At 40.7% G+C, this 63,499-nt stretch overlaps 1 protein-coding gene across 1 annotated transcript; it reads right to left on the reverse strand.

Annotated features, from left to right (window-relative positions):
• Positions 1 to 1,936: 1,936 nt before the first annotated feature.
• On the reverse strand, positions 1,937 to 57,830 carry mybpc2a (myosin binding protein Ca). The gene is made up of 27 exons (XM_036148134.1): positions 57,769 to 57,830; positions 57,299 to 57,382; positions 54,630 to 54,778; positions 53,103 to 53,220; positions 52,838 to 52,886; positions 41,978 to 42,034; positions 41,730 to 41,899; positions 41,329 to 41,461; positions 37,012 to 37,136; positions 35,245 to 35,350; positions 33,221 to 33,390; positions 31,074 to 31,239; positions 30,501 to 30,607; positions 30,354 to 30,383; positions 27,579 to 27,718; positions 27,293 to 27,452; positions 26,886 to 26,990; positions 24,511 to 24,699; positions 24,249 to 24,383; positions 23,933 to 24,100; positions 22,292 to 22,380; positions 19,524 to 19,719; positions 18,278 to 18,417; positions 13,619 to 13,778; positions 12,471 to 12,607; positions 10,038 to 10,224; positions 1,937 to 2,127 (listed from the first exon to the last, which is right to left on the reverse strand). Exons 2-27 carry the CDS (start codon positions 57,354 to 57,356, stop codon positions 2,093 to 2,095), a joined length of 3,279 nt encoding a protein of 1,092 aa, XP_036004027.1. The 5' UTR covers positions 57,357 to 57,382; positions 57,769 to 57,830; the 3' UTR covers positions 1,937 to 2,092.
• Between the last annotated feature and the right edge of the window lie 5,669 nt (positions 57,831 to 63,499).

The following is a 63,499-nucleotide window of genomic DNA, read 5'->3' on the forward strand; positions in this document are numbered from 1 at the left end:
TTAACCCAGTCTCTGTTCTCATTGGTTGGCGATTTTTCCTGCAAGAGAATTATTTGAAATTTGGAGTTTGTTAGTATTAAAGGACATTTTATTCTGTTTACTCCATTACCTGAACATTTTTAGAGAAATTGTTAGTTTTTAATCATTTGTCAGCTTGTGAATAAACTTCCTTCTTTGGATATTAGACAGATAGGACACAAGTCATCAGATTTGGAAAATGCCCTCTGCTTAAAAAGCCGCTGACGCTCTAATCACTCACCACTAATGATAATGTGGGAGTTATTTTCCAGTTAGACATCATTGCCAAGGTGAAGCTGAATCTCCCTAATGTCTCATCTAGACTGCTGCATTGCTCTCTTTGGGAAAGATCAGTGGTCTCTAAAATATCTATAGAGCACTGGTAATAAAAAGTGGGAAATAATCTATTTTTTTACCATTTCTCTGTTGGCTTTAGTTTTAAATCTTTAGATGGGGCACCCCCCATCATATTTAACAGATGTTGTCAACATCTGTGCAGCGGTGAGAGTGTTACACAATGAGTGTGGTGCTGGTATTGAAGTGAAAAGTTTAAGATTTTATCATTTATTAATAAACAATGTCTTAGCATGGAGGCATAGAATGAACGTACTTGAATTAAAAGCTGGATCTTTCTGAATTTTAAGGTACCCACTTCACTTTTGATGCTTATACTTGTTTTTTAATCATTAGTTATGTATTCTGCATGTTATTGAAACACTTAAGTTAGTTTTTGGACAACACTACATTTAAATAACACTCACTTTAATGAAGACCTTTTAGCAGAAAGCTTTCCATCCACGATGCGTCTCTCAGGTCTCGTTTAGGTCGTTCCTGCATTCCTTCCATCAGATGGAGGCCTGAGCCTGTTCTCCCTTTAACTTCCTCCATTATCTAAGCACAAGCTACAACGTTTTGTTAGAGTCAGGGATGAGGACTGGCCAAGAAGCTGAAAATCAGCCAAAGCTCGTTAAAGAAGCATTTCTCAGCGCCGCTGTAAAGCGTCTCATTAAGCCAGGGGGACACAGAGGCTTCTGATGGTCCGTGGTGGCCGTCGTCCCTGTGCTCTCACCCCCTCTGCTGGAGAAGCAATGACCTCCTGCAGCCTCTGGTCCTACGGTCCTGCGCTCATGGATCCTGAGTTTCATCTGACCGCAGCATTCGTACGGTGAAGGTGTGAGGAAGCGAGCGTCGCTCAGAGCTCAGGGTCACCTGGGACGCTGGTTTGGGGCCGCAGCGCTTCGGCGGGGCTTTAATGTGGCGTCTCCCAGCAGAGACGGTGCTGTGTTTGTTTTGCGGGTGTGTAAATTATTCGTTTGCTCAGTAATGACGTGGGAGAGCTAATTAGGGCAGTGTTGATGGGTGCATTAATTAGTCTCTAGCGTGTGATGCTAATGAGACGCTGATTTAAAGTGCACGCTGGTGTTTGCACGACTGTAAGTGGTGTATGTGCCAAGGCCGTGCTCCGTAGGTCACGCCACCAGGAATGTTTTATCAGAGCGTGTGGGAACGCGTGTTCAGACGACGGGCCGTATCTGTGTAGATATTATTATTCCAGCATGTCCTCCATGCCTGGCTGAGAATCCATCCGTCCACTCAGCCTCCTCGCTGTGGAAGCAGAGTATGGGGGGGGTCAGTCACACCGTGTTGGTTCTGGTGCCGTCATAAATACACCCTGAGCAGTGAAGGCATCAGGACACACACGGACTCAGGGAGGAAACAGCAGACGACACGGGGAGCGGTGATGGATGAGGGGCTGACAGGTCCACTTCACAGAGAAGACGCAGCGGGGGGGGTCATGCTGCAGCGGGGGGGTCATGCTGCAGCGGGGGGGTCATGCTGCAGCGGGACGGCTAGCTGGAGGAATTTATGGCACATTACTGATCGCTCACAGCACAAGTAAAGCATATGGAGTCTGAGGTGGAGGTTTGGTTTTATATTCTGGTCATATTTATTCATGACTTCCCTGTTATACATAATCCATTTGCTGTTTCTGTTGGGCCGCGTCCTCCGGCGCCTCACGCCGCCTCACGCCGCCTCACGCCGCCTCACGCCGCCTCACGCCGCCTCACGCCGCTCATTTCTTCGTCTCTTCTGCCTTCTCCTGCAGAACTGCGGAGACAAAGACCGCCGAATCAGCCGGAGGGGTCAAATGCATACAGTACTGTCCTAAAGTATTCATACCCCCTGATCTTTTAAACTATATGTCACCTTACAACCCCAAACGTCAGTGTATTTTACTGGGACTTCATGTGATACACCAGGGCTCTGCAACTTGGTTTCTTGTTAAGGACAGTTTGCGATCACAAAGGCAACAACAATGGATGGTTTTATCAGTTCCTCTGAACCTTTTTCAAACTATGTGCTTTATGTTTTTAAGCTGGTGCTGCAGGCGGGGCCCACCCTGGACACTTGGCCGGTCCCTCGCTGGGCAACAGGGACACACAGGACAGGACTCTGTTTTTGGACAGAGAGGAAGCTGGAGTGTGCAGGGAGAACATTTAAAGCCCATGCAGAGAGACTCCAGGCTGGGATTTAAATCCAACACCTTTTTGCTGCAAGGCAACAGTGCTACCAGCTACTCCACTGTGCAAAAAACAAAAAAACTGTTTTTTCCCGTCTTAAATAGAACCTCATTGGCTTTCTAAACTGACTGATGCTCTAGAAAAGCTCTGTGGAGGGTCTGGCCCACCAACCCTCAACATCCCATCTACAGGGTACTAAGCTGCACAGATATGCACTTCTTTGCTGCCTTCTATTACATAAATGCTGATAAAACACAGTAAAGTTTGCGGCTGTGACCATTTGTGAAAATGTTTAATGGTGATGGACAGAACTGCACAGACGCTGCCAGCTGCTTCTGCTTTTGTTACGTCTCATAGGGACAGATTTTATTGAAATTTAGCCAGCTTTGCAAAATACGCTGTTAGGGTCCAACGCTGCACAAAAAACATGGATGAACCAGAAAGAGAGATAAAACTATTGATTGTAACCACATTACAATAATTATAGGTGGTAATGAAGCAATGAGCTTCTGCTGTTGATGAGCATCTCAAACATGGAAAACTTGACGTTTTCAATATTCAACAATGTTTTACAACTACAAAATGCTTATTTCTCCCAAACCTAAATGCATCAGCAAATAAGCCAAAACTTTTGGTCTTAAGTTTGGTAAAACAAAAAAAAAATGTTTTTAGGCATAAATGAAGATATCTTATCCAGGGACGTGCAGAGACCGTTGGAGGGGCAGGTGCTCAAAGTTAAAAGTGGGCACATGGGGCACGGATTTAAAACACGATACAGAAACATACCTTGCTATACATCCGGCTGAAATGTACCAACCCATACTATAAAGAATGTAACATGGAATCAAGGGCGTAGGTTTGATTTGAACTTTGATTTGAACTTTAACCCTAGGGACACTTCATTGCTCTGACATCATTGGTCCTACGCAGTATGCATGCTCCTATTTCTTTATGCTTGACTTGAGCGTCAGGGCGCGTTTCTTCTGTCTAAAGAGAAAAGAAGTATTTCTTACTACATTTATACAAATTTTATAAGCACGACACACACTAGATGCTGTTTGTTAATCTGGTGGCCTAGTGGTTAGAGCATTGATCTTGGGTCCCAGAGGTTCTGAGTTCAACTCCCACAGACTACCATTCTGGGTCCCTGAGCAAGACACTTAACCCCGACTGCTCCCCTGGCGCCGCACAGTGGCAGCCCACTGCTCACCAAGGGGATGGGTAAAGATGCAGAAGTGAATTTCTCCATTGTGAGATCAATAAAGTTCTATTATTATTATAAATTATAAAGCAGCGCCCGATCTGATGAACGTTGAATTGAGACTTTTTTCCCACTTTGAAAAAGTTTGCATTTGAACTTACCAGCAACAGAGACCTATCAATTTTTACCATCTGCAACATTCCAAACACATTTCTTACATCATATATCTGAAGAGTAGATAACAGCTTCTCCTTACCTACATCTTCTCAGACAATTAAATTATTTCCCTAACAATAGTGAGTTGTCGATGTTTAAATGTGCAGTAAATCTTAATACATAAGGAGCATGGAGGACCCAATACTGTACTTTGAGTAAGATTGGTGACACCAAAACTGAATTGTTTCATGAGTGGTTGTCCATTTCATCACTCAAATGAGAACCACATACTATTGGTATATACTAGTAAGACTAATAAAGAACAGCAGATAAAACTTTAAGATATGTTAAGGCCTATATTAAATTAATTTTACGACCATATCAACAGATTAAATACTTTTTACTTTTTTGGTGTACCAAATTACCCTCGTAATGAAGTAATATTTTATGGATTAAGTCCCTGATGATAAGAATGTCTAGCTCCGCCCCTGGTTTGCACTAATTTACTAATAGACAGTGTGGAAATCTCTGTACAATAAAAGCAATGTAAATAGTGTTCCTCGGTTGTATTTGTCGTAATTCTAATTCTAGAAGTAGAAATAGTGAAATAAATAGCACTATCATTTTGTGAAATCCTAATTACGCTATTATAAATAAGTAAAAGTCTAAACAAAATATAGCAGTTGTTTAGGCAGCATATAGTGTTGTTGTGCTGTATATCATATAAAAGAAATATCACCTGCTATTTATACCTGAACTGCATCAAAGGGTCAACAAAACATTAAACAATAATAGCAACGAAATATTGGTAAAAGGGAAACCCTCACCTTTTCTTTTTCAGGCAGCTGTGGCTAAGAATCAGAATTTTTAATAGTCTACAGTCTTTGCTTTTCCATCTTTCCAGCCGGCTTCAGAACTCCAGCCTGGCACAAAATATTTAGTTTTATAAAACAGATTAGGTTTCTGCTGATAAATGCATTATACTTCAGAATTAGATGCTATTTTGAGATGCTAACGTTGGTTACTTACATTTCTCAAGTTCCATAAATCAAAACTCTCTCGCCTGCTTCTTTACAGAACTGCACTCAGCAGCTTTCACCTATTTTACTGCATATAATTAGTTTCTTAACTGGGACTAGTTCCGTAGCCTAGTATTAATTGTGGTAACCACAGTATTCCTGTATGACTCAAAACTGAAATCTCCGCTCCAAGCAAGCACGCACACGGACAGACTAGAAAACAGCCAATCAGAAAGAGGGAAGGCGGGATTTAAAGCAGTATAACCAATGACAGTGGAGTTAAACAGCACAGAGCACAGTCAAGTGTGCTGCAGATTTAAAGGGGCAGGACCACTGAGCTATATAATACACTGGAGTGCTGATTTTGCCGAAAAACTGAAGTCACTGGCCGCTATCTTGCTACTCCCTACTCTCACAGAATCCCATAGGATTTGGTTGCAACAACAAGCAGTTTTCTGGCTGTGTGAAAACGTTTCATAGATAATTCTACAGTCAGTGGATGTACTAACACTATTAACTACTAGGAAATTAGGTGCTGAAATATTTTACATGTTATTCATATTAAATATATATATATATATATATATATATATATATATATATATATATATATATGTATATATATATATATATATATATATATATATATATATGTATATATATATATATATATATATATATATATATATATATATATATATATATATATATATGTATATATAAGTATGTGTATATGTATATATGTATATATATATATGTATACACATATGTAAATATATTTTTTTGTACATTGTTATTTATATATTTATAAATGTTAAACATATTATTTAAATGAATAAAATGCAAAATATTTCAGCACATGACTTTCTCAGTACTTGATATTTTTAGAACATAACATAAAAGTATATGGCATTTGAAATTTTAAAAGTTTTAAGCTCCCCCTGAACATGAGAAAATCCTCGTTATTCGATGCTGTAGCGCACATATTCCCTAGTTACTGGGGGGAAATAGGGAGTACCAATATGGCGGCTGGTGGCTTCAAAGCGACTCGTTCAAACAGACGGTGATTAGCACTCCAGTGTATTATATAGCTCAGTGGGCAGGACAGACTGGCCAGCGTGAGGCAGCGGAGCTGGGAGCTGCGAGAGGAAAAGTAGGGCAGAGTGAGGGTATGTTATGTGGATCATGTAACCAGCCACGGTAGATCTAAATTATTATTCTTTTGGACATGCACCATGCACACACACACCAACAAACACGCACACATAAAAAAAAAAAAAAAAAAAAAAAAAAAAAAAAAAAAAAAAAAAAAATGAAAAAAGGGCACTTTGGGCACCAAGGGGAAAAGGGGCAGGTGCTCAAGCCCCCTCCGCCCCCCCCTCTGCACGTCCCTGATCTTATCTTATTATCCCTCCTTTCTCTGTTGAATTCAAAGCTACTATCTCTAATAACAACCTTAAAGCACATCTATCCTTTAATGGCCAATTTGTTACATCTAGTTTTTCAACTAAACAAAGTTTAATGAAACTTAAAGTGCTCTGGTCTTTAAAAATTAGAAACTGGAGAGGAGCAAAAGAAAGTAAAGCCTCTGCAAAAAAAATAAAAAATGAAAAAGAAGCGTCATGGCTGAAAACTGTCTCCAGCAGTAAAATATCTGAACCTAATCGCTTTAGGGAGATTCTCTGAACAGAGGTCAGCCTGAAGAGAAAGCTTTTTATATAAAAAATACAGAATTCAGGCCGTATTTTTCAACAACTATATATTCCTTTATATGTTTTTCTAAATTTAAAAGCAGGATTGTGCTGGTGAAGATGGAACATGGTCAGTCCATAAAACAGGACCTTTTTTCCATAAAACTGCTTTCTCAGTTTGAATTTGAACTGAATGAGACATTTTGAATGGAGAAAACTTTCTGGTTGGGAAGCCAAACGTCTTCAAACTTCAGAAAAAAGTCCAGTTGTTTTGTTTTTTAACTTTTATCAAAGGGTAAAAGCAGGATTCTTTATGTTTAGGCTCTTCTCTCCCTCAAAGCTAAGTTTTTGCTCTCAGATTTGATGCATCCTGCTACAAACTCATCCGCTCCTGTTGAGTCTTTCTCTTTAACCTCTCATAGTGTGGTACAGACACAAATCATCTGTATTATAGTCTTTGTACGGTCACATTTCTAATTAAAAATGCTAATTTGTTGCCTTTAAATGTTATAAGGGGGTTTCACAACCCGTTATAATAATAAAAAAAAAAAACACAGCATGATGTTACTGCAGCTGTGGTTTAATCCAGCAACGAGAAAAAAGAACCAAAAGTTGACCAAGTAAAACTCCAGTCTAATCTCCTGTTGTCCATTTTTGGAGGTTTGCAGCTCTTTAGCACACAGAAGTGCTGCCTGTTGTGGTTTTCTGCTGCTGTAGTCCATCTGCTTCAATCACTGATGTTATCCTGCATATAGTCATAGTACAAAGCTGCTATTTGAGTTCCTGCCGCCTCTCTATCATCTCAAACTGGTCACTGATGTTTCCCTTTATTCAGACCGTTCTCTGTGCATCCCAGAGATGGTCCTGTGTAGAACCATCCCAGCAGATGAGCGGCCACGTTAAAAGTGCCGTAAATCCTCCAATCCTGCTGCTCGATTTAAACTTTAAGTTATCTTCACCGCGTCTCCATGTCTAAAGTCATGGAGCTGCTGCCAGATGATTGGCTGAAGTGACATCCGTGGATGTCAGCGTCGCAGCGCTCATGCCACTGAAAATGTTTTTAGCATCTCCCAAATAATCTGATGCAGCCTGGCTCTGCTGGTGCCACAGCATCATGTTTATGGGATGAAATATGCTGCAGCATCAGATGGCTGAGAGGACGATGCATGAAAAGCAGCGCAGATGTTAAACAGTGTGAAGGAGGCAGAAACTCCAAACAGCCTGCACCACAGAAAAAAGCTATTTATTACAAGGTTTGAAACTTTACATGGGAATTACGAGGAATTTATAGGAATAAACAGGAATAATCCTGGAATGTAAGATAGTGAAGGATGGCATCGAACTGGGATTTTAAATACAGCTGGAGAGGAAATCATTTTAGCATAATCTTGACTTAAACAAGCAGATTTCTTGAGCATATCTATGCGTTTGCTCAGTCACAGCTTGCTGCAGGGCAGCTGCTGCTCTGAAAGGTGATTTCAGGAATCCTGAGCTACCGACACCTTAGAGGCTGCTGATGGAAAATGGAAAAGCACTTTAACAAGTTTGAGGGAGGATGCACACGTTGGACTTTTTCTTCTAAAGGCAAAGGAATCTGGTTTTGTTTCATCATTATTATAGTACTTTTAAAAAATAACTATTGAATTGGGAATGTTGTTCCATTACTAAATGGTGATGATCATCATTTAACCCAAAAATCATGTTTTTGTCCCCCATGAATGAATTCATTGTTGAAAACAGATTAAATATTAAATGTATGCATATCTGGAGCATGTAACAAAAGTAATTTCCCTCAGGGATTATTAAAGTATGTCTGATTCTGATTCTGAAATACTAGTTCCAAATAAACCTGTTGAATTGTGTTTTAGTTTAGATTTTTTTGCACGGGGACGTTCCCGTGGAAAGTTTTAGGAAATATTTAATGTTATTTAATACTGAGAAACTAATCTCCTTTCTGCTTCAAAACATTTCAGAAACAGCAAAAAGCAAAAGAAAATTGGATGTTTTTGACTTTTACAGCTGATCATGAAGAATTAGTGCATTTCTATTAAAGGCATATAGACTGGTTCATGTAGACGGTTAAGAGGAACGTCTCTATTGTTTTCTCAAGAAGAAGCTCTCTACAGTCTTTAAATCTGCTAAGTAAACTTTAGTTAGACAGCGCTTTTCACAGATAAGAATATCCCAATTTGCAATAAAATATGAAATAAACATAACAAAGATAAGTACGAACTAACAAAAAAATAAAAAAGGTGGTAAATATTAGTAAGGAGACTGTAAGAAACAGACGATTTTTTATAAATAAATAGGTTTTTCATAAGTAAATAGGAAAAAGAAGCAACACCAGAGGGGCCCAGTCATAAAGTTTGCTAAAATCTTGTCAGATTTGTTGTTAAACTGGTGGAAAAAAAACTATTTCTTAACAGAAATAACGATGTATACCAGTAGGCAAATGTATAACTGCAGATGCTGATGTCCATCTAGCTACTCTGAGGTGTTTGCTTGTATAATCAAGCTTAATGCATAATTTCCCCACATTGTTCTGTAAATCTGCTGCTGTCTTTCCTCTCTTTACCTTGAATATTGCATTTTTATCTGAATATGCCTGTCATGATTCAGGGTTTTGGACTTTAGAGGATCCAGCTCCGTCACCTCTCAGCCACAGAAACCGTCCAATCAGCTGCCTGATCTTCCCGCCGCCACAGTTCACCTGATCAGCTCCACCTGGAGCAGTTAATTAGTGACAGCTCTGCTCAGGCCTGTCACTGCTGGTCTGTCTGGTTCTGCCATTATTCACCTTTTATTAAACCTTTTAAGAATTAAACTCTGTTGTCTTGCTGAATATCAGGTTCTTCTGTATTATTTATAACTATCTCATAAGTTCATTCTACTTTTGCTCCATTACTAGTCCAACGTATAACTCTGTCTACGTGTTTTCTGTCCTTTATTCGTTTCACTTTTGAATCCATCCATGTTGTTTGTTCAGATGAAAGTGTAAAACCAGCATCATTCACACAGAATACAGCCTCGTTATCAGAGCGGTGTTCTTCTAGCTCGTTTATCAACTCTTGTCCGTTAGGAAACCGGCTGGTTTTGCCCATTCAAAGTGTTTTTTTGTGTGGTAACCTGAACATTGTTCAATTAAAGAAACTGATAAACTAAAGAACAATCAGGCAAAGTAGGTATCTAATAGAATGTTTAGGATATGACTGAAATCTGCTTTATAAATCTGATCTGACTGTCAGCCCAATGAGAACATCTGATTTTCCAACCTGACCTGTGATTAAAAAGCTGTGAGAGCCAAAGAAAAACTCCCAAACATCAGAAACATCATCTTAACGGATTAAATCAAAGCCTGGCTGCTTGGAGGCCAAAAGTTAAGACCTCAGCCTCTGCTGGACTTCTAAATACGTCAAAGGAGGGTCCGCACCTCGAACCTCCAGCCTGCACTCCACCTCGTCGGCCCCCAGCTCGTTGACGGCCCTGCAGGAGTAGCGGCCCCCGTCGAACAGGCTGGCCTTACGGATGTTCAGAGTCAGAACCCCCTGGTGGTTCTGCATCAGGAACTTGGGGTCTCCTTCGATGGTCATGTTGTTCTTCATCCACATGATCTTTGGCTGAGGTCCGTTGTGTTGGGACAGGAGGGGGGGGGGGGCAGAAAGAGGGAGAATGGGAAATTAGGTCAACATTTGTGGTTGTGACAAATCGGCTGGAAATGATCTTTCCGCTCCACCTTTTCTTCAGGATTCTGACAAAAAGAAAATTCCCTCCCGCTGCAAAGACATCAAAAGTCTTTCCATGGTTCTGCTCTCACAGTTTGACGCGTAAAACATGAAATGTGACGCTTGGCGCTGCAGCCAGAGGAGGTAAAACAGGCAGGAGGCGCCTGGAGTCTGCAGCCTCCTCTGCTGCTGCTACAATCACTGAACTCAGAGGATTCAACAGGTCCTCAGATCATTTCCTTCATTCATCCTCTGGTTTCACCCAAACTTCACCTTTCTACAGACCATGATGCAGAATAAAGAAAGAATAAGGAAAATATATATACATATACATATCTGTCTGTGTATTATGTATTATTATATTATTATATTATGTTACTCGTTTTATTTGTGATTTTAACAAGATGAAACAGAGTTTTAATTACATGAAATGTTTAAAGGAAATCACATTAATTTGTGTTTCAGACACTATTATTAAATAGGTTTACAGTACATTGGCCTTTCATTGTTTATATTTATCAAATTGCAGTAATTATCTATCATATATATATATATATATATATATATATATATATATATATATATATATATATATATATATATTTTTTTTTTTTTTTTTTTTTTTTTTTTTTTTGACGCGCGTCGCGTCAAAACTCCGTCCCCTAATGTTTTTCCCCACCGCGCTCTCCGGACTGTGTTTCTTTTACCCTCGGCGCTTTCCGTAGTTTCAAGAGTGCTAGAAAACTGTAGCAAAACACACCCGCCCCGAAGGGTTTCTTTTACCCTCGGACACATGCGACTTTGGGCTTCTTTTTTCTAAAAGCGCTTCTAAATTTCATGAGTCACGGGTTGCGGTTTTTTTTGGACAGGTTTCTGAAAGTGAAATCCCTTATTTGGCTCTAAAATAAGTGACGAAACAGCGGTTATTAAGAGACCAGCCTGCACTAGACACTTTGTATCCAGCTGAAATATCCCTCCGCCATAGGAGCCGATGGTAGTAAAGGCAGACAGAGCAACTCTGCACGTATTTTCTGCAGTTTACGGAGCAATAACCGGTGATAAATGCTGAAAGTAGATTACTTGGTGCAGATCACCATTTTGAGCAGACATTGGTTCTGAAGATGAGTTTTTACACGTTGATAACATTGCAGAAACCCAACCCATAAACCACACTTTAATGCTTATTAATTTGTTTTCTCTGTATTTGACAAACTAAGGCTGAATCACGTTGCCAAACGAAGGACCTGGAGTTACTAAACAGTTGCTAAACAGTCTCATTCAGGGTATTAAGCTCCTGCCCAGTTACAAGCAAAGTGTAAGACTGGAATGACCTGGAGATTTAAAACCTTTTTCCAGGCTTAAACTGTATGAATATGGATAGAAACAGCAAGCAAAAATATTCAAAGAAGTTATTGTTGTTGGTGTGAAAGCTCAGAATTGGATGTGTGTGTGTGTGTGTGAGAGAGAGAGAGAGAGAGAGTGAAGAAATGAACAAAACTTATGACTATATTGAAATGTACAATTTTTATTAATTTATATGTATATGCCTAATACCATGTCTATCTTTGTTTAAGAGCCAAAAAAATATATCGGCATGAAAACAGGTATTTATTTACACATTTATTTACACATTGTGTAAACATCAGGGCGTCATGATTAGTCATTTAGCCATTATAGTCCAGAGTTTAACATTTGGCACCAGGATGTTTTCATTCCAATTCTGAAAAGTGCTTGAAAAATAACATAAAAATATGTTTTGTACAAGCATGTATTTTATTAGTGTCATTTATTGCAAAATTGCATATTAAAATGCCCAAACAGGCTATTACACTTTCAGAAATAAAAGGATAAAATATGCGATTAATTGCGATTAATCTCAAGTTAACTATCGACATTATGTGATTAATCGCGATTAAAATTTTTAATCGTTTGACAGCACTAATATATATATATTCTTAAGTCATTTGAGTTAATTATTGCTTTGATCTGATCCAAATTGATGAAACACATCATAAAGTTCAGTTATTTCTCTGGCTGACCATCTCTCCATCTTATTTCTATAAAGTGAAAGCGGTCCCTGAGCCGTCAGGAGTGACCCAGTGATCTGTTTCTTCAGATTTCACCAAACTAAAGTTGCTTACCTTGGGGTTTCCGCGGACGGCGCAGCTGATGGCGGTGGTGTAGCCGGCGATGACGCTTCTGTCCACCAGAGGAGCGGTGAATTTGGGGGAGCGGCTCATGTCCTTCTCCTTGTAGGCTTTGGGCTGATAGATCAGACCTGGGCAGGAAAAGTCACGTTTGAAAAAGTGCAACATGCTGCAGAGCAAAAACAAGAACCGCCTTATCTCTGCCAGAATGCCTCGTTTTGCTAATCCTCTCAGAAATTCTTCTCTCTTCAGAATCCAGAAGGTGTCCTGGTTTCTTACAAGTCACACCATCCTTTATTACCTCACTGATCCAGCGTGATGCAAGTTTTCCTTTGACTCGCTGGATGGGCTGCACTGGTGCAGCTGGTGGAACTGTTGCCTTTGAGCAAGAACATCCCGGGTTTGAATCCCTGCCTGTGCAGGCGTGGGTTCTCTCTGGGTTCTCCGGCCTCCTCCCACAGTCCAAAAGAAACAGGCCTGTTATGTTAACTGGTCTCTCTAAATTGCAGCGGTTTAGAAACTTGGGTCGTCCTGACCTGTAACTGTTGCTGTAAAGGTTGCTGGTTCGATCCCCCGCTTCCTGCAGGGTTTCAGTCCATCTTTAATGATTCAGTTGGGCTTGGCTGCCATTCCTTTCTCCGTCTCGTTGTGCATGCAATGTTGCACAAGCTCTGCACTGGTGGCAACCTGGCTGTGCAGTTTAGACTTTGCTGGAGTTTGGCCCCTTAGATTTCCTGAAATCATCTTCAGTTCAACTTAACCTCAAGCACTGAGTTTCTTGGAGATCCAGAAAACTGTTCTTTCAGGTTTAGCGTTCTCGGCAGGTGTCCCCCCTCCAATTATGTTTTAATCCATTATTAGTCCTTCCTGCTGCAGGAAGCCAGTGGTTTCAAGCATGCCTGGTCTTCTTTTAGAGCAATTAATCCTCTATTTAGACCAAAAGAGGAGTTTTTTGCACTGATATAATTCTATCTTTGCATTACATAGTTTAATCTAACCATTAAAACGCTAACAACTCTTGCTATTAAGTTCAGCAGACATACAGGCTGTGGCTGATCAAAGCCGGTTCTCTGGAACAAATAGTGCAAAGAGTAGATTTTATTCTGCTGTGGTGCTCTGGGGTTTGCAGGGATGTAATTCACCTGTTTTGCCGATGACAGCGGTGTTCTTGCTGTTTCCAGGATCGTCGCTGAGGCCACAGATGTTCTCGCTGAACACTCGGAAGGAGTACTCGTTGCCCATGACCAGGTCGGACACGGTGCAGCTGGGCCGGCGGTGGTGCTCACAGACCGTGAACCACTCCTGGAACAGAGAGGAGGGAGCGGCTCAAAGAAAGCTAACAAAGATCCTTCAGCATTTTCTACCAGTCGTCTCCACGAGTCTAGGAAGGAAAAAGCTTTCATAATTATTTATGTGACTCAGTGGTTTGGTATTTTGTTCTTTACAGCGTTGCTAAAGTTTATTTCTACACAGCACGTTGGGCCGTTGCTGCCGTTCTGTTGCTGGTTGCTGCCGTCCTGTTGCTGGTTGCTGCTGTTCTGTTGCTGGTTGCTGCCGTTTTGTTGCTGGTTGCTGCTGTGTTTGGGGTCATCATCCTAACGAGCTCCAGCTGTCAGACAGATGTTTCCACGTTTAGCGGTAGAACAGCGTAGGTTAGGAGAGGCTCATGGATGACTGACTGCAGCGTGGTCAGACCGCCCGCATCACCAACCCTCCATCACCGTGCTCAACCACTGCTAAGAGGCGTTTGCACTAATGTGCTGTTTGGTGCAGTGCATTGTGGGGAATCGTGGGAAATTGGCCAATCAGTCTTCAGACAGAACTTTGCAAACCTCTGCTTAGTTGTGGTTGTGTTCTTTTTGTCTTGTCCAAACAACGTCTAATTTTATAACATTTAACAAGTAAAGGCCTGTAGAGTCTAAAACACAGCGCTATGCGCTATGTTTTTCATAATTTCTCTGAACACTTGATCAATCATTAGTTTATGGAATTTTGAAATGAGAACAATCCAAAACAGAGATTCAATTTAAAAGCTGCTACAAGAAAAGCTTGAGCAGAAGAGTTTGTGGTGACGTGTTTAATTTGTAAATAATCTTTTTTGGTGAAAAATGTTTCATAATTGATCTGGAAATGATCTTATAACCCCTCCCAGGATGATGGCCAGCAACAATTGCCGCTCTAAGTGCCGTGCTGATATCTCTCCCACTTGGCCAGCACACAGCAGAGCAGCAAACTGCAAAGACTAATGATTTTATAAAAGGTGATGACATCAGTAGTGATCAGTAAATCAGCTTCTTCTCTGATTCCATGGACTCATATGTTCTCATGATCTTAACAACTATAGAAATGTAAACCTATAAAATACCTGCGGCTGCTAAATGTTCCATGTTAACTGATTTGGTGCTGAGTCGTCTGGGAACGCTTTAGAAACGCGGAGCTGAGAACCGCGAACATTTCAGGCCAGCATGGTGCAAACAGGAACCCTCAGAGTGAAGACAGAAAACTAAAATCCATGAAATGAAAAGCAGAATGAGTCTCTGCAGAAGCTTAGAGGGCTGCTTAATTGGCCAATAATTCTTTGTGGGTTTAATATCTTTGGTGTTCCACGTAGTCACTGAAATTACCGTTTAATATGTATCAATTACAGCCTTTTAATCAAAATGACAACATTACAATGTGTGGCGGAACCAAACTGCAGCTAAAATCTGGAGAGTAGCTTTATTCTTATTTTAACGATTCACGGTTAGCAATGAAGGATGATTATGCATTGTAAAAATCAATAAAGATGCACTTTAACCATTATAACACATTTGACTTATACACTACCATTAGCTTGAGCAGGCAGGAAAAACACTAATTGGTATATATATATATATATATATATATATATATATATATATATATATATATATATTAGGGCTGGGCAACGATTAAAATATTTAATCGCGATTAATCGCCCTGATTAATCGCGATTAATCGCGATTAATCGCATTGTATTTACAAACTCCAAGAATGAATTCAAAAGTAGTGTAAAGAGCACTTTTATTTTAATGTTCTGCTGCCATATGAACAAAAGTGTTGTAACATTTGTACCACTTATTTTATACTGGATATTTTCAACCCATCTATTGAATTTAGTGCACTAGTTGATCTTTTCTTCATAAGAGAACAAGCACTGCAGCCAAAATATGGCCTTTTTTGACCTGCTGTATATTAGCCAGTCCCTAAGCTTGATGTATCATGAAACTGTTGACCTTTTGGGTTTTGTGGTTTTTATTTTATTATTACAATTTAATAATAATAATAATAATAATAATAATAATAATAATAATAATAATAATGTTATGTTCAGTGTTTTTTCGCTAATCCACCTCTTATTTATTTCAATCCTTATGTAATTTTGTCTGTGTTGTATGCACCTGCCTGTTGCTTTAATCCTATAAATTTCCCCGTCGTGGGATAAAAAAAGGATTAACTAATGTTATCTTATCTTAAATAACACTTTTTAATATATGTACTGGGTTCTTTCAAGGTCTTAATTACATGTTATGTGTGGGCTCCAGTAACATCCATCCATCCATCCATCCATCCATCCATCCACTGATCTACCTGGATGTTCCCTGGAGGACTGAAACGCCTCAGTCAGAGACGTCTGTGGGTCTGTCGGGGCAATGACAGAAGTTTTGTCTCCTCTCTCCGTTTCTGGGGCTCGACGTTTTCATGTTTTTTCACGTGCTTAGATAAATTTGTTGTGTTTCCACTTAAATGAACCGGCTTTTTACAAAACATACAGCTTGATTTCATTTACGGTATTAAAATAAAGCCAAACGGTGCTACTTTCCCTGTTCGTGTTTTTTCGCTGCTGCGTTCTCTCTCAGCTGTTTGTGTATTAAGTTTGTGTGAGAGCTGAGTGCGCGGGCCAGGCTGAGCCTGCGTGCTGATTGGCTGGCGCCGCTGAGCCATGTACGAGAGGGGAGGGGGAGCGAGAGAGTGCTGCCGTGAGACAGCGCGCTGCAGTCAGCGCGCGTGCTGACTGACACTGACTGAAAGCATGATGTGAGCAACATGCGTTAATGCGCGATAAAATAAATATCGCCGTTAATAGTCTAATGAATTAACGCGAAATTAACGCGTTAACTTGCCCAGCCCTAATATATATATATATATATATATATATATATATATATATATATATATATATATATATATATATATATATATATATATATATATATATATATACACGCAGCACTTATTTGCACCTTAAACTTTAAGAGCGGCACTCCAGGTCACCATAAAAATCAGGCGATGCTATTTATTCACCCGGCGCTGGTTTGGGATGCATGTTCAGAGAAAGCTTTTTCTTTCCTACCGTCACAAACGTAAACGGGTGGAGCTTGCTCAACTTTAACTGATGACACTCATGATTCAGCACCTCATGTTAAAGAGTAACTCACCCCAAATCAACTTTAGATTTAACTTATTCTGGTGATTATTTATGTCTAAGTGTCTGAAAGCATCAGTGTGCCTCCCTCCTAAGAGTCAGCGGGCATCTTGCAGTAAACTTTGACTCAGTATTGCGTTTGGATGCTTTGTTTTTATGACGTCACGCTGTGAGGCATAAAGGCAGCTCCATCTTCTGCCCCAGGAGTTTATGTAATGTTCTGTTCTGGTTCATGATGTTGTTGTTGTTGTTGTTGTTTTGGTTAAGTTAACTTTCCTGCCTTAGGGTTTATTTCTGTTTCTAGTATTGTATTGGATTCATGTTTAGCCTTCACTGTTTTAGTTATCTGGTTTTCTCTTTATGGCTATTTTTGCTCTGTAGTTGGTCATCTTAGTTTCTGTCTCATCAGCCTCTATGTCACTTCCCCTTCCTTGATCACTCTCACCTGTTCCTAGTTAATCAGAAGTCACTTGGTTTCACCTGTCCATCTGTCTATTTAAACCCTCCACAGTTTTCTGTTTGTTGCTGGAACTTCTCACACACGTCATTGGTAAGAGCCCTTCAGCTTTTGTATGTATTCTGAGTACCTGACCAGTTCCTCTGTTTTTTGAGTTCTGTCCCAGTTTTTGTTGTCACCTGGATGTTTGCTCTGTGCACCTTTTTGGATTGTTTTTTGTCTGCCTTCCTGACCCATCATCTCCTTAATAAATCCCATCAAGTATTATTTTTGTGTCTGGCTGAATACCGGGTTCATCTCCTCCAGTTCATGACAGTTTAAGTTTGAAGAGTTGAGTTTTGCAGCCCTTCTATCGATTTTTAGCTCAGCCATTTATTAACTTTGCATTCAGTTCCTCTGTTTAGCTTATTAGCCCCTTTTTTCTCCTTCTTTAAGGTAGATTGGGCGGTTTTCTAGAAACGTAGGTAAGAAGCACCCAAGTCTCTTTTCTAATAACTGGATGGTGGGAAAGAATCTCCCAAATGTACTCTGGTCTTTAGCAAACTGAAGACCAGGGTAAATAGCGATTCTCATGAGAATGTCCCAATGATGGGCATGTGAGACAGCCAATAGATGAGGAGACCCCCCCCCCCCCCCCCCCCCCCCCCCCCCCCCCAGAACTCCACTATACCTTAAAGTCCATGGACAGCTTGTTTTGGCATCAGGAAATGCCCATTAGATAAAAATCAGTTTGCCTTAATGAGAAAACTGTAAATGGGCGGTTACTGATGATTAAAAAATGCATTCCTCTCGCTTTTTTTACACGTGTTCATCACCAGGAGATGGTTGTCTCCACGTTTACACGTCTAGAGCCGTACCTCCAGCATGCCTGTGATGAAGCAAACTCCCCTCCAAGCATACCTTAGTCTTCAGGTCACATTTCTGAATGGTGTAGCCCATAATCTCACAGTTGCCATCGTCTTTGGGGGGCTTCCAGTCCAGCGCGGCGTTGAAGCCCCACACGTCGGTGACGTGCACGCTGACGGGCGGGCCGGGCTTGTCTGGAAACAAGCAGACAGAGATGAGAGGCAGCATCTGAAGGCTCGTTAGATGTTCTGTGCCTGAATGGCCAGCTGACATAACGCTGATCCATTACTGCAGATAAATGCAGCCAGAAGGCTCTGAGAGGAAGGGAAGAGAGGAAACCCCAACAAGAGACAAAATAAAATAAAAAATCAACAGTTGCAGCAGTGGAGATGTGACAGATTAGACAGATTAGAGACATTGTCAGATTATCTGGGCAAAAGAAAAGGGATGAAGGCAGAGATGAATACATGAAGAGTTGTCAGAGATGCATGCTTCTAAAGAAGAAGAATGCAGTCTGGCATCATTCCCTCATTGGTGTGGTCTCCTCAGCGCAGCAGAGGAACACCGTACAACGTAGCTGATGGTTCATCATCCATCATCTCACCCCTGCATCTGCTTCTTTACTGCTCCAGCTCTCACAGCGTGGCGATGCATCATCCAAGGGGAGGGGGGGGGGCATCTGAGCCTCTCATTAGCTCAACCTTCTGAGCGCAGTAAGTGACAGAGCGGCCCTCACAACCGGCCCTAATCTGAGTCTAAGAGCAAATAATCCTCCTGGAAGCCCGGCCCACGGAGCGGAGGACTGAGGATGGAGGAATGAGGCGGCGGCCGCCGTGGCAGCGCGGGAATCAGGATTACTTTAAGAGGGGAATGAGCTCTTTGATGATTCTCCACTTTTAGTTACACATCCCTCGGATCATCAGGAAAAGAGGAATTACCGTCAAGTTTGGAAAAGACATTGTGACATGTCACAGATTTAGAGACCGTCCCTCTGATCAGGTCTTTAATGGTGGAACTGCAGCATGCATGTTGCTCTGATCTTAATGAGAGAACCTGCAGCTCAGGGCTTATTGGAGGGGAGCCTAAGGCCAACGTGTGATGTCAGCTCCTTCCAGGGATGGAAGAAAACTGGCAACGTTTAAACGGCAAGAGGAGGATTTCCTTTCATTTAAAAAAGAATTAAATCTGCATTCTTTTGCAGGTTAATAAGTATTAAGTTTGACACATTTGCTCGTTCATTCTGCATGAATGCAGGAAGTCTGCGGTCACGCACGTCCGTGTGTGTAAAAGCAGAACTGACCTACGACCTGGATGTTAATGTCTGCGCTGTCGGCCATGTTGTCGATCTGCACAGACAGCGTGTACGTTCCTGAGTGTCTTCTCTCTGCGCTGCGGATGAACAGGATGCTGTCCACCTCGCTGGTGCGAGTCCCCACGCTTCTGTCCTCCAGGAGAGCGCCGTCTTTGAACCAGGTCACCATGGGCCGAGGTTTTCCCTTCAGGTCCAGCAAAGAACAAACGTTAACACAAACACGTCCAAAAAAGAACTTTTTAGGGTTTTAGGACACAAAGACTGGTCTTTACAAGCTTCACTGAGGCAGAAGACATTTCTTTGGTCATTGCATCACCTTGATTTACTTCTTTTTTTCTTGTAGGTTGAGGACTAAGCTGTCAGACAGATCGGTCTTATTTGACTCCAGATACGTAGGCGAACAGAGGAGTTCATGGTTGGCCTGACTGCAACGTGTTCAGGTCCTGTTTTTACAGCATAATTAATCTGAAAATCCTTCTTCATCCAACAGCATGCCTTACAGCTTATCTGGGACTGATGTCCTGTTTTTACCTTCTCCTAACACGGCGCTGTGCATTATGGCCAAGAATATCTACTTTGGTCTCATTTGTGCAAAGGACATGGATCCAGAAATCTTGTGATTTAGTCGGTATTGACTTTGCCAACCTAAAGTTCTGCTGGTGGGTCTAGAAACAAATGCTAAATGGGTCCTTGCATCAAGAACTTAAGCACGTTTTGATCATTTTCTGTCAAGTCTGTGTTTTGGGATCTGGCTTGTAAAATTTCTTGTAAATAAAGTCTAAACCGTGAATTTACAGCAATATATGTTTTGATTTTTCTATACTTTAGCTTCCCCTGTGCATCTGCAGAAGAAGGGTTGAGATTTAAGTCTCTGAGAGTCCCAGAATAAAATCTACTAAAACTTTCTGCATGTATAAATCAAGTGGAGAACTACGGCAGAAGCAGCAATGCTCCTAAGATCTGTTGTGCTTCCTGGCACTGAGAAAGCAAATCTCAATGCTACGCTGCCAGACAGGAAACATTTTCTTTTTAAATCAGGTTTCTGCTGCAGCAGAACTTCCACGGCACCGTCGCCCCAAAGAACGCGTCACAAAGCTTGATATCCGTTGCTGTTCATATAATTGTTCATCAGAGGCTAAAACTAGCAGCTTGTGCCTCCCTCCCACTAAATGACCAAATCTACTCCAGCTGATGATGAGGGATTTCCTTTCAGATGAAGGTTAACCGTTAGCGGCGCCGTGTTAGCCCAGCCTGATGCAGAGAGCCAGGCAGACACGCATGGAGGCACACGCTGTGCTGCTGGAGAGGAGACGCTGCTTTTCCAAGCCTTCCAAACAAGCCATGCTGGTTTAGGCATTTTCTAAAATACCTGTCATGAACTTTAACACTTCTTTTGACGTATTCTTGTTCATTGCACAGTCTGTCCTTGGGGTGATTTTTTTCTAGTAAGTACTTTCCTAAGAAGATGGACAGCTGAGTGAAATGTTTTCCTGCTGTGAATAATCTAACTCTCTCTCTCTGGAACAATAAACTTTAAATAGTTAGGAAATATTCCTCTGCGCTCCCAGACCGATGGGCAGCACCGTTTGGTTCTTTAAGCTTATCCTTTAATTCTTTGTGGCTTGGCATGGAGTTAAAACAGAACCTGGTTCTGTTTAGAAATATGTCCAGATATGTAACTGAATGAGGGTGAACTTTGTTTCTAACACGACTGTAAATATCCTTTGGCAGTAAAATCGTTTTAAATATGTCTCAAGTTTAAATGCATTGCATGTTTTATTGGTACAAAAACAGCCGCGGGAGTAAAATGTCGGACTCTTATATAAGATGACAGAAGAGTTGATGCTCTTTCTGTCTCAGGAGATCATCATGGAGCCTGGTTCTTCATCGCAGAGCGGGCTTCTCATCCTCTTCCTCAGAACTTTGTTCTGCTCTATTTTTGTTTACAACCAGGGCTCCCCCTTTGCCGCTTGTGTTTAGCTTCTTCTTTACTTCTTTCCCAGCGCCGTAATGTGCGAGCTGTTGTCAGATGGTGTAGTTGTCCTCGTGCCCTTAAAGCTCTCGCTCTCTCTGTTGCGAGCGATATTTACAAAACGCATTTTTGTTCCAGGAGATGAAACAGAAATGCTGCCATCAGGGGAATCTGGCTTGTTGCTTCTGTTGGTTTCCAAAACACACAAGCAAAATGCGTCTGGATGTGTTGCGCAAGCAGGAGCGGCAAAAGCTCTCTGGCTTGTCGTTTTAGTTTGATGGAGTTTGAAATAATCTGCAGCATCGTTTTTCAGTGAAGACTCGCTGGAATAACGCAGAAAGTGGATTCTTTCAGCTACATCAGAAAGTTTTTGGCTAAACTTCGTCTTTCAAATGTGATTTGGGCAACTAGTCCAAAACTAAGATTCTTTGTTACAGCGCCTTAAAAAAGTATTCACCCCTTTTGACATTTTTCATGCTTTGATACCTCACAACCTGGAGTTAAAATGGATTGTTTGCACAATTTCATCTACGGCACATGCCTACAACTTTGGAAGTTGGGAGATACATAGAATATATAAAATACATAAAATGAAAATAAAAATATTTTTAGAGCAGGTTGGAATGTAACTAATTGGTTAGAAAGCTATGGGGATGAATACTTATGCAAAGTGCTGCATCCCTACATTAATCAGGAAGGTCAAACGAACTCAAACCAGCTTTGATCTTCAAATATAAACCCTTTGCATGTAAGGAAAATAAATTAATAAAGAAGACAGACTTACCTGGAAAGGGATTACCAGGTTCACCTTCTCTCCCACAGTTGTGATCAGCTTAGATCTCAGGTTGCGTGGGACTCTAATCTTTGGATTTTCTGTAATGGTGAAAAATAAAAGATGAATCCTGTTCACAGAGAGGCGTTAATATGCCCTGCATTATTAGCATAGTGAGAAAAAGATGAAAACATGTTGCATTATTAGATTATTTGCTTGCCATCTGCAATTCCACCAAAACACCAAACAATTCAATTTAATTAGGTTTTTATTCATATAGCACCAATCCACAACAGATGTCATGTCAAGGCTCTTTACAAAGTTAAATTCCATCAGATTGGTCTAAAAGTCCAAAACCCAGCAGGTTTCAAGTCTTGACAAGCAGCGTTCAGTCCTGAAAGAGCAAAGGGTCTTTTAATGCCACAGTAAACTGCTGTTTTTCCACATTAGGTGGGATTCCTCTAGACGTGTAGAACGTCATTTTCTCTCAAATTTCCTAATGTTGAGCCTGAAAGAACGCAGCTCTAAACTAAACCAGGGAGCCAGCTTCCTGTGAACAATTATCTTTCTTTTCAAGGGGGCTACCTTGTCTAATGCGAAATGAAACGAGGAAGTGACACCATCAACAAAAGCATCAATTTGTGAAGGGGAAGAAACAACATTGGCGCCCCCTGCTGGGTATTTCTGTGATACTGAGGGAATTAAACAGATCAGCCTAAACATTTTAAAAATGCTCCAGTGGTAACTTTCTTTAAACAAGAATTGGGAGTATGAGTTTTTAGTGTTTTGGAGCATTTTCTCAAATCCAGATAGGATCAATTGAATCCATTAAGACTCAAATATATATACATCCCAGCTAGAACTATCTTATAGGTGTCTCTCTACCAGCTTTGCTCATCAAGATCACTTCCAAACTGGAAGGAGAACATCTTTCTAAAACATATGTGTGGACTTTGACTAGGCCACTCTAACACATAACCATGTTTTGATCTAAAACTGTTTTAGAATCTAACCCTGCTTGAAACTTCTCCACAGCTTCCTCCATGAGCCGTCTGCTCTGCTGCCTGCTCTTCATGATGCTGCTTGTTCTCCAACGTTCTCTAACAAACCTCTGAGACCAGAAACAGAACCGCTGAGTCTCTGGGATTTATACTGATTAGGAAGATAGACAATTAGTTATTCTGGAGGTTATTTAGGGGTATTATGGTAAAGGGGGGTCAAATATAGTCATATTCAATAAAGAATAACAAAGACTGATGATATTTTTAAGCCTTTGTTTCTTTGTTTCAGATTTTTTTCCAACTCCAGCTAAAAAAAAATCATGTAATTTAAGATGAGAATATTGCATCAGACTGATTTCATGTAAAAATGGGGGCTTAATGAAAAGTATGCTTAATACTGGCTTAAAAGTTATTATTTTAAAAATCTACTTTTAATCTCTTAGAAAAGCTTCTTAGACATGCATGTTCTAATTTATTAAAAATGACTGTAGAAATGTGCTCCAGACTTTTTAAATTTCCAGGTGTGAACCTAATTCACAATCATGGATTCATTTTCTTGAACTTCCAATAGATTGAAGTAAAATGTGGAATGGTTCAAAGGATGACTGTAGAGTATTTTAAAAGCTGTTTGGTGTTGTGAAGTCTGTCTTACCAACAATCTCCCTGATGGTGACGGCCTGGGACAGGGTGGCGGGGGGGCTGCGACCCGCGACGTTAACTGCAAACACCCTGAACAACATCTTCTCCCCAACAGGGAGACCCTTCACCCTGTACTGGTTGGTTCCCACCGGTTCCTCGTTGGCCTGAAGCCAACGGTCACCTTGGATGAGAAAACAGAAAACTCAGCAGCAATCCTGCCAATTAACCCTTTTAATTACCGTCATTTACAACCAGCATCTGCTGTATTGGTCACCAGCAGATCCATTTAAACCGTGCATCAAAATACTGTAATGACCGGGTTTGTTTACTTCCTTCTGTGCAGTACTCAATGATGTAGCCATCGATGCCGCCCGCTCCGATCTTTTCTGGAGGTCGCCACTTGAGTGCGCAGGTAGAGTCGGTCACGTCTTCCACGGCGAGACGAGTGGGCTCGCTGGTGGGGGCTGAGAGAGACAAGAGCTAATTAATAGCTTAATAGCTGGCATGAAGGGGAAGGGAAGGCAGGTTAATCTACACCAGAGTGAGCATGGTGTTAATTAACCACTCAGTTAACGACATGCAGCAACGCACCGATGGGCATGAAGGGCTTGGAGCTGCCGCTGGGCTGAGAAATGCCGATGCCGTTGACTGCAAACACTCTCATCTCGTAAAAGACGCCCTCGATCATCTTCCTCGCCTCGTATGTGGTTGACTCGTAAACGTCAAAGTTTAGTCTGGTCCACCTGGACGAAGTGACCTTCTTTCTCTCCATCAGATAGCCTGCAACAAGGAGCAATAATTACGGTACAGGTGAAACTATGCGGCTTTACTGTCACACTGAAATGCTTCAAATCACCAAACTAAGTTTGATGTGAAACCCAGATAGCCTGAGGAAATCCAAAAACAGTATTTCATTTTTTAAGGGGAAAGAAATATTTAATGAACTTTGATTTCCCTGGTTCAATTTCACTTCCCGTAGAAGTAAGAACTCCTTTTTCCTTGTTATTATTATTATTATTATTATTATTTATTGAGCAGCTGATTTTTTTTTTAGAGTTTGGCAAATCGCAGACAAAATATTTTCTATGATGCCCAAGGAGGAGGAAGCAGAAGCAAAAAGCTTCTGTCTGAAAACAGGAAGTAGGCTTAAAGATCTCACAAACCAACACACCATGCCTAACTCTGACAATATTCAGTAAAAGAGGTCAGTGATTATTGGTCTGGAAAAGGCTAGAAAAACTTTTTCTAAGGACAATTGAGAAATTCAGTTCAGTTTATTTATACAGAGCCAATTCGGTGCACTTTACCGAAAATTCTCAATAAGCTGCAGCAGGAAAGCCAGGAGATTGCATGGAGTCAGTGACTTGCAGCAATCCCTCATACTAAAGGCCGCTACAAACTCTAAGAGAACAGAGACAATTTGTCTGACTCCTGCAGAGAATGACGTCATTTTGTCCTCTCAGTCCGTCTTTGAGGGTCTCCCTGCTTGTCCTCCACCTGTCTGTCCCACCGCTGCACTGTGACTAGACAGGATCTAGATGATCATCCGTGGAACTGCAGCCCCACAGCTCACCTCTGGCCGATTAAGTGTTTGAACATGCTACCTCCGCTCACTTTCACCATTTACTCTTGGTAAACGGTGAGTATCGCACGTCCCCAGCTCCCTGTGCCCACATGTCTGATCTTCAGTGACTTCTGCGTCTGAGCGTCTCGTGCTCAGAGCTCTATTAGGAATAGACTGAGCCAAAACCAACGTTCTACGTGTTCTTCCCTCCCCGGCTACCAGAAAAAATCTCTTTATCCTCACAGAGTAAGCTTAAGAATACTGAACTTCTCCATGAACGCAGTGAGGACTCGTCACAGAAGAATCTAGAACAACATCCAGGACGTTGCAGACCTCACACGTCCGAGTTAAGGTCAGAATTCATGCTTCCACACTCAGAAAGAGATTGGGCCAGAGTTTAAAACCTGTGCTGACAAAGCAAAAAGAACATCTAAATGATCCCCAAGACTCTCAGGAAACTTTGCTTTGGACAGATGAGAGCAAAGTGGAACTAAAGCTCTTTGTCAAGTTGCACTTAAATCAATCACGCCGACAGTCAACCAAGGTGGTGGCAGTGAGATGATCTGGGGTCGCGTTTCTTCCTGAGGAGTAATTGACTCACTGTAATTGACGGGTCTATGGATTCTGCTGTCTACTGCAGGAGAATATTTGGCCATGAGCTCGTGACCTTCAGCCTCTGAGACGCTCAAACAGGAGGAAAAAAACTAGGCTTGGAGTGGCCTAGTCAAAGTCTGGAGATACGTCTGATTGAGAAGCTGTGGCCTGAGCTTAAACAGGCTGTTTTTATTTGAACGCAGTGAAAATAAACCAATCCTGCAAACTGGAGTGGACATAAATCCCTTTGCATTGATGTAAAAGACTCATTAAGAGCCGAATCTTTCAGGGCGGACGAAGGCTGCTCCATCCAGCGTGGGCAGCGGCTGCTTTTCACACTGGGCCAAGATGCTACTACAAATCATCATTTGACAATTTAATGTGGTATTTAGTCAGGTTATCCTTCTCTGATGTTAAAATTTGGTTAATGATCGGAAGCATAAGGGAGCAAATACTTACAATTGGGATAAAATGAAAAGATGTACATGCCCTGGATCATAACACTGCAAAAACAGAAAATAAGTGAAAAACTTCTTGAAATGAATGCATTTATCCTTGATTTAAGCAGGAAAATAAGATGATCTGCCAATGGAATGAGTATTTTGACCCCTAAAATATGATAATTAGGTATACTGCACTTGAAACAAGATGAGTTGTTCCTATTTTAAGTGTAAAAATTTTATTCCATTGGTAAATCGTCTTATTTACCTCCTCAAATCAAGGATAAATGCACTTATTTCAAGAAGTTTATTACTTATTTTTAGTTCTGTTTTTGCAGAGTGAGAGGAGGACATCAGACGCTGGTTACCTTTAACAGGAACTCCACCATCAAATGAGGGAGGCTCCCATGCGATGAAGGCAGAGTCCTCGCTGACTGATGTGCACTTGACGTTCTCAGGAGGGTCCGGCACATCTGGAGGCGCAGAGAGAAACTATGAATAAAGCTTTAAAAGGAGAGCGTAAAAAATTAATCTCAAACAATATGACAAGAGGACGACCCCCAGAAAGCCTGGAGAACCATTGCTCAGAGTCACTGCAATTAATTAGAACCGTGCGTGGATGAAAAGAATTAAGAAATCAGAGGTAATTTAAAAATTGTTGCACAGTGCAGAAGCTTTTTCAAAGACGGTACTATCGCCTGATTCAAGTTTAAGTGCTGGAGCTTCTCAGTCTGAATAAGATTTAATGATTTCTAGACTAAAAAGAGAAACTGACCCACGATCTTGACAAAGAGCTCAGCCTTGTCCTCTCCGGCAGGGTTGGCCACGGTGATGGTGTAGGGACCCTCATCTGCTCTCTCTGCCCCCTCGATCACAAAGCTGCTCACCGTCTTCCTCGTCTCCACGCGGACCCGTCCCTCGGCCTCAGAGACCGCCTGTCACAGAGAAACATCAAGCCTCTCACTCTGCAGTTCAGTCTTTTCCTTACAGCTAACTAACTGATCCGTGTCTGACTCCTTTAAAAAGTGACAGAAGTGGTTTCTTGGTCTTTTCTGGCTCACCTGGTCTCCTCTCATCCAGCACACGGCGGGCGCCGGCTCCCCGCTGACCTCAACGTTGAAGCGGAGTTTGTTCCCGGCCACCACCGTGATGACGTTCTTGTTGCCGCTGCCGCTGGCGTCCAGGTGGATTTTAGGAGGATCTGTCATGTGATCAGAGCAGAAAGCACCAACAAAGAAACCGTTTAGATTATAGAGACAAAGCGTCTGTCTAGCTAACGTTTATTCATTTATGTTCCAGTCTTTTACTGATACAGAATCTATCTTAGATCACATCAACAACGAAAACATGCAATGAGAAATTATGAAATAAGTCTGTAAAAGGTATTTTTTATATTTTGTTAGATTTAAATCATAGAGGAAACATTGCAATGTGTGTATTGATCATAGCATCAATATTAGGGCGAGGCAATATATCAAGATTTAAAAATATCAAGATATAAGACGAGACTATATAGGTTTAAGTTGCATTATAATTATACTTTAATATATTCCATTACGTTATTTTTCAGCTCTTTTTCATATTTTCCTACAAATGTGCCTGTGAGACATTTGGGACAAGGCTTTGATTCAGAGACGCCTTTTAATAATGACTTTATGACAAGGAAAACATATCAGGGTAAATATTGTACATCAGCATTCAGCCTAAAAATATCAAGGTATTATTTGTGGTCCATATCTCTCAGTCCTAATCAATATACATGTACTTTAAAGCTATAGTTGCATGTTAAAGCATGTTAACCCTGTTCAGAAATGCTTTCTGTTATACTGGGTCAAATCCTCCTTCCATCCTGAAAGTAGTAAATACATCTTGTATTCAGAAAAAGGAGGTTAAAAATGTATCTCTGTGGAGCTGCAAGGCTGTAAAAACTCTGACCAATCACTGCTCTTCTCACCGAAGGGCTGTGATTGGTCAGAGTTTTGTTCCTGCTCTAACCTCCTCTGTCCCTCCAACTCTGGTGGAATCTCCTTTTCTATTGGTTGTCCCACATGTCAATCATTCTGACACACTAACACTCGTTCCTTCCTGGTTTCTGCTTGCTGGCTACGCATGCGCACTTCTAGTGTTTATGTATCCAGTTAGCTTAGCGGTTAGCTTCGGTGTTAGCCGTTCATTGTAGCTCCACGGCTCTCACCGTTTATGAGAAGAAGAGGAAGGAACCAGTAGAAAGAAATGAGACCAGAGTGGGTTTGGATGTGTGATTTCTTCCAGGAGATCAGAAGAGCAAGAAAGACGGTCTGCTGCATGCGCAGTTATTCAGAAAGGGCCTTCCAGAAAAATCAGAGTCTACCTTTAAGGAAGACGTGAATTGTTTTTTGTCTCACAATATCCAGAAATTCAGAGGTTCTGCTCTGTCTTCTCTAACATAGAAAGTACTCCTGGGTCAATGTGAGCTTCTGTGCTTTCTGTGTCTCTGCTCTGTCTTCTCTAACATAGAAAGTACTCCTGGGTCAATGTGAGCTTCTGTGCTTTCTGTGTCTCTGCTCTGTCTTCTCTAACATAGAAAGTACTCCTGGGTCAATGTGAGCTTCTGTGCTTTCTGTGTCTCTGCTCTGTCTTCTCTAACATAGAAAGTACTCCTGGGTCAATGTGAGCTTCTGAGCTTTCTGTGTCTCTGCTCTGTCTTCTCTAACATAGAAAGTACTCCTGGGTCAATGTGAGCTTCTGTGCTTTCTGTGTCTCTGCTCTGTCTTCTCTACCATAGAAAGTACTCCTGGGTCAATGTGAGCTTCTGAGCTTTCTGTGTCTCTGCTCTGTCTTCTCTACCATAGAAAGTACTCCTGGGTCAATGTGAGCTTCTGGTCTTTCTGTGTCTCTGCTCTGTCTTCTCTAACATAGAAAGTACTCCTGGGTCAATGTGAGCTTCTGAGCTTTCTGTGTCTCTGCTCTGTCTTCTCTAAGCCCCAGTGGGTGGAGGCAGATGAGCGTTCACACTGAGCCTGGTTCTGGTTCTGCTGGTGGTTCTCCTCCCTGTTAAAGGGGAGTTTTCCTCTCCACTGTCGCTTCATGCATGCTCAGTATGAGGGATTGCTGCAAAGCCATCAACAATGCAGACGACTGTCCACTGTGGCTCTACGCTCTTTCAGGAGGAGTGAATGCTGCTTGGAGAGACTTGATGCAACCTGCTGGGTTTCCTTAGAGAGGAAACTTTCTCACCAACCTGGAGGATCTGATGGAGTCTGACTTTGGAAAGAGCCTAGATGAGATGTATCATGAATTGGCGCTATATAAATTAAATTGAACTGAATTGCATTCAGTATATGACCTACAATCTCATCATAATCAGGACAATACCAAAAATTTTATCGCCTGCTGATCAATTTTTGTGAGACTTTCTTTTCTAGTGATAAATATAGTTAAAGTGACGCGATACAGAATGGATTGCTCAGATAATAATTTGAAGTAGTTTAATGATTTACATAGTGAACATTTAACAACCTAATAAATCAATGTCGGTGCTGTGAGTAATTTAGTAATGTTTACTACGCGCTAGCTAAAAGAGATATTAACGTTTAGCTAAAAACAGAAATAGCAAATTGTTCTTTTTCAGCGCACTACAGCGTGGCGTGTCCAGATAAATACTTTAGATAATCCTCTTTAAACAACTTTAAAAATGTTAATGTTAATTTCTATGGATTTTTAAATTGTTTCATTTGATTAAACCTATAAACAGCTCGGTGGATCCATGTTTAGACCATTTCTAGTTAAATGTTGCAACGTTCAGACATTTCATTCTGCACCTTGTTGGATATTCAAATAAAAAACTGTAAAGTTACCTTGTCTGGGAACATATTCAATCTTGATCTCTACAAGGGGAAAAAAAGGAATTAACCTTGGTAAGAATTTTATGGACTATTATTGTTTAAATCATTTTAAAAGATTAGAAAATGCATGATTTCTTGTTTTGCATCACTCCCCCTCACCTAGAAAGTTGAGCTTGGCAGACAGAGAAAGAGCGTAGCCATCTGGGACGAAGGTATAATCTCCTGCATCTGAAGGCTTCACGTCATCAATCGTCAGCTTGTGGATCCTGAGGATAATAAGGCAGATGTTAAAAAGGCAAAAAAAAAAAACACTTATGTTCTGCATTCATGCTAAAAGATGGTTGGTTTGTCACCATCTGACGTAACGTTAAGGAGCGAGGCTTTTCTCCTTGCCTGACCTCGTGTATCTCCTGCCCTGATGGAGGGATTACTGCAAAGAAAGGCCGGACCCCTGGGATGTGTATGCTCTGTGTGGATGTGTTTTATTGTGTGGATGTGTTTTTATTGTGTGAATGTGTTTTATTGTGTCTTTGCAGAGGTTAGAGCCTATGTGGGAAAATAGGTCAAAACCACTAAGAAAAGCCTCTGGTGATAGTTTGCCAAGCCACTTGGCAGGCAGCGCAAACTGTTCCTGAGTTTGAATGTGTGAAGCTGATGGGAGAAAAGGCTCCAAAGAACAGCTCTCCTGCATAAAGGCCCAGACCCAGGGAGTTGTGTAATGTGAGGCGATACCTGCCAATGTGGGCTATTTTGATGCGATCGCTGGGCTGAACTTCAACACCATCCTTCAACCACTTTCCCGTCACATTTTCATCAGACACTTCACATTTGAACACAGCCTGCTCCGCCGCTTTCAGCGTGAGGTCAGCAATGCTCTGCAGAACCTCAAGCTCCTTTTCTGCAGGAAAAAACACAACAACACAGGAACAATCACGTGAAACAATTAGGAAACCCTGGCTTGGCTCTTTGTTGCCAGCGGGACGTGGAACAGACCCAGATGGTTTGGATTTTTTTTGGGTTGAATCAGGGGGAAAACACATTCTGACAGAAAATAGCATTTTAGCACCAACAAAGTGGTTTCTTCTGGCGTACAATAGACGATCACACGAATGCATCTCTCAGGTCCTGCGTCAGGTTTTCCTGGATTTTATTTTTATTTCCTAAACCCACAGCCTTAGGATACTGTTCATCTGCTGGAGATAATTTGTTTCTTGCTGACACTTTCTTCTGTCATCCTATTTCCCACTCTCCCCATTCTTTACACATGGCTGGATCACAACACATTTAAAAGAGCTCCTATACTGGGAGGGAAAAAAGACTGATAAAATCAAAGCATATAAAAAATAGGTGATTATAGAATTAAACCTTGTACAGAAAGCAATGCACACATTTCACCTTCTGACCAGTAGTTACTGCTAAAAAGTCCTCCTTAATGACATTATGTTGCTGCATATATATATATATATATATATATATATATATATATATATATATATATATATATATATATATATATATAAGATAAAATCAAAATCATTTGTTCATTACACCGTACTACACACTGTTCATTACAGCATTTTACAAAAATGGTCGAATAGGGTCGCAGAACATGAAGGGCCTCCTTTAGATTTAAAGAGACGGCACCAAAACGAGTTACTCTCATACGCTGATGTAGGAATCAATGAAGAATTCAGACCAAAGCTGTTCCACTTCATATAGACCACAACTTAATGATTTCAATGTGATAAAGACAAACTAAAAAGCATGATATGTCCCCTTTAAATATAACTAAAACAAGCTTTCATTGCCCTTCAGCCTTCCTCTCATTTTGTCGCGTTACAATCACAAACGTTCTCATATTTCATCGGGATAAGAGGTGATAGACCAGCACAAAGCATAGTATAATTAATATTAATATCTTGCCTTTAAAAACTCCAAACGTTATTTTCTTGACTGAAACTAAAACTGTACATCACCCCCAGACAAGGCAATACCCACAGTAAACATAACCTTATCCTGATGGAGATCAAACCATGTTCATCTGTTTGAATGGCCTAGTCAAAGTCAAAGCCTCCATTGAGAAACCTGAAAATCAAGCCAAGAGGAAAGATGAATAGGAGAAAAAACCTGAAAACTGGGTTATTAATTTATTTTCAGCTCCTTTAACTAAGATACAAACCCAGCATGATCCACTGACCTCAGAGCTGACTTTATTTTAGTCAACATTGTCCACCTGTGTGTGATTTGATCTCAGATTTTCTTTGTGAAAAGTCTTAGGAATCGTGCTTCACAATGACGTCACATAAAAGAAATACAGACAGAAAAATAAGTCTGGTGATAAATGTTGATCATTTTATGCTCACTGACGGCAGATTCACAGGCGACAGGCCAGTGAAACTCTGAACCCTGTCACAGCACATCCTCTTACATGCTACATACATGTTGATGCTCACGGTACTATGATCGGACGTGCAGTAATCGTTCCAATTAACCGAGGAGGACAGGCGGCCATTTTCACACCATAATCAATTAGCAGACTCATCTGGACTGCAGTACAGCCTGATGCTTGCAGCCTTGGAGGTGGAAGGGAGAATCAGCATGACGAATGCTGAGAGCTGTTCATACAAGGGATTAATGGAGTTCTATTAATTACGACGTAAGTAATGACTAATTTACTCCTTTTCATGCTTGTCACAACAGAAAACGTCAACTTGCTCAGATTAAATTGCAGGAAGTTTGAGATCTCTGCTGAAAACTTTAAATAACAGCTGATTATTCTGATTTTACTGCCATATTTTTCTCTGAGCGCTCATTTCCACGTATCAGTGCCTAACTCTGACGTTTATTTCTGTCAGGTTGGTCGACCCTACTCCAGGTACCTTCAACCTCCAGCTCGGCCTTGGACTCTCCGCCGCTGGTGAAGACGTGGTACGTCCCCATGTCCTCTTTAGTTGCTTCAGTTATGATTAAAACGTGCTTCTTCCCGTCTTTCTTGAACCTGTATTTGGAACCCGCTGTATCGCGGTTCAGCTCAACTCCGTCTTTCATCCTGCAGAGGAAAAACAAGCAGACGCTTTGCAGGAGGGGAGGACTTTGTGTCACGCTTTGAATAACTTCAGTTCTAACCTTCAATAGTTATAATTTATATGTCAGATTAAAAATTAATAACAGCAAAGATGTAAAAGCAGTAAATGTCCCTAACATATTATTTTCCTCCACTAACAGTGTTCATTTCCTGGCTTACATGCAGCAGTAAAGTTTGTTTGGACTTTCTCATGCTTTTCATATTTCTGCCAGCAGATTTCTGGAGGAGGAAGCATCAGATTGTCACATTTTAAAAGCAGCGTACGAAGAAATCTGCAACGTAATGAAATTTTAAAATAAATTAAACTGATAGCGGCGCATGTGAAGGTGTATTCAGAGGAAACGTTCCTCCTTATAAAAAAAATAATGCACAGATTGTGTCTTTAATCACTTAGATAATTATAGAATTTACCAAATTGTCGAAATTGTTGAAATCTTATAGATTTTTCCTCCTTTTATTTTTTTTAACTTAATCAGTCGACAAACGAGTTTATATTGAAGCTTTCTGATTTAAATTTGCCATCCACTGGTATCTGCTTCAGTTCTTATGTATTTTATATTGTTTAATTAAATCAAAATGAAAATAAACACATTTAATTTTTTTTTTTTGACTTCAGCAACTTCTAACATAATTTAAATGTATATAATTAATATTTATTTAATACTGAATACTTCAATTTTTATACAAAATTTAATTATAATTTAATTTAGTTACTTTTTAATTACATTTTATATTTCAGTTTAATTAATTTTATTTTCATTTGATTGATTTCATTTATTTATGCTTAGTTTAATTTTGTTGAATTTGACGTTATCCTATTATTTTATTTTAGATTTTCTCTTAAATTAGTTCCATGGTTTAGTTAATTTTGTTTAATCAAAAAAAAAACAATAAATTATCTGGTTACTTTGGTTTGTTTCATTGGCTTTTACTTTTGATTATTATTTTTATTTTATCTTGTAAATTTTTTTAATTAATTAAAATTTGGGGATTTTATTCTGCTTTTTTAAAATAAATTACATTTTATGTCATTTAAATTGCTTTAATTTCATCTATTATCTGTGGAATGTTGCAATACAAAATGAGCTGTAAAATCTTTCATTTTGGAATCTTTAACAATTTAGATTTTATGAAAGCAGTTCTGCAGACGTCTCCTAATATAAACATTTGCAAACTAAAATCATGAGTCCATGACAGTCTTACTTTAACTGTAGCTGAAGCTGCATTCATTCAGCTTCTTGTGATTACTTTTGTTTTGCATGCAAATGTTAAAACTTTTAAAATTCCTACTTTCCAGGCGCTTATACGAGCAGCTCTCTTCCAGCATTATTTGACACCTTGAACTTTATATCGAATTTCTTCAAACTTTAAGAGCATTTCCCCAAAACTATTTCAGACAGCTACTGTTTCACCACTCTAGTTATTTTTTTTTTATCATCGCTGACAACAAGCTAAGCAAACATTCAAGAAATAAATAATGAAGCTTTCCCACAGAATAAAATTAATTGAGTGAAAATCTGTTGGCCTTTCTAAAATGATTCTATTTTAGTTACCCTCATTAAAAATGAGCTTCTTAGAATCAGCTTTAATAGTTAAAACCAATTAAAAAACAAAGTGTGCTGTGACAAATAAACGCAAATAACCATCTGTGCACATTTTTCAGGGAACTTTTTTTTTTTTTGTTGTTGCACATAAATGGTTTGAAAATTCTGCAGCCATGCTTTTGTTTCATTAACATTCAGGCATTGAGAGAAAGGCTGCGGTATGAAGCAGCCTTTGCATTTGGGTTAGCGGGGGGGTCGGGGGGGGGGGTCTCACCATTTAACGCTGGCTCCTTCCTCTGACACCTCCACCTCAAACTCCACCTTCTCCCCCACCACCGTGTGGACGTCATCCAGCAGCTTGGTGATGCTGACCGGAGGCTCTGAGGAGGAAGTTGTAAATTTAAACATTTATTAGAAGAGCTGCATTTAACTTTTGCTTAACACCTGAAATGAAATGTATCAACATGTGCTGCTCTTTCAGCTCTAATCTCCCTTTTTCTTATAAAGAATATCTCCTTTTAAATCCATACATGTAAACCCCAGAAATTCAGGCCATCACAGCAATAGAATAATGTCACAGCATGCTCCTGCATCCTTATCCACGCCCCCAGAACACATCCGTCCTGCAGAGGTGGAAGGCAGATCAAGTCTCCTGAGGTGGTGGGAGTCTCATCGTGCAGCCACAGGGTGAGATGCTTGATGCTCCGCCAGCCTGGACTATTTGTCATCGTCGCTGTTCGCTTCCCCTGCAGACATCTTTACTCCCTCAGCTGGTGAGCTCTCTGAGCCACAGTCACAACGCTCCACCGCAGGTCAGGTGGATGTCTTACAACCGCTCTATGGTTTAAACTCAGAGGAATCTCCTTTATTTTTGGTGCTACATTTGATTTAAGCTTAATGTGATTATGCCTGGATAGGATGGACCACTGGGTTGATAAATCAGGAGTCCAAACTTTCAACAGGTGCCTCATACAGAGGGTATTGGTCCTCGGCGCAGGTGTCCGGGGTTTGAGACCTGGGTTAGGGATCTTTACTGCATTTCCTGTCTGAAAAATTCTGATGCTTTTAGATGTCTAAATATGTCATTTAGACACTTAAAGGAGTTGTTGTCATGTTATTGGCTGATTCTATATTAGTTTACAGTCAATTGAACCATTTACCATTTCATTGTACAACCATTCCACTTCATAAACTGGTCCCTGTATATGAGGATTATTTCAGAAAAAGCCTTTTCTCTCATCTCATACTAAAGACATGAAATGAAACATGGCAAATAGCTGCATTTCATCAGAAAGTACGCTGCATTTAGTCATTTCTGGTCCTCCAAACAGGTCTGATAACTTCCAGCCTTCAGGCCTGTGGAAGAAATCTACTTGTTTTTCTTGGACTGTAAATTCAAATGTGATAAATTTATTAACTCCTTTGTAAATGGTTGTTATTTCTCACCATCAACACACGTGAGATTGTTCCTTTTTAAGTAAAGATAGTTATCACGGCATTATTTAAAGAAATTTACAGTGCATTTTTTCCATCAATGGTAAAAAACTATTAGAAATGTGCCGATAGGTTTATTTAAACTGTAGCTTTCAAAGTTGTACAATACAATAATATATATATATATATATATATATATATATATATATATATATATATATATATATATATATATATATATATATATATATATACACACACAATGTAAAATATTTATTTGTTCAAAAAGACATATCAAATTCAGTCAAGCTCTAATAAATATGTCAGCTCCCTAATCTATCCAACTATGATACACAGGAATAAATAAAGTATGAACGTTTCCTGCGCCGTGCAGCTATTAAATATGACTAAGCAGACAGGCGAAACAGAGAGCTGCATGTTACTGTGTGAGATGAAAGCATGGAAATAAACAGATTACATCAGCGACATGTAAAGTGAACAGAGCTGACAGGCCTCTCTCTGCTCGGATGAAAACGTTTGTTAAACTGAGCAGAAAAGTCTCTCTCCTATGAGGAGAGGCTTCCTCCAAACTCTGTGACTGATTTACCTTTAACAAAAACCTCCGTGAAGCACCTCTCCTCCCCGATAACGCACTCGTACGCCGCGTCATCAGACAGGTTGCACTTGTTGATGGTGAGGGTCCGCTTGTTGCCCACGCTCTCAAACACATACCTAAAGAAGGACGAGACAATGGAAGCGTAATGCGGTGATGCATTCAGCCAATCAGGACCAACGCCAGGCTTACAGGCGCATGGCAATGCAGTGACTCACATTTCTTCTTCTTTGTAAAAACCTGCAGAGTTCAGGTCGCTCCCACACAAATGCATTCAGGTTACAGTAAATTTAGTGGCAAACATCAAAAAGCTGCACTGTCTCTTCAGAGACAAATAGAATCGTCATGGTTACCAGCCTGCATCATCCAACACCTCGACGTCTAGTGATGAATGACGCTTTCTTTGCAAAGCAAAATTCAGTTCAGACTTGGAGAAGAACGGCTTTCGCCTTTTCTGATTATTGTTTAGTTTCCTGGCTGCTGTAAGATGGAAGAATTTCAGGTTCTCACTGTAAGAATTAAAGAGTATAAGCCATAAACTAATTGCTCCATTTATGTAAATGATCAAAAGGTAGACACCTACGCCTATAACTACATAAAATTACCCGTGTGTATAAATGTTACCGTCAGAACCATCTGGAGCTTAACCCACTTAAGAACCTTTTTAGTTACATTTAGTTTTATCAAGTCAACAGGAAGTTTTTAAAGTGTTTTTAGATTTTTGCAGTTTACTTTTTCCTCATGAATAAATTCTGTAAAATAAATGATTTCTTTAATTTTCAGGTTAGCTGTCTGATTAGGGGTGTGATTACTTATGGCAGCTCCCTGAGGATCCTGCAGTCTCTATTTATTCAGGTTAATCTTAACTCCTAGCTTCTCACCTGTGTCACCTGGTTAGCTTTCTGTTCAGGGTTTAGGTTTATTACATATCTTTTAGATCTGATTTCTCTTAGTTTGTGTTCTTATTCTATTACTTCTGTAAGATCCTTATTTAGACTTGTCTTCTTTTAGTCCAGCTCAGCGTGATGTTTCAGACCTTCTTCTCAGTAGATTCAGCTTTAAGTTTAAGTTTACTTCTAATAGTGGAATTTTATCTGTTAGATCTGTTGCTTATTAATTCAGTCTTGCCCACGTTGAGTTATTCTTTATTTCCCTGTTAGGTTCTCTTTATTCCCTGCACCTGCCAGCTCATCACTCCTCCTCTCCTGTGTCCCTCCGTTTAACATTACCACCCTGGTCCCCCCCCCCCCCCCCCCCCCCCCCGTTCAGTTCAGTCCACACTGTCAGACCCATTCTCAGGTCCTCCGTCTTTATTCCCTGTTGTGTTGCTGGTTTCCTGTAAGCCTGCTGTTTTAAATAAACCACCACTATTTGCTCTTGTCTGCGCTTCAGTCCTGCACCAAACCAGACATCTGCATTAAATGTCATGATTTTGGGTTTTTTGGTTTGCTTTCGGACTTTTCTGGACTGATTTTCCTCTCCGTGCTCTCCTGCTCATTTCTGCCTGCCTGCCTCGTCTGCCACCAGCGCCTGTTTTAAAATAAACTCCTTAAACGCGACTGTGTTGGTTGAATGTGGGCTTCATACATTATTCATTACATTAACTGCGTCGTTTTCTCAATGCTCCTCAAGATAAACATCAAAAAGCTACATCTGTTGTTTCCAATGGTCTTTTACCTCTAAATTATCAGCCTGGAAAAAATTATTTGCAATACATATTAGAATATATTAAAATAATGGTTTAGCTGCTATTAGGTTTTTCAGTCTAATTTATGTTCACAGAAATGATGTTAGACAGGCTGGTTCATGTATTTCAGTGATGTCACGCTATTGTTAATGAAATAAAACAAGTTTTTGTTCTTGGTGTATTCATTTATGTTCTCCCTTGTGTGTCCATTTAAAACACATTTTGCTTGGTTTTCAGTTTATGTTTCAACACAATGCTAAAGGACCAAGACAAGGAATGTCAAATTTAGAGCTTAATGGAGGAAATACCTCCTCCAAGGGGTTAAATAAATGTTCCCTCTTAATCAGAACAGGGAGTACCTTCCTTCCTTTCTATGAACAGCATGAAGATCTGAAAATAGCAGATGGTGGAGAGACATTGAAGAAATACCACTTGCAACAGCTGTACCCTCTTCAATAAAACACTAAAAGAAGCCTTTGAAGGAGGAGGAGGAGGAGGAGGAGGAGGAAGAGGAGGAGGGGAAGGAGCATGGCAGAAGGAGATACAGACGCTGGATGAAGCCCAGCGGGCAAAACGGGCTGAAAACTAACACGTATATATACTGTTTGACATGTCTCAAAGTCAAAGCTGATCCAATAAAAGTTTAAAGGAACGCTTTATAGAGTGATCTGTGCACAAAGCCCAGACTACACTTTCCTGATCAGATCCTGTAGTAAACTGGATATTAGCCATTACAAAATTCTGTCTATGGAAACTAATAATTCTACAAGCACACAAAATCTTTTTCTTCTTCTTCTTTTTGACCAGATGTCTCTCGAATAAAGTTTAGATATATATAGTAAAAGGTAGGAAAAAATATCTTTGCTATATTTAAGTAGGACATGAAGATTTCAGCTCATGAGATTTTTTGTAACCCGCTAAAGGACAGAGACTCTGTAGCAACTCCCAGCGCTCACAATAATTCAATATCTGATATTTTTCCTAACCACACCTTTTGTCCTATTGATGCTCCTCAACCTCATATTTCAAGATTTAAACAGCAAAAGACTGTGATTGATTACTCATTACTCATTACAGCTTTACCGTATGTCTAATAAGATGCTGCCACAACCATTTTTTTTTTGTTTGTAGTGGCATTCTGATTCGTCCACATGTGCATGTGACCACAATACTGGTGCTTTTGTTTTCAAAGGACATCAAAATATAGCCAATATGGATAATAGAAGCCCAATTAAAGTCTTCTGTATATTTTAAACTAGAGTGTGGTTAAAAGCTTTATATTGTATTGCTTTATATTTGGTCACTCTGTCATTACTGTTTCAGTTCAGGGCACTTACAGAGAAATAATGGGTCAACAAAATGAACAAATATTGTTATGAGACAAATGTCTCATAACAAAATGTGTTCATTTGATTCAATGATAGATGACAAATGTCATCTATCATTTTAATGTCCTTAAAACATCATAATTTATGTAGTCCTAGCTACCCTCTGGTTTTTGTGAGTATTAAACTGTCAGCTCACGTATTTAACCACTAATGCTAACACTAGCATTAGCATGAACAAAAGCATCTAACACATTAAACTAACATTTTCTACAAAAATATACTCTTAATTTGTTCTAAATTTGCGTAGCTATTGCAAACAAACATTTAGTTTTCTTCCTCCTCTTCCTTCATCAATTTGAAAGCTGTCCTTTCTGCCATCATGGCGTTATTGTGCTGTCTGTCATATTTCCTCAACTTTAGCGCGGAGGCGATGTGTGCTTTGCTACGGTGGGAACAACTTCCCAGGAGTTCTGCAGCTAATATTATCGTCACGTATAAATAGTCAGAGCCTAAAATAACGATTTTCTTGTTCTTGTTCCCTTGAAAACAAGGATAATGTTCTTGGTTCTTGCAAAGTCTGTAACACACACAAGTTCCAGGTGTATTTACTTTATTTTTCATTTGACCTCTGTCAGTTTTCTACTTATTCAAAACAGCAAGTAAAACCATTTTTTGCAAAAACAAATGCTTTTCTCAATTGATTTCATCACTTTCATCTTTACCTTTTTTTAGCTTTAGATGTAGCTAAAATAAAGGAATGCTAGCACTAGCTGTAAAGGAATAACGTTAGCTGCTACATAAACCAGGACAAGTAGAAATTTACTCTTAGTTATATTATTTATTTTTGTCTTTAAACAGTAAATGTAAAATATGTGAACATTTATTATTTTCCTAATTTTAGTCAAGTGTGGTTTTTAATTTTCTTGTAGCACACAGCTGTGCAATAGTAGCTACTAATGAAATATTGCACATATTGTATAAGCAGGAATTCACTGAGATTAAGTTTCAATTCTCCTTTTGTGCAGTAAGCAAAAAATGGCTTTAAAAGGGATGTTTTCATTTGATCTGATTATTTTTGTCAAATCCAGTTGACTGGATTGCTGTAGAGGCGAGATGAGCTATTGGCTCCAAAATAAATATGTTTGTTTGCTTTTTTTTTACTTTGAGTGTAAGTAATGAGTGATGCAACTTCCTATTATGATAGAATAGGTGAAAAAATAACCTTTACTTCAGCTTATTGGTGTCATTTTTAAAGAAAGCAACATAAACTCATTCATCATGCTTAGTGTGACTCACTTAGCTGACGGTTTGATTTCCTGTCCGTTTTTCAGCCACTTTATTTCAGCTGTGGGGTCGGCCACTTCCACAGAAAGCTGGATCTTCTTGCCTTTGTCCACGGAGTAGGCTGAGTCCAGCTTGGTCAGGAAGGCTAACGAGAAAGGGTCATGTCAGAGTCGCTCTGGTGCAGTTTTAAGAGGCAAATGATCCATGAGAGCCAACTTTTAGCAGTAACAGGCTAACAAACATTCCACCTGTCATCCAGGCTATATACCTTCTCTCCAGAGACCTTTAAATGTTGCTAGTATTTATAGCCTGGTGCATTAAAGAGGTTCAGTTTCCTCCCTGCCGTCTCATTGCTCGTGCACATTCTGCCTTTGTCTCGTAAAATGTCTCCTCTCCGTTCCCCGGGCCCTCACCGTCACTTTTCTTGGACTCGGCCTTCATCTTCTTCAGCATCTTCAGCATGCCCCTCAGGTCTGTGATGCCGTACTGAAAGGCAATCTTCTCGTAATCACAAGGCTTGGCCGCCTTCAGGATCTCCCATACGTCTACCTCCTCCTTTGGCTCCCCCAGCTTCTTCTCCTTGCTAAACAGCAGAGCCGGACAGAAAATGAAATCTGACCCAGGTGAGGATCAAGAGACGCGTGTTTGGGAATGATCTTACCGTTTCTTAAGCAACACGCTGAAGTCCAGCTCACCCGCATCCTCGTCTCCATCTCCTCTGCAGGGAAGACAGTTTGGAGTATTTAGTGATGGTGAATTTATTCTGCTAAGCTGAAACATTCAGTTATCAGCAACATTTGGTAATCGTGTTGCCAGATCTGACGAGAGAAACAAGCAAGCAGCTCCATGAACAACAAGCCCAACGGGCACCACACTGTAAAACAGTATATGATTATTTATTTATTCATTTATTAATTGTGGGATTATACAAGAACAACAGGAAAATTATTCTTAAAACTTTTACAATATAATTTTTTTTAATGCGTTTAAATTCCGATCAAAATAAAACTGCATTTCTAGCTAATTTCTTTAATTTTTGTCATTGTGTTTTGGTGCAAAGAAACCTATAATGATGATTATGGTACGCCTTCATTTCAATTTGAACTCTCATTGAATTTGTTTTCACATCAGTGGTTTTTGGTGTGGATGCTGAAATAATAACAGAATAGAATAATAATAGAATAATAATAGAAAAAAAACTTTTTTTAGGGAAACAACGTCCTGCTTTCGTCATAGAGTGTTTTAATGATCAATAAATGTCTAAATCCCTAAAGGTTATTATGTTTTCAAACTCTGTGAAAGCAGTTTACACAGCTAACATCATTTTTTCGCTCAGTCAACCATTTTTTATGTGTGCTGTTTGAGTGAGGACATTGTTGTCCTGAGAGAATTTGCTCCATCAGGATAACTGGATGAATGATGCCCTCAGATGAACAGGCGCTGGGCTGGCTTTGAACTTATTAGGCGCCTGCCATAGCATTTGCAATGAGGAGGCAGTGCTGTGCGAAGCACAGCACTGCCTCCAATGCAAATGCATGGAGGCACCTATTACTATTCACCTCTAAACGGCTTATTTCTTATTCTTTATTTTTCTTACATCACGATAAATGCGGCCCGAACCGTAGCGAGCACCCCCACGATATAGGTATCAAAACTTGTGGCTCGATTACGAGATGTGTGCTACTACTTTTATTGGGGTTTCGAGTTACCATGGCAACAAAATTAGCGAAAAACCACCCCCAAAAAACCCATAGGAATGAATGGAGTCGGGGAGAAAGAAAGCCTCAAAAAACCCTCAAAATGACCATTTTCAACGCTGTACTGTGTCGCCATGCTTTCACCTACGAACACCGTTTAACTTCCAGTTTGTAGATATGTCTGTGAACTACTCAGAAGTGAAAACGGCATGTGGATATCTTTTATCGTCTCTTCACAGTTACTCCTCAAAGCTCATGTCCAAAAATCAGCGAAATCATCGTTTACAATGAAAGTCAATGACGGAATTCTCCAACCGCTAGAGTGGCCCACTCTAGCTTTTTTAAAGATTTCAAAACTCCGAACAACTTGAGCCTACTCGCTCAATTTTCACTCTACGTAGACAAATTATACATCAAAACGTGGGTATTTTTGTCAGGATTCGGGAAATGTAACCCTCATTGGTGTGGCATTTATAGATTTTTCGCAAATCACCTCAGAGCGACACAAACCCGAAACCTCCCCCATTCATTTCCTATGGAGCGGTTTTGAAAAATGATGTCTAAAAATCCAAAAAATCACATGTTTTCGCATCGTCGCTACTCCTAAACCGTTTTATGTACAGACAAGAGACTTTCACACATGAATGTCCCAACCCTTCTGGCACTCAAGAAAAAGGAATTTTGTGGATAACTGTTACGGTTTTTCCACAGGAACAATTTGTTCGGGAGTAGCGAATGTGCAAAATCCTGAAATCGCTTTGGAGCTGCATTTTCCCACATCATCCACTTTTTTACATCGTCGCTGTGCCTACACCGATTTTTGTAAAAATATGAAAATGAGCTACATGGTCATCAAAAGCCTGCTGATACTCACAGTGAAAGAATTATTTTGATATCTCCTATACTTTTTTAGCCAGAGCGATTTGTTCGGGATCATTTTCAGAGGATTTCTGAAATTTCATAAAAATGTCCTTTAGATCATAATTTTTTACGCCTTTATTAAACTTTTTCCAGTAAAAACCGATAGCAAGTCTTCTTCCCCTATCCTTTACGAAATAAACACAGAAAAAATTACGTCTCTACCATTTACGGTTCCGGAGAAATCGTGCGTTGTTCGAGGCAAAGTTCTCCATTATAATCCAATAGGCAGACTTGGACACCAAGTGTCTGCACTTTTTTAGACTGGCCCGCTGCAGCTGTGTCAGTGAGTTTCCATGACGACGGAACTCTGAGGGCCAGTGGGAGACGTTCCATTGAGATAGAATGGCAACTTTCGACGCCAGCTGCAGCGGCTGTGATTAATGTAGAAATCTGAAATTCGCACAGTCACTTCCTCTTAACATTTAAAAATTTTCATGTGACTTTCAGCCATGTGTCAGTTTACTGTCCCATTTTGGATTTTACATGCTTTCCTATTGGGTCTTTGCTTCCAACAGGACCTGGCATGATGCTTAGACACAACCCACTTGGCCAATACAGCACCACCCACATGTGGGAAATGGCACTACACACCATTTTGGTCAAATGTTGAGTTCTAGGCCCAGATGTGGTGAGGCTGAGTTGCTAAAGGAGGCCAATCTGACCCATGAACTTTGGTCACGTTTGGTGACAATAAGTATTGGCACCCCTATTTGAGGCACTTTCCAGTACAGGATTTGGACCAAACTGACAGAGTACAATCACCCGGTGGTACTGAACACAACCTTGTTAGCGGCTAACGGTTAGCATGTTGCTAACCGGAAGTAGCTCTAGGAAGGTCTCACCAACTTCTGCTTCACAGAGTCTGTTCTTACTTTAGAGAGAAAGCTCCACAAGAAATTTGGGCTACGTCGCATAAAGCATCTCCAAGCTATGAGGTGTCAAATATCCAATGCTTTTCAATGGGAGACCAAACCCCTTATGGTCCCAATAATGCATGCCCATATATGGCGTTACAGTATAGCTCAGAGGAAGAGTGCAGGCTTAGTATGCAAGAGGTCGTAGGATCGATTCCCGGTGTGGGAGACTTAGAGTTTTGTATTATAATCCCCACAGTGTGTATATTAAAACATGTGTGCTGATCCCATGAAGTATTTTTTTGTACCACCCGCCATTTTGAGTTACCATGGCAACGTTATAAACAACGTTTTTTCTCCCTATTTGAGGCTCATCCCAGTACAGGATTTGGACCAAACTAACAGAGAACACTTACCCAGTGATACCATACACAACCATGTTAGCGGCTAACGGTTAGCATGTTGCTAACCGGAAGTAGCTATAAGAAGCTTGTACAAACTCCTGCTTGACAGATTTGGTGAATTTTAGGATTTTCTCCGTTTTTAGGCACTTCTCAGTACAGGATTTCAACCAAACTAACAGAGTAACATCACCTGGTGATACTGAACACAACCCTGCTAGCGGCTAACCGTTAGCATGTTGCTAACCAGAAGTAGCTTTGGGAAGCTCCTACCAACTGCTGCTTAGCCAGAGTTCTTCTGCCTTTACAGACAGAGAGGGCTGCAGCTCTCACTGAGTCTCCATGACAATGGTGCTAGCAAGAGGCTCCTAGGAGGTCCATTGACTTAACATGGCACCTTTCAACGGCCGCTGCGAGGGCTGTGAAGACCGTAGGAACCTGAAATTTGCAGTGTTACTTCCTCTTGCTATTTCTGACGGTACGGTACGCACCAAGTGGCAGGCGCCATACTAAATTTCTTCAGAAATTTTTCTAGTTTCCATTTATTTTGGTCTCAGATGAGTTAAATGAACCTCAAGCAAACGAGGAAAACTCTCACAACGAGCATCCGGGATAGAAAATAGCAAGAACCCATTCCTGCTGATGCTTGTTAGTGTTTCATGCTCTGTAGATGTCACCATGTAGACTGACTGATGTCTGAACCCACAAAGATAGTTAACGCTGCTTATTTTCCTGCATATCTGTGAATGTGAAAGACTGATCAGGGCTTTTTATGTATAGAATAACAGAGGAACAGTAAGTTATTCAACCATTAAAGGATAGACAATCCTTCTTATCTAACCAGACAAGCTGAGCTTATTGCTATAAGTATCTAGCGCCAAACATCAGGTACACCATGCTGTCAGGTGTTGCCATCACTCCCATGTCCAGAGAGGTATGACATCCTGCGCCTAGGCGTGCAGACTGCTTCTAAAAACATGCGTGAACGAATGGGTCGCTCTCAAAGCACTGATTTCTAAGGAGGGGCTCTCATCTCTGAGATGATCAGTGGAGATCAGATGCACCTGTCCTCAGTCCTGAAGTCACAGTTAAGGTCCCTTTATACGTGGATGTTGACACAAATGTTGTTTTAACTGTTTACTGAAACGTGTTCTAATTATAGCTCTGGACATGGACATAAATGTGCAGAAGTTGTGCCGCCTTCTTTTTAAAGGTACCAGAAAAATCAGACAATTGACTCAAAGACTATCGTTGCATTCCATTCGTCTTGGAAATCCAACATAGGAGCTGTGAATAGGGTAAACCTGAGGAAATATCGTCACAGTTACACAGGCGGAGAAGTCGGGATTCCAAGTTAAAACAAAAAAACAAAAGGTTAGGTTATTCCAACACGGCGACAGCCAGGAAAGCTGTTGTTTTGTCCGTAGTACTTCTTATAATCTTCCCTCTAAAGCTGTACTTTCCACATGCAGACACCACTTTTAATTTGTTCGGGGGTTCACAGATTTTAGACGCACTCTTACAACGGCGTCTTCCATGCTGGATCCAACAACCTGCCTTACAAAATTTGTAGCGGCTGTTCCAGTTTAATTTTTATGTTGCAAACTGGGATTTCTGAGTTTTGACTGCAAATGAAATGCAACTTATTTCATGGGCAGACACGAGCAATTCCTTTATGTCATCACCAATCAAGCAGGCCTGGAGTAGATTTGAGGTGTGACGTTTGTAATGTGGAAGATTACGCCGTGAACAGACAACATGCGGTCAGAGGAGCTTCTCTCCAGGAAGCAGGCTTATCAAGATCCAACTCTACCATGAGGAGAAGATTGCATGAAAGGAAGTAAAGGGGGTTCACTGCCAGGTGCAGCCCACTCATAAGCCTCAGCTATTAAAAGGCTGAAATTATCTAAAAATGCCAGAACTGTTCTGCAGGAACCTTCTTTAGCTGGATGAGAATAAGACCTCTACAGAAGCAGAAAAAGGTATGGAGAGGGCGTGGAACAGCGCCTGATCCGAGGTGTACCACAACGTGTGTACACACGGGGGAGTCGGTGGGAGGATTCGGGTGTGAAGGCTTTCCAGAGGCGCTGGGTCAGCAGTGTTAGTGGATGACCCGGGACAGACACAGCCCAATGAATCCTGAGGCGTTCAGAGACGTGCTAAACCCAGTCAGCTTTAATTCACAGGTGGACAATGACCCAGAACATAAAGCCGAAGAGAGCCAGCAGTTTATCAAAGCAAAGAAGTGGAACATCAAATGGCCAAGTCGGTCACCAGGTCTTAACCTGAATGAATGCATTTCACTTGTTAAAGAGCAGACTTCTGAGAAAAAGCCTCTCAAACAAACAGCAACTGATAGCTGCTGCAGTAAAGGCCCAGAGGAGCCTCAAAAGGAGGATAGTCGGCATCAAAGGGATTCCAACCAAGTATTAAAAATAAAAAATAAAATGTTTTTGAGTTAATTGATTTGTCCAATTACTTTTGAGCGCCTGCCACGGAGGGATTCATTTATAAAAATATATATTTCCTAACATTTATATGCAATCTTTTTGCTCAACAAAGTGAACTCCATCTCAGGTGTTTGATTTGAAACTCGTTGCTGTAATGTGTACAGAGCCCAAATCAGAAAATAGTTGTCAGTACAAACGTTTATGAGCATGACTAACCAGCTGTGGAGGAAATGATTGGACCACCTGCAGTCATCAGGAGCAGCGGTTATGTAATCATGTGTCATGTGACCAAAGCAGACAGAAGACGATACGGAAGCGCTCTTACAGGCATGCTTAGGGGATTTTAGTTATTATCAAGAAAATCACAGAAAATGGCCAGACAGCAGCTATTTCTGCTGTTATCATTATATTTGTCTAAATAAATGTACTTATAGTTTTTCCTAATGACTGTGACTTTTTCCTGTTTTTCCCCTGTTCATGGGTCCCCATCATGGGCCATCTGCCTCCATCTGCCTCCATCTTCTGCATCTTCTTCAGTCACACCACCCTGCCTTCATGTCCTCTTTCACTCCACCCATAAATCTCCTCTTTGGTTTCCCTCCAGGCCTCCTGCCTATCAGTTCCAGCCTCGGCCTCCTTCCACCTACGTACTCATATCCGTCCTCCGTACATGTCCGCACCACCTGGGTTCAGTCCCCTCTGGCTCTGTCTCCACCTCTAGCATGAGCCGTCCCCCTGATGGACTCCTTCCTGATGGACTCCTTCCTGATGGACTCCTTCCTGATCCTCTCCATCTTCGTCACCGGAGAACCTCAACATCTCCATCTCTGCTGCCTCCAGCTCTGCCTCCTGTCTCCTCCTCAGTGCTGCTGTCTCTAAACCGTACCCGACTGTCTGAGCCTGGTATTTAAAATAAAAAGCCATGTTTTTAGATTAATATTGAGTTTTTGTTTTATTCTTGTAAAAAGAAAACTCAAATGATTTCTGGTTTTCTTCCCACGGGTCTGAAAACCTTGCAGTAGCCGTGATGCACCATGTCAGTTTCTTGATTTTTATTTTTTTTAAACTTTCCTCAAGGTGTGAATGGAGAAAACTTTGAGCGAGGCGTGAAAACATGCAAAGAAGCGTAACTTGTAGAAGTCCAGAAGCCTGCCTTCTGGAACAGGACTACCTGAGCAGTTTTCAGGTAGAGCAACACCTTGTCTGGTGTTTTACCAAAGGCTCAAACCGTCTGAACGCCTTTCAGCTCAGAGCGATTCCACTCGTCCTGTTTCTCTAACAGCGAGGCTTCGCTCTGTTACCTTTCTACTTTTCACATAAACTCTCAGAGAGGTGTGGATAAAATGCTGAATCTTGGTCTCTTTGACCTTCAGTCATGCTAGGATTACGTCGCCAACATCAGACATATCAGTCATCAGCGTACAGCAAGTGCTTGTATTTGCATCCCTGTACATTAGAATATCATTTAAATTGGTTATTATCTTAGTAATTTAATATAAAAAAGTAAAAGGTGGCACAGTTTCAGTCCATACAGAGTGATGCATTAAAGCGTTTATTTCTGCTGATTTTGATGATCAAGGCTTACAGCTGAAATAAAATCAGAAATGTAGCTTAGTGTAAATGTCATGATTCATCAACATGAACAGGGAATCCTCCTTCCAGATGAAAAATAAATGTATCATTTGGTGTAAAAGTGAAGCTCTCAGGTTTGGAGGAGGAGTATAAAGGTGGTTGAGGTCCAGTGTGAAGTTTCCACCATCTGTGATGATTTGTGGCTCCATTTCATCTGCCTGTGGTGGCCGGCTGCCTTTTATCACGTCAGCACAGTCGTCTGTGTGAAATCTTTACAGCACTTCATGCTTCACTCTGCTGTCAGGCTTTATGCACGTGCTGCTGATTTTATTTTCAGCAGCTCCAGTACCTGCTTTAATGGCCTGACCTGTGGAGCCACAGGCTGATCCCATTCATGCCAGCAGTTCATGCAAAAGGAGCCCCAACCTGGGAGCATGTCATCATGATCTTCTTATTTTGTTATTGCAACTTTATACATCCCACCTAAATGTGTCCTCTGCATTTAAGCCCTGTCTTCAGGCGTAGTGGGCTACCTGTGAGTTTTCTCAGAGCGATGCTCAGCCTGTGGGTTTACATCCCTACACTTTCAATCATCTTACTGAAAAGTTTTATCTAAATAAACTGGCCTTGCCTTGCCTCACACCAAACTATACTTCAGACCAGGAAAAACTGCTGGCAGAGCTGAAGATGGACGAGGAGAAAAAGCACCCAGACTCTCTCATCATTGTTCTTGAGGATTTTAACAGCGTAAACCTCTCCAATGAAAAAAGATGAAACCCACCAGGGATCAAACCACGATGGATTGCTGTTACACAGCTTTGAAAAGATGCAAGGAACCGTGCAGGTCCGTGTGCAGCTATAGGTCAGTCTGACCTCTCAGCTCATGAGAACCTCTAAGGCTGTGGTAGGACTGCTGGGAAGTGGACTTAGGATGTTAGCCTGCCTCGCCTGCACCAGTGGAGCTCCACCCACTGACCTGAATACTTCTGACACTGCAACATCACGCCTAAGTTTTCTTTTTTGATGATGTGTGTGTGCAGAGCCAGACCTTTTGCACCTAAAACACCAACAAAGCATGGTTTTCCTAACATCTGAGGAAGCTGCGTCGGAGCAGAGAAGAAGCTCACAGCACTGAGAGACGCGTTACGTGTGAGCAGGCAGGAAGATCAGAGCCGCCAGTAGAAGTTACAGTGAGACGTTAAAATGCTGCTTCTCATCAGTCTGCATTACAAGCTGTACGAGTCTGTCTCTGCAGGCGGTGCTGACCCTCTGAAGGGCTGATGACTCCCACAGCTTCTTCTGTAGGTCTTCACACAGGACCTCTACCCAGACCCAAACGCCCTGCTGTCTTATCACCGTCCCTGTGACGTACATCTTTCAGTGTGAGAAAACCAGGAAAGCTCCAGGACCGGCCGTCTTCTCCCCCTTCTGCCTGAAAGGCTGCACTGACCCACTGGTCCCTGTTCTCAGTTGGATCTTCATCAAGTCTCTGGATCTGTGTGAGGCTCCACCATCGTCCCAGTCCCACAAAGACACGCACCACCACGGGGTTAGATGGCCACAGACCCGTCGCCCTGATGTCTGTGGTCATAAAATCCTTTGAGCGAATAAAACATAACTGGACGTGTTTAAAGACGCAACAGAACTCTGTTTTATTTGTCATAATTGGTCACTTTATGAGAAATTATGAGGAAAATGTGACTTTAATCTATAAAGAGGAGTTTTTCTAGTAGTAAAAAGATGTGATAGAGTGTGAACAGAAGAGAGCAGCCTAGTGAGGAAGATGATCCTCCTCTCTGCGTCTGGAGGTGAAGCTGCATGACCTCCACACATCGTTCACACGTTACCTCCTCAGCAGCATGCTCGGGTTTTAACACACACCTCACTCTTCATTTATCACGCCAACCTATCGCTGCCTGAAATAAGCTGGCTGACATCTTGTCCAGAGCACAACATGGAGCTGTCTCTTTGCGTCTTTGCCCACGCCTTTCTGCAGGAGCTCTGACCGAGCAGAGGAATCATGTTTTCAAACAGCGAGCGCCGATAAGAACCGCCGTGTGTCGGCGCCAAGGTGTCGGCTCATTGGCTATCACACATATTTACAAGGCGTAAAAACCATAATGGGAAGGAAATCCTTGGATACATTTCACAAAGTAGAAAATGGAAACATGATATATACCATATCCTGCTGTAAAAAAGTATTGGCCCACTTCTGTAAAAGCTTTAGCTTTGGATCCTCAAACCAATTTCAGATAGATTTAATAAATACAAAAAGCAGCTTTCTAATATGGGTAAATTAAATGAGGAGAAACAAACAAACCCAGCCCTGTGTGAAAAATAATATGCAATATATATAATATATAATAAAGCCCGTAACAGAACGACTGCCTCAGTCGTCTTTGCAGGATTTTTAATTCAGGAATTCCTGCAGTTTGGGGCTTCATTGGGGTGTTTAAGGTCATCTTGAAATCAGCCCCCCTTCTTCTTCTTGTTTTTTTTTTGGCCATTCGGAGACGGACTCTCTGGCGTGCTTTGGATCATTGTTCAGTTGCATAACCTGACGTTCTCTGTCGGGATCTCCTGCTTCAGAATGGATTACTGAGAGCGGTCCTGGTTCTAAATAAGCAGAGCAGTCTCTGTCACACATTACCAGATTAACACCTTTCTAAAGGTTCTGCTTCTCTGAGATCATCAGAGAAGCAGAACCAGTCTTTTGCTAAATCCTTTGTGTTTTTTGCTGGGTTTTCATTCAGGGATAGTTGGTAACACTGTTACCTCACAGAAAAAAGGTCCTGAGTTCAAATCCCAGTCTGGATCTTTCTCCAAGTTTGCATGGTCTCACTGAGCCTGTGTGGGTTCTCCAAGTTCACCGCTGGTCCGTCTTTACGCAATTTGTGATTTGCAAGAGTCCCAAAGCGCCAGAAACTGAATCTTCTAACCCTTTTCAGACTGAGAGGTGTGTGAGTGAATCATGTTTTTAAATGGTTTGTAAATGTCTTTGCATTCTGAGCCCTTCCAGCCTACTTCATGTCGTCAGACGGGTTCTATTTAAGGTGTTTCTGGGTTCTGCAGGTGTAGTGAGAGAACCCAGAGAACGCTTTGATGGGTTGGCTGAACTGTGTATGAATGGCATCCGCAAAAACAAAGAATAAGCAATCCCTAACTGCTGTGTGCGTCTAGATAAATGTAAACAGAAAGAGTTTTAACCCGGTGAAATAATGAGAGAACAAGGGAGGTAATTACTTTTTTAAGCAGGCGGAGATTGCTTTGGATGGCTTTTATTCCTTAATAAATTAACTCTCCGTCTTTACTCAGGGTTGATTTGTGTGAGATTGAAATTAGTTTGAGGATCAGAAACAATTAAGTATGGGGGAAAAAAGCAAGCGTATGTAAAAAAAAATAGAGGAAGGAGAGACTTTGAGACGTGACAGGAAGCGAGAGATGGCGAACAGCCTGACTGGAGCAGATCCTGCCAGCAGAGAGAGATTGACAGACACACGGCGGAGACGCCGGCTCAGACTGACAGAAGCCCAGAGGCGGCGATCTACAGAGAGACGCCGAGCGAGACGGCGAGACGGCGTGACGGCTGACATGTCCAGCACAGCCTCGTCGACACGGACACTCACGATCGTTTAAAGGCCTCCAGGATGTTGTCCGGCTGGTCCTCCTGTGCCGCTGAAAGCAGAGAAGAAGAAGAAGGAGAGCCAGGTTCATTCATTCACCGCAGCACCGAGCAGAAATGGACTGATGACCTCATGAGGCCTAAATGACGGATCTAATGTGGAGCGCACTCCCTGACTTATTGGCTGACACACTGGGTTACGCAGCCATGGCCGACACGTGGAATGGAAGATGACAATAATGTGATTAAGTGTCTATCTGCAGACCTACCCTGCACGGAGACTTCAAATGTGCAGCTGTCACACTTGTCTTTGGCGGCGACCTCGCAGCGGTAGCCACCTGCGTCTCCATCCACCACTTTGATGATGCTCATCTGGTAAGTGTAGACCTGACAGGGAGAGAAGGGACCAGACGCTGACAGCACATAATCACGTCTGCAGATATGCAGCGGGGTTAAGAACGCACACCAGCCTTCAGTTCTGGGGCCATGATAAAACCTGCCTGGTTTAACATGAATGAAAATCTAACCCAACAAAAACACATTTTACACTGGCATCGAAAAAGTATTGAAGCCAAAAAGAAAACGCTGTGTGAAAAACTACGTACAGCCCATGATTCCACGAGTCTTTGCAGCGTTTCAGATAATTCAGGATGTGCAAAGATCCGGTTCTGTACAGGTCTTATATTCAGGTCTTATGTTTAGGTCTTATGTTCAGGTCTTATGTTCAGGTCTTAGGTCTGGACTTTGACTGGACCATTGCAGCACCCTGACTCTTTACTTTTTCAGCTGTTTTTCTTTAGATGTGCTGCTGTGTTTGGGATCATTGTTCTGCTGATGACCCAGTGAGGACCGGGCTTAGGCTGTTAGTCTGGTACGCTGAGGGGTTCATGGTCCAATCAGTGACTGCAACATGTCTGCATTCAGACGTAAGTCGTGCTGCCGTCTTCTTTTTAGACACGTTGACTTGTAGCACATCTTCCAGCCGGACAATATCCTCGTTCTGTTGTTCTTTAATTTTCCTGCCATGAACATGTAATATGCTAACTGTGACCTGGAGATGTAGCAATTTATCTAAGCATCGCGCAGTCTGACCTTGTGGTGAATTTACATTTTCATCATCTATTGCCCTGCAATCTAAATATATATATATATATATATATATATATATATATATATATATATATATATATATATATATATATATATTAATATATATATATATATATATATATATATATATATAGATGTTTGTGGATAGTAGTGTGTGTGTGTGTGTAAAAAAAATTACCAAAAAAACTGTGTATTAACCAAAGTTTAAGCTTTTTAAGACAATTTTTATTTCCACAACAAATTATGTTTAAATACATTTGAACTGTAATTTAATAAATACAGTTTTTCTGTGCATTCTGTGATGATGATTCTTCTTAATCCTTCATGTGAGATAATTAAATAATTTCTAAAAATGCAATATTGCCATTAGACACAGAAAATATCCTCCCTCTGCAGCGAATAATGTAAAGAATTAATTAACATGTTTAAAATTATGCAAAATTACAGTTATTCATTTGTTTCCTAACTGGATTTTATCTAGAAATGAAGCTGCCAGAACTATTCCACTTTTAAGCTTCTTCCTGTCTTTTTAATAGAGCAGTTCTACCTGGTTAACACTAACTCAAATACCCACGTGCAGAAAAGCTGAACTATCCCTTTAAGCCTTGAGAAAGTCCAGCGTTAACATTTCTAGGCCGGTGACAGCTTGCAGTGCATTCACAGCTGATGACACACAGATACTACACCTTGGTGTTCCTGTCGTAGGACTCCTTGAACTGCAGGTGTTTCCCTGCTTTGCTAGACAAGTCCAGCCACTTCCCCTTCAGCCACTTCATCACGGGCTTCCTAGTCAGAGTGGAGGAGTCGACTTTGGCCACAAAGGTGATGTCCTTCCCTGCAGCCACCAAAGATAGAGCACGTTGTCAAACAGCTTGTTCGCTGTGGCACCTCATGGATAATGTGGATTTAAAACTAAACAACCTCCTTAAGATGAGAAAAAAAAAAAGAGACCATGATAGTCCTAGTCAAAGTCCACCTGCCTGTGTCTCCAAACTCTCCAGACACGCAGCCCATTCAAGCACATCTTGATGACATCAAACCATGATTGTCTCTAAGTTTTCTCCGTTTGAATGAGTCCAAAACAGAATTTAGACTCTTTTGTCCTTCGGGTCAATCAAATTTAGCTTTGAACCTCACACCTCTGGACTCACAGACTATCTGTCCTTGATTTGAGCAGATAAGTAAGATTATCTGCCAATAGAATAAGATTTTCTGCACTTAAAATAGGAACAACTCATCTCTGTCATCTTATTTTAAGTGCAGTTTATCTAATTATCTTATTTTAAGGGTCAAAATACTCATTCCATTATTATTATTATTATTTCCCTGCTCAAATCAAGGACAAATGTTCCATTTCTAGGAAATTTCACTTATTTTTAGTTCCTTTTTTGCAGTGCACCAGCCCAGTAGAGCCTTACGCTCTTCTGAGCAACACCTGCTGGTGGTCCCCGGTCGAGATGTAAGCAGTGGACCCATCGTGTCTTTGCAGCGGCGAGGCCAAACTCTGGAGCACTCTTCCCCTGGAATCACACGCCATCACAGCCCTGCCGCTCTCCAAGGTCAGGATAAAGACCTATTTGTTCCGTTCTGCCTTTTATACATGAGAGTTACGACTGTTCTGATTTTATTACTATTTTTATTTGTAGTTTTTAATCCTGCACAATCTCTGGTTGTTCTAAAGCGCTTTAGAAGTAAAATTTGATTTGATTTGTTTTGAAAATGTTTCACACATCTGATGTGAAATACTGCATGTCCTGCACAGTTTGACAAAAAAAAACAAAGACGTGCAATAAGCCTGTTGTTTAAGTTTGCACTAGTGATCTGATTTTGGTGCTCTGTCCTTTTGAGTTCACACCTGCCATCAAATGAAGTTAAGCTGTCCTTGTGGGACATATTCTGACATTTGCATCCTTTCGCTGAAACAAAAGTCTGCAGAGGTTTCAGAATATTTAAAGGATCTCGTACAAAAGGGATCAGTCAGGACACTGGCCCAAAAACTCTACGGCATATTTAAAGGACCAATATGTTAGATTGATAGAACTAAAAAAATTATTTGTGAAGAACTAAAGGTATCTTTTTGGAGGGACTATTGTATGACGTCACATACCATACCAGCCGTTTATGTACGTGCACGCGAACAGCTGTAACACAGGGTTTAGCCCTTCCCTCCCCATAAAATCTCACCGCAGCCTTCACCTGGAGACGATCAGGACCCGTTGTTACCACACAAACACAAAGGTGTTTAGCGTAGACGTTGTCAGATAAGCAAAGAGAAAACAAAGAATAACATTGGCCTTGTGTTTCCAAGGTGGAGAACATTTGGAGAGCAGAAGCAGCTCCTGTTGAACTCTAGCTCTTCTCCTCCTGGACAGGTGAGTTACAGCATGGAGTCAAATGCTGGTTTTTGTTGGTGTTACAGTCTCATTAGACTTGTTCTGTTGATTTGGGTCGATGTAATGCTACCATTGTGGCATGTGGGTTAGTTGTTGGCCAGAAATGGGCCAGGCGTTACGGTTACGTGAGGCGAGTAGCCGTTAACCCAGCTAACATAGTTAGCATTGTTTGATGCAGGCATGTGAGCTGCCCACCGTGATCCTCGCGTACTTTCAGGGCGTTCTTTTTTTGACAAAAAGATGTAGCATTGAAATAGATAACCAGTCTGGTGCTCAGATTTCAGAGGCAGAGAGAGGCGTGGCTTGCCACACATCTTGTTTTGGTTTACAGACAGTGCTCAACAGCACGCCTAGTGGTGAAATTCCACTTATTGCTCCTTCAATAATCAGGTACAACGAAAACAGAATGATGAAGAGACATGAAGGAAACTATTCTGGGAGGTGACCATGACGACGCTGGGAGTGCTGCAGGAATTTCAATCGACTACTGGCTTCGCTCTGCATGTTACAACAATCTCCTGTATTGTCTGTATGGCTGGACAAAAGATGTAGGGCTGCGAGACAAAAAACATTTATTCTATAAAGACTATATAAAAAGTGATATTTATTTAAAAAAAACAGCGCCACACACCGCCTAAAGATGAAATTTTGAACAGTAGCAGCCAGTTTTAACCCCAAACTTTAAGGTGTCTGTTGGCATCTGGTGGCGTTAGTTGGGTTTATCTCATGGATCAATCATAAATTGCTATACAACTACGGCCATTTGCCGATGTTAAGCAGTCAAATGATGATAAAACAAGGTTCTGCATGGTGACAGACATCTACTAAAGTAGACTGAATGCTGAAACTGAATCAATAACAAAATACAACTACGTCAGTTCCCCTTTTCAATAAGATGGAACTTTGTACTTTATATCACTTTTTTACCTCCTCTGTAGAACTCAGAGCTTATTTTAACAAACCTTTTGTAGCGGTGACACTTTCCGGCTTCACCACGAACAGACCGCTCATCTCTGACATCTGAGGACTTTCTCCCGGTGCAGCATCTGTGATTAGAGTCGGATCAAAGAGGACGAATTAGAACGGGATAACGTGATCCAGCAGCACCCATGGATGCACAAATAATCGACAACAACAGGAGACAAACGGACCAAGCAAATCACTAAATTGTCTGCGTTGCTGCAGCTCTCCGACCTGTAGGGGAAATTTAAGGGCTAATTTAAAGGGAAATGTGTTGAAACATTCTCTAGACTCTGAGCTCAGGCTTTGAATTTTCTTTAGTCAGCTATTTAGGGTGGAAACCAATCACCTCTCTGGGATATACGTCTTTCAACAATCAGGGGACATAATAATAAACTTCTACTTCTTTATAACGTGTTTGCTTGTCAGTCAGCATTCTTCACAAAGACACTAGAACATTAACTTTTCTTACCATCAAGAGGCAACTCTGCACCAAATAAGGAAAAAAGAGAGGAGCATATCAGTCTGTGCAGAACCTGCACTTGCTGTTAATAATCAAAGCAACGTGCTTTCACACTCCAAAACGCACACCTTGCCATCTGTCTCCAACATAGCTGTAAGGAACTGTCTCCAAGTGTCTAGTTCAAACGTCTCTACACACAGACAACGTTCTGCCTCTTCCTGTCACTCTCAGACAGACAGGCTGAGTTTTTAGGGACAGAAGAAAACAGCAGATTGAGGGAAACATCCATTGGTTGAGTCCAGCTGCTGAGTGAATGGATCCAGGGTCACGTGTCAAATAAGGTCATGCTTCTCCATAAATTCACAGAGGCGTGCTGTCAGCCCCCCCCCCCCCCCCCCCCCCCCCCGCCCGGCTTTTATGGGTTCAGTTAATTGTATCTTTTAATCAAAAGTACCCCTGAGGAAAGATCCAAGTTCAGATGCTCAGGATGATTTAGAGGCTTTTGGTTAGAATGCTAAGTAGGAAAAGCTGATCTGGGAAAGGAAACCCAGGGGACATTTTTGAATGTTTGCAGTCTTACACTGTAACACTGGATACTCAACTAGTGGAGTATCCAGTGTTACAGTGTAAGACTGCAGAAACTGGAGTTTCTCTGTGAAATCAACTCCAAACGCCGTCCTTCGCAGTAAAGCTGGACATTTGAATTCTGGACAAAAGCCTGAATGGACGTTTGTGGACTGTATTTATAGTTTGACCAATTTAGAACACATGGAACAATCTATAGCTTTATATATATATATATATATATATATATATATATATATATATATATATATATATATATATATATATATATATATATATCCAAATAGTAGAATTATTTAATTATTTTATTTGCCGTTACATCCTGTGTTGTTGCAGCAACAATGTCTATAGTTGTTATGACTCTTGTCCAGTTAGTTATGACCTGGTCCTGTCTTCCAGTGGCTCTGTGTCTCTCCTGGAAATAACTACAAGCTGAGCTTTTACTACAATTAACTGTATGAACGTCTGCATTAGAAAAGTTTATTTCAGTTTGTCACAGTTTTACATTTGTGTGACTTTATGTAAGTTATAAAGTGTAACTGCTGCGATAGTTGTTTTTTTTATATACTTTAGTTTTATTGTCCTGATTACAAACTGAAATACAGTAAAAAAATCATACTGAAATGGAGCATTGAAACAAAAAAAAGAAGTAAGACTAAATATTTTAGTGAGTAAAAATCTTAGAGGGGATTTTTAAGTTAATTGGGGGGGGGGTTCTAGCATTACGACATGAGCAGTGGAACATATCATCATTAGTAGACTATAACCATAACAGGGTAGTGTTGGTATGAATACCTTGTTTGCTATTAATAGATGCCTGCTATGAAAAATAAACATAACTGGCAGGTTTTGACTTAACCTTTAGTAAAACCTGTTGTTCCTTCTTACCGTGGAGTTTTCTAAAGCTGTGCTGCAGCGGGGGAATAGTTCTTATTGCTGCTGCCTTGCAGCAAGAAGGATGTGGGTTCAAATCCAGGGCTAGAACTCTTCTGTTGTCAATGCTAATTAACTTGTCTTGGTCATCAAACATATATCTTTGCAACATGGTGACATAACTGGCATAGAAAAATGTTTGTTATGAGGCATCAGGGTATTATTAATGCTACGTTTTAATGGCACATTTCTTTAGTTCTCAGAAGTCTGACTATCTTTGTTCTAATTTAAGGAAAACAACTGCACTGCTGTCAACAGCTGGACCTCAGACTTAGAAAACTATAACTCCCTGAGTCCAAATCCAACATGGCTTCACAAATGATCTAGCAAAGGTTGCATTCAATAACATGCAATAACGTGCATGCTTGTGGTTTGTTCCTCGTTAAGTCAGTGGAAAATGTTACTGTAAAACATTGATTTGTGAACAGGATCCTTTATGATTTTAAAACCTTAAATGCAGATATTTAGAGATATTTCTAGCATCCGTTTCCTTCATGCATGGGTCGTAGAGCTGGGATGTTAAATCCTAAATAAACTGTATCTTTCAGTGTGCTTATCCCATTTGTCTTTCCCTGACAAAAATAAACAATAAATAAATAAATAACTGCATTTTAGTGGCCACGAGATAAAAGCTGCACATTTTTAGCTGACTAGACAAAGCTTTTAATTAAAAACCCTGCCCATTTGTTGATTTTCAAAGCTACTGAAGACACTATAGATATTGCAGTTGAATAATACTGTTAATTTCACAGTTATTACTAATTATTGTAGCTTGAAAAGACATTGACAGCAGAACCATAGCCGTGTTAATTACATACATACTGGACTGTAATATTCTCCAGCTGTATTATAATGGAGCTCATGTCACACATAGTATAAATCCATCAGAATTAAAGGCGCAACGCTCAATACCTAATGGGGAAGGCCTTTACTGGCGCAGGACTAAATCATTTGCTTGGATGCTGCAGTGGAAGCAGTCTAACAATTCATCTTTAAAACAGCTTTAAAGTCGGTTTGTTTTGAAGCACTCATCAGCTTCTTTATCTACTATATATGTGTCTCATTAACTCATTTTTACAGTCGACTTCTTTCATCTGTCTGCTAATCAGATGCATTTATGATCAGTTCCATTGGTTTCTGAGCTTTATTTCAGTCTCCTTTCATCTATTTCAAACAGTATTACAACAATTATTACAGTTCTAAATGTATATTAATAATGACGTCAATTAGGAGACACAAGCTGTGCTGCTAGCTGTAGCAGACACATTAATAACGGGGAAATAAATGCATTTATCTATGCAAAAATGGACAGCATTTGATAGGAATAAAATTAGCTGTGAAGCAAAAGTAGAAATACACAGAAAACTGAGCGCTGTAGAAAAACATGTTGTTGGTCTTACATGAAGGTTTTTAGCTTCTTCTTCTCTGGAATATGTTGAGGATTTTAAATCATGCAGGATGTTGAATTTAAAAATCACCACAAAGTGAACCAAACAACCCACCAACAAAATGATCAGCGAAAAACTGCAAAGCTGCGAGGCCTGATGCTGAAAAGAGAGACGGGTTCTGGTCCTGGAGATGAACGTGGAAAATACGGGAATCAGAGGCTGCATGGTGTCCTGACCAGGACTCATGTTTGTGATTTTGGGCCTGATTGATCCTTCCCCATCCATGCTCCTCGCATCCACCACTTAATTACCATAATTAGCTAATTAGCTTCACCTGCCTCGGTCCAATCATCATCAAGCCATCACACCTGGGACCCCGGCTACCACTGAGCTATATAATACACTGGAGTGCTGATTTTGCCGAAAAACTGAAGTCATTGGCCGCCATCTTGCTCCTCCCTACTCTCACAGAATCCCACAGGATTTGGTTGCAACAACAAGCAGTTTTCTGGCTGAGTGAAAACGTTTCACAGGTAATTCTACAGTCAGTGGATGTACTAACACTATCAACTACTAGGAAATTAGGTGCTGAAATATTTTACATGTTATTCATATTAAATATATATAGATGTATATATAAGTATGTGTATATGTATATATGTATATATATGTAAATATGTTTTTGTATATTGTTATTTATTTATTATTTATAAATGTTAAATATATATATATGAATAAATAAAATGCAAAATATTTCAGCACATGACTTTCTCAGTATTTGATATTTTTAGAACATAACATAAAACTATATGGCATTTGACATTTTAAAAGTCTTAAGCCCCCCCTGAACATGAGAAAATCATCGTTATTCGATGCTGTAGCGCACATATTCCCTAGTTACTGGAGGGAAATAGGGAGTACTAATATGGCGGCTGGTGGCTTCACAGCGACTCGTTCTAACAGCGGCTATTAGCACTCCAGTGGATAATAGAGATCAGTGCCAGCCACTCATACCTGCCTCACATAACCACTCCCTGCCAGAGCATGTTGATCCCATAGTCTCTGTGTGCTCAGGCTGCCAATCCTGATTTATTCAATATTCAAGTTTTTAACCTGTAAAATGGTCATTCTGACCATAAAAGCTGTAACTAACAAAAATAATGGGACTTCCAGTTGAATCTACCATGCAGGTGTTGCTGCATCTAATGCATAAGAAAATGTGTTTTTATGACGTCTTGCAACCAACAATTAATGTGACATACAGCATTCATGCACAATGGAGGTCTTTCAAAGACATTTCATGATTTTTAAAAAGGTTTTGGATCTCATAAATTCCTGTCTGGAGACAGGTCTTGTTTTCTGCTGCTTTGCAAAGCAAAGATGTGTTAAAAAAAAGTAAGGAATAATAATAATAATAATAACAATAATAATAATAATAATAATAATAATAATAATAATAATAATAATAAAAAACACTGCAACCCTGCCAGCAGCGGCTAAACCCTGTAACCTGTACAGGAGCAACCAGAAAGCTCTTAGATTACTCCACTAACGCTGGGCTATGGGGTCTATGGTCTACGCTGCGTGAGCCGGCAGAACATTCTCTGGTCCAAGCATGGAGAACAGTAGGAGAATTTAGATGTAACGACTTGTCCTCCCTCTCCAGAAGAAGCTGGTGCAGCAGGGAGCGCCGCTAAGGTGTGCCAGACGAGCTCGTTCAGGTCTAATGTCTCGTTTGCAGCTCATGATCATCGCTTACAAAAGAGTCTTGTGGGGCTTAAATGTAACTTGCCGAGCGATGGCCCCCCTGAAGAGTGCAGCTGAGTATAAATAGGTTGTAGTGTTGGTTTAAATGGCTGCTCCACTTCATCACTGCACACGTGCAAACACGTTTAATCACTGAGAGTGAGCAGCAGAAAGTTTATTATGATAAGTCGCTGTAGACGCACACAAGCATCTTTCTTTTCCCTTTGCTTCAAACTGTGAGCTGACATTAAAGTGAACTAAATCTGGGCAAATCCAACACTAATAAGTCTGCACATTCAACAATGCCTCTCCTGGGGCTTGTTATTTATTACTCATGACGAGAAATGCTCTTTAAACAGTGGCTGAGAGAAAAAATAATAATGTCCTTTATTATCATAGACTTCCATGCATCTGTAAAAGAAATTAAAGATACTCTTTCATCATACAGCTGGTGCTGTGGGGCCAGCCACCTACAGTCAATAATTTCCCACTTTTGGTTTATTCTCAGCTGTGATTTTTTATTTTTTTTATTATTCGGGTGGCTGGGGATGTAAATAATCGGCCGTTCCTGATCCGCCTCCTGTTTCCTCAAAAGCCATCATCTCATGATCTGCGGCATGTTGGAGAAACGCGCCTGTCACTCGGTGACGCCTGATCAAAGCACGCAGGAAATCAGACGCAGTCGACGGAGCACAGGCAAACACGTTTAACTTCCAGGCTCAGGGAATATCTGATGCAGGAGTTTGCAGGATTTAGATGCAGGCAGAGCTCTGATTACATGCAGAGATCTGACGGATGTTTCAGATAATTAAAGCGTCATTGATTTGCCCCATAGACCTTTATTGGCACTCCTTACAAAGATGTGCTATAAAAAGCCTGGGAATGATTCCATTTTTATCGCAGCGGAATAAAAAATGTTTAGAGAGATCCACCCCCTAATGTGAGTTCATATGTTGAAGAGCTTTAACACCTCGTGTTACGAAATAATAAAAAAAATGAACAAAAAGCGCTTTTCTGCATGTCCACCTGGAGCGTTTGTGGATGAAAAGCTGCATCTTGGTCTCATCTGATTCTATTCAATTTTATTT

Source organism: Fundulus heteroclitus, chromosome 16 (genome assembly GCF_011125445.2).
Source record: "Fundulus heteroclitus isolate FHET01 chromosome 16, MU-UCD_Fhet_4.1, whole genome shotgun sequence".
NCBI lineage: Eukaryota > Metazoa > Chordata > Actinopteri > Cyprinodontiformes > Fundulidae > Fundulus > Fundulus heteroclitus.

Bases quoted from the DNA above. Each gene is read 5' to 3' on its own strand.
- mybpc2a (XM_036148134.1), bottom strand. From the start codon at position 57,356: ATGTCAGAGATGAGCGGTCTGTTCGTGGTGAAGCCGGAAAGTGTCACC. The intron at 31,240-33,220 runs GTACCTGGAGTA...TTTTTCCTGCAG, and splicing joins GGCCGAGCTGGAGGTTGAAG to AAAAGGAGCTTGAGGTTCTG. The intron at 13,779-18,277 runs GTATGCTTGGAG...TCTCTGTTCCAG, and splicing joins AATGTGACCTGAAGACTAAG to GAGTGGTTCACGGTCTGTGA.